At 36.8% G+C, this 65,299-nt stretch overlaps 1 protein-coding gene across 7 annotated transcripts; it reads right to left on the bottom strand.

The window, feature by feature from the left end:
* Positions 1-25,427: 25,427 nt before the first annotated feature.
* Positions 25,428-64,802, bottom strand: LOC121867737 (BRCA2-interacting transcriptional repressor EMSY-like). 7 transcript variants are annotated; one of them, XM_042367799.1, is made up of 21 exons: positions 64,720-64,802; positions 63,018-63,105; positions 62,501-62,675; positions 61,745-61,929; positions 60,951-61,104; positions 60,401-60,626; positions 59,678-59,794; positions 59,036-59,198; positions 54,949-55,065; positions 52,564-52,650; positions 51,225-51,338; positions 50,948-51,108; positions 50,727-50,787; positions 48,216-48,467; positions 45,545-45,792; positions 44,383-44,815; positions 36,814-37,137; positions 34,808-34,920; positions 34,239-34,371; positions 33,803-33,835; positions 25,428-32,085 (listed from the first exon to the last, which is right to left on the bottom strand). In XM_042367799.1, exons 1-21 carry the CDS (start codon positions 64,720-64,722, stop codon positions 32,039-32,041), a joined length of 3,234 nt encoding a protein of 1,077 aa, XP_042223733.1. In that variant the 5' UTR covers positions 64,723-64,802; the 3' UTR covers positions 25,428-32,038. The 7 variants fall into 7 exon arrangements, with proteins under 7 accessions (XP_042223733.1, XP_042223750.1, XP_042223764.1 ...); XM_042367816.1 differs by having other exon boundaries at positions 44,434-44,815; XM_042367830.1 differs by having other exon boundaries at positions 44,593-44,815.
* Between the last annotated feature and the right edge of the window lie 497 nt (positions 64,803-65,299).

Below are 65,299 nucleotides of genomic sequence, written 5' to 3'. Positions count from 1 at the left end.
TCGATGTGCTTCGTTCAGTTACGTGTTATTTTTAGATATTTTAATTACTTTTGCAATGCTAATTGCCATACTTCTGGGTTTTCGAGGTCATTTCTTGGTGCCCATGTGTTATTGGATGGCCTTAAATAGTTGGGCACATTAAATTTTAGTTCAGAGGAAAACCTTTGGCCAAAATCCTTTAAATTTCATAGAACACAATTTTCGTCATTTCGGTAAAAATGGATTTTGTTTCAAAATTTCAGTATAAGTGCTTTCCTGGATGTGCTGCTTAAGGATCTATTCATGAGGTGATATCTTGTTCAACAATGGCTTTTAGAAATATTTAAATGATTTTTAGAGATATTTTAATTACTTTTCTGATATTTAATTACTCGCCACTTATGGGTTTTCGAGGTCATTTCTTGGTGCTTGTGTATTAATACTGGATGTACTTGATAGTTAGGCACGGCATTAGAATTTTAGTTCAGAGAAAGCATTTTTTGGCCAAAATCGCTAAGGCTATAGACTTACAATTTTCGTCATTTCAGCCAAAAATGGATTTTGTTCAAGAGAATTTCAGTATAGGTACTCCTGGATATGCTTCAGGATCTGTTAACCAAGATTTGATATCTTGATTATAGCAGGTGGTAAACTTTTTGAAAATGTTCAAATGATTTTTAGAATATTTTAATTACTTTTTGCAATGCTAATTACTCGCCTTATGGGTTTTCGAGGTCATTTCTTGGTGCTTGTGTATTATTCTGGATCGCCGCCAAATGATTAGGCACCAATTTTTAGTTCAGAGGAAAACGTATTTTGGCCAAAAAATCCTTCAGACTATAGACTTACAATTTCTTCATTTCAGCCAAAAATAAGTTTTGACTTGAAAATTTCAGTATAAAATTGCTCCTGAATGTGCCTTAGGATCTGTTAACCAAAATTTGATATCTTCCAGTTATAACTTGTTCCGTGGCTTTTGAAAATGTTCAAAATGGTTGCCCAGAATATTTTAATTACTTTTACGTACCCATTACTCGCCATATGGGTTTTCGAGGTCATTTCTTGGTGCTTATTATTATTCTGGATGTACTTGGGTTAGGCTGTTAAATTTTAAGTTCAGAGAGAAAACATTTTAGCTAAAATGTACGAGCTATAGACTTCCCGTTTCGTCATTTCGGCTGGCCAAAAAAATGGATTTTGTTCAAATTTCAGTATAAGTGCTCTAGATAGCCAACATGGGATCTGTTAAACAAAATTACGTGTCTTAGTTATAACTTCCTTTCAAATGGCTTTTAAGAAAATGTTATTAGTTTTTTGATCTTTGTTACTGCAATACTAATTCTCTCGCCATATGGGTTTTCGAGGGTCATTTCTTTGTGCATTATTCTGGATGTACTTAAATAGTTAGGCGCATTAAATTTTTTAGTTCAGAGAAAAGCATGTTTTGGCCAAAAATCCTTTAAGACTATAGACTTACAATTTTCGTCATTCGGCCAAAAATGGATTTGTTAAAATTTCAGTATAAGTACTCTAGATATATATAAGGATCTATTATAAAAGTGATATCTCTTAGTTATAGCATTTTGAAAATGTTCAAATGATTTTGGAGTGTTTGATACTTTTGCAGTAATTACTCGCATATGGGTTTTCAAGGTCATTTCTTGGTGCTTGTGTATTATTCTGGATGTACTTAAATAGTTAGGCACATTGATTTTTAGTTCAGAGAAAATATTTTATTAAAATCGCTAAGGCTATAGACTTTAATTTCAATCATTTCGGCCAAAAAATGGATTTTATTTCCAAAATTTCAGTATAGGTACTCTGAATGTGCTGCTTGGAATCTGATAGCAAATTTGATATCTTGATTATAACTTTGTTCAAATGGCTTTTGAAAATGTTCAAATGATTTTAGAATACTTTAATTACTTTTGCAATACTAATTACTCGCCATATGGGTTTCAGGGTCATTTCGGTGCTTGTGTATTATTCTGGATGTCTGCTTAAATAGTTAGGCACATTAAATTTTAGTTCAGAGAAAACGTATTTTGGCCAAAAATGCTTTAAGGCTATAGACTTACAATTTTTCGTCATTTCAGCCAAAAAATGGATTTTGTTCAAAATTTCATTATATAGTGCCTCTGGTACTACTTAAGGATCTATTAGCAAAATTGATACGATTATAACTTGTTCAAATAGCTTTTTAGAAAAAGTATTCAAATGATTTTTTGTCTGATACTTTTCTGTCTGCTAATTACTCGCCACTTATGGGTTTCAAGGGTCATTTCTTGTGCTTTGTGTATTATTCTGGATGTACTTAAATAGTTAGGCATGGTTTTAGTTCAGAGAGAAAACGTATTTTTTGGCCAAAAATCCTTTAAGGCTATAGACTTACAATTTTCGTCATTTCGGTAAAAATGGATTTACATTCAAAATTTCAGTATAAGTGCACCCTGAATATGCTGTAAGGATCTGTTAATCCATTGATATCTTGATTATAACTTGTTCAAATGGCTTTTAGAAAATGTTCAAATGATTTTTTAGAATATTTTAATTACTTTTTGCGTACTAATTACTCGCCACTTATAGGGTTTTCGAGGTCATTTCTTGGTGCTTGTATTATTCTGGATGTACTTAAATAGTTAGGCACGTGGGAGAATTTTAGTTCAGAGAGAGAAAAGCGTAATTTTTGGCCAAAAAATCGCTAGGAAGCTATAGACTTACAATTTTTCGTCATTTCATTAAAATGGATTTTGTTCAAGAAATTTCAGTATACGTTACTTACAGATATTGCCTTAAGAATCTGTTAATCAAATTTGATATCTTGATTATAACGTTAAATAGCTTTTTAGAAAATGTTCCAAATGATTTTTAGAATAAACAATTACTTTTACGTACTAATTACTCATATATAGGTTTCGGGTCATTTCTTGGTGCTTGTGTGTTATTCTGGATGTACTTAGTAGTTAGGCACATTAAATTTTAGTTCAGAGAAAACGTATTTTTGGCCAAAAATCCTTTAAGGCTATAGACTTACAATTTTTCGTCATTTCAATAAAAAAATGGATTTTCAATTCAAAATTTCAGTATAATTTGCTCTGAATAACTTTCTTGGTCAATATTAAAATTTGATATCTTGATTATAACTTGTTCCGTAAACTTTTAGAAAATGTTCAATGATTTTAGAATATTTTAATTGCTTTTGCAATGCCCAATTACTCGCCCTTATGGGTTTTTCGAGGTCATTTCTTGGTGTATGCCCATTTATTCTGGATGTACTTAAATAGTTAGGCACATTAAATTTTTAATTCAGGAAAACGTATTTTGGCCAAAAATCCTTTAAGGCTATAGACTTTTACAATTTTTCAGGTATTTCGGCCAAAAAAATGGATTTTGATTTAAAGGAATTTCAGTATAGGTGCTCTGAATAATGCTATGGGATCTATTAACCCCAAATTGATATCTTGATTACTTGTTAAATGGCTTTTAGAAAATGTTCAAGTTTTGATATTTCATTACTTTTGCAAGAAAATACCATTTACTCGCCACTTATGGAGTTTTTCGAGGTCATTTCTTGGTGCTTATGTATTAATACTGGATGTACTTAAATAGTTAAGAGCACATTAAATTTTTAGTTCAGAAAACGTATTTTTTAGTAAAAAATCCTTTGAGCTATGGGCTTTGTTTTCGTCATTTCGGCCAAAAAAATGGATTTTGTTCAAAATTTCAGTATAGGTACTCTGAATGTGCTGCTTAGGATCTGTTAACAAAATTTGATATCACCCAGTTATAACTTGTTCAAATGGCTTTTAGAAAATGTTCAAATGATTTTTTAGAATATTTTTAATTGCTTTTTACTGATGCTAATTACTCGCCACTTATGGGTTTTCGAGGTCATTTCTTGGTGCTTATGTATTATTCTGGATATACTTAAATAATTGGGCGTATTTGATTTCAGAGAGAAAGCAATATTTTATTTAAAATCAACTTGAGATACCAGACTTTAATTTTCGTCATTTCGGCCAAAATGGATTTTGTTGTTCAAAATTTCAGTATAAAATTACTCCTGAATGTGCTGTAGGATCTGACTATAAAGAACATTATCTTGATTATAACTTGTTCAAATGGCTTTTAGAAAAATATTCAAATGATTTCATCTTACAATTACTTTTTATTTCATTGCTCACACTTATGGGTTTTCGAGGTCATTTTCTTGGTGCTTGTGTATTATTCTGGATGTACTTAAATAGTTGAGCACGTGGGGTACAGTTCTGAGAAAACGTATTTTGGCCAAAAATCCTTTAATAGACTTACAATTTTGTCATTTTCGGCCAAAAATGGATTTTGTTCAAAATTTCAGTATAGGTACCAGGGCTGTGGAGTCGAAGACAAACCTTGACTCCGACTCTCAAATTTTTATGCTTGACTCCGACTCCTTGGCCTATTTGTAACAACTATTTCTACCATCCTAATTGTAATTTGTATGTTGTAACCTGCATAGGTAAAAGTAAAACACCGTGGCTATACTGCTACAGCTTTATTAATGATCTGGACGATATTTAAGAACTACAAAAAGATGATAGGCTTGACTTTCAAAGTTTCAATCAAAAGAAAAATATATTTATTAAGAATTCAAGATATTAACTTGAAAAACCATTTACATGTATATCTAAAAGTTCGATCTCAGCATATGAATTTGTTGCTCATAATCTGATGTGGATCTAAATGATGATCCTACAATTTCCTAAAGTAAAGTTATATATTTATGTACATTAAAGAAATGAATACCTTATTAAGAAAATGGATAAACCTTACATGATTAAGTTATTAAATTAAATTTGCCTTAATCTCACCAAAACAGGTTGTAGCTAATTGTTTTGTAGCTGAGAGCCTCTGTGCAGTTTTCAACGAAACAAAATTTGATATAATTCAAAATTTCAAATGGTAAAGAAGAGACTATCGTCCAAAATTATAGTGCTATACTGTGCCTGCTACAATAAATTCATAATAATGCTTATAAAATGGAAATAAATTCCTTTAATAATTTGAAAATTAGTGGATCAGTGGAATCACTGCAATGAATATGCCTGAGTTCATATATTTGTTCTAGGAACAGAATAGCTTCAGTCGGAGTCGGAGTCTGGACAATTTTACCGACTCCGACTCCGACTCCACAAGCCGAAATTTACTCCGACTCCACAGCCCTGCGAATTACATACAACCCTCATTGTTTATAAGCCGAGTTACATACAACCCTCATTGTTTATAAGCCGAGTTACATACAACCCTCATTGTTTATAAGCCGAGTTACATACAACCCTCATTGTTTATAAGCCGAGTTACATACAACCCTCATTGTTTATAAGCCGAGTTACATACAACCCTCATTGTTTATAAGCCGAGTTACATACAACCCTATTGTTTATAAGCTGAGTTACATAACCTCATTGTTTATAAGCCGAGCTACATACAACCCTCATTGTTTATAAGCCGAGTTACATACAACCCTCATTGTTTATAAGCCGAGTTACATACAACCCTCATTGTTTATAAGCCGAGTTACATACAACCCTCATTGTTTATAAGCCGAGTTACATACAACCCGCTGTGTACTATTATTCAATGGCATTTCTCTCAGCCAATCCAGCTGTGCGATAACAACTACAATCCTTGCAAGTGACCTGTGACACGAAGGTATTTCTAGTGAAAATTTTAAGTTTTAAGTCAACGAGGTAGAGCATATTTAATGGCTAACCGTATCTGATAGGCAGGACATTCTCCATTAAATTTGACACGAGCTTTGTCCTCTCATAGAAGCTGTTAATGAACCACAGGATCGACTAATTGATGATTCATTAGTCCTTAACAATTAACAGGTGAAAGGGGAGAGTTCATTCATTTTATTGCTGGGAGTTCAAGGTTTAGGTTAGGCCAGGTTAGGTTAGGTTCAGTGTCTCACCAATCTGCTCTCTCGGTCAGGATTAGACAAACTCCTCCACCAATCAGAGTCTCTTACAGCACTCTCTTACCACCAGTTACACGACGCTGCTTCTAGTTCCACAAACATAACATTCACAAAAGAAATAAAAATTCTGACTTGGAGAAAAAATTAATGCCGTGAGTTTTGTGGAGCGTATGAGAGGAGATGGATAGTAAAAGAGAAGGGAGGATAGGGGTGAGGGAGAGTGGAAGTAAGGGGGTGGAGGGATAAAGGAATAGGGATTTAAGGAAAGGAAGATGTCGAAAGCTGAGGGAGGGAAGGAAGGGAGAAAGAGAGAATTTCACCCAAATTTTCCAAAAATTTCAAAGTTAAAAAAATAAAATGGCCCTGGCGTCAACTGCAGTGACGTCATTAACGGCTGTGACGTCATTAACTGCTGTGGGTTACGTCAATACAGCATCGTATCATAATTTGAATAAAAAAAGGGCAAGCTTTAAGATTTATTTGATAATAACAATGTATTTATATTACAAATGCCATCACCCGCATTCTGAGCTGGGCAGATTATTTCGAGTCCTCACCAAACACAGGGATTAAAAGAATATAATTAGTTTTTATAGTAAGAGTACGGATCCAGCTTTTCATCTACTGTATTAAAATACTCAATTACTATATAGGAATTAGTTTATATAATTTTTTTATGATATAAGGAAAGTTTATTAACCTATAATTTGGATGTATATAAATTAGTTATACTTTAATTGGTGTGTTGGTGGCTATGACCCCGTGTATGTGTGTGTGTGTTTAGCATCCCGAAATACGACTTTACATAGAGAAGGTAAAGCGATTTAAGTTTCCCTTGTTATGACTTGATACACAACCTTGGTTATGACACGACCCCCTTCCCCCTTGGTGATGACATGAGCCACCCCCTCCCCTTGGTGATGACACGAGCCCCTCCCCTCCCCCTTGGTGATGACACGAGCCCCTCCCCTCCCCCTTGGTTATGACACGAGCCCTCCTTGGTTATGACACGAGCCTCTCCTGGTTGCGACACGACTCCCTTGGTTATGACACGACTCCCTCCTTGTTATGAGACACGACCCCTTGGTGATGACACGAGCCACCCCCCCTTGGTGATGACACGAGCCACCCCTCCTTGGTGGAATGAGCCACCCTCCCCCTTGGTTATGACACGACCCCCTCCCCTCCCCCCAATGGAAGTGTTGACTGGGTATGTTAGCTGTGTACTGCCTGTGTGACATAAGAGTCCACTGAAGATTCTTGGCAAAAATTCATACTATGTCGTAGTCGATTATTTCTAGATATGTCTTTTATTTGATCAAACATTTTAAATTTGTTGGCACTCCACATCCAGGAAGGTCGGGGTGTGAGATGTCAGTGTTTTTCTTTGTGTTAGTGTGTGTGTGTGTGTGTGTGTTTGTATTTTTAACCAAGATATCAAAAAGCTCTTAGGTACAGGTTTCATCTCATTCAGAATGAAGACAGTGAGACAAAAATCTTCTGAACTTTTAGTGGATATTGCTTAAAATGTCGGTCTTAATGTAGGTAGAAAATAAATTAAAATAAAGTATGTGTACAGTAGATGACGGCACTGTATAATTGTAAATCTATCGAAGCCACAAGTCAGCGTGTGTTCACTAATATACTTAACTGAGCCAGATGTTACAAATAGTCCTCTTCACTGGTGCGTTTACAGGGACTCGTCAGGTTTTGTGCAGTATGGCAGCGCTGTGTTTGTTTACACTCGACAGAAGGAAACTCCCAATAATAAACATAATATGTACTCAAATTAAAACAATATTAGAACAAATATCTCAATGATAATGATTTGTGGAATGTTTATATGACGAGCCCCTGTAAACGCACTAGTGAAGGGAGTAGAAACCAGCAATTAGAAACAACCACAACAAACCATAGATAGACCACGTGGGCATGGAACGTGTGAAGCTGGCTGAAACGTCAGAGGTGATGTTTCATGGCGCCACTGGAAAACTGGTGCCTGATTGTTTGTAGATTCCCGCCAAAATGGGATGTGGTGACCATAATACACTGGACAGGGAAGAAGCAGGTTTGACGTGGCTGAGGAAGGTGGAAACGGTGGAAGGAGTTCAACACATAAAAGATCTAATATTGAGTATATACATTATATTGCTGAGAGTGAGAGAGAGACAAGGAAAGTGGAGGAAGAATAGGATAGAATATTTTGTGTATAGGATATAATATTGTGTACTAGGCTTGAAATCTCGTAACATTATACTGGTAAAAGAACGGTGACGTTATATAATCTTGTTTGTATTGATTGGTGTACCCCAACCCTCGTTATTGTTTACTTAGTGTCACTGTAATTATGATTAGCGTAACTTGTTTGTCTGCTGAGTTGTGAATATTCCCAAATGGGTCTTGTGGGGGCTACATTTCCAAAAATTGTTCCGTGTATATATCCCTGGACGAACCCACAACACAGTCATGCTTTACCTAAAACTACACAAGTCGACCCATAATGCATTGGTTACCCACCCACCCACACACTACCAAGATGTCTTCCTCCTGTAACATCCTATTTCCGTGTTTTTTCTCTTGTTTATTACGGTTTCTCTTGACGTATTGATGTTTGATTATTTATTTTGTTTCTCCAGTATTTCGCCCTCAAGTGTAAGGGAGGAAGGGAGTCTTATCACCTGAGGGAGGGAGGGGAGAGCACGATGGCCTTCACCTGACTCTCAGCCTCTCGCAGACACCAGGTGAACCAGACATAAATACTCTGGTCTAAATTATAAATAATATCTTATGTTAATCTACTCCTAATACCATCGACATACGCAAATGATCTTTTAAAATCTCAAGATAAACGAATCCAGTTGATACAGCGCGTGACATAGGCGTTCAGTTTCTGGTTTTCTATTAGTTGGCCTAACTGTCTCCTTTATAGTAAGTCAAGTCTCCTGAGAACCTCGGCAACTAGTGACCATGAAAAACAAAACATTTACACGGAGCATTTTGGTAGACCTTCAAATATAGCAGAAAACGTTCGAGTTTGTGGCTTTGTTGATATTGAGATTTTTGTTCTGTGTTACAAGGCTCCTCGGTGTTGACATTGGCTTGGCTCCAAATATTTCATGTACTTCGTATTTTTCTCGAAAACGCTCTGATTTTACTTACTCTGACTTTTTCCAGTTTGGATAGCCTTCTTTTTTTTATCCTCACCAACGCTAGCCGGTGGGCATAGTGTGTGCTGCGGTCTGTTTGTGTGTCTGTCAGTCCGTATGTCAGTTAGCCAGTCAAATGTCAATTAGCCAGTCAGTTGTGTTAGTCCTTGTGTCAGTCAGTAAGTTGTGTACCACTGGACAAATTTCGTTATTTTCTCTTTTAGATGGGCTCCTCAGAGCCAGACCCGCCTTGATTACACCAACAACACCTGGGTGACCAGGCGGCTGTAGGTAACGTGACTGGTGAACGTGACACTAACTCCAGTCACTCCCTTAAAACAGTCAAACCATCCCAGTTAACCTGAGGTGGAGGGCTTGGTTTTAACTCCGTTCGTCAAAAATAGTCGTATGGCCACAGGCTGTCTGACCTGTGGATTGAGCTGTTGCTTTTTTCGCTGTTGCTATTTTCTCCGCGATAGTCGAGCGACCACAAGCGGCTTGACTGCGCGAGGGGGAAGGGGAAACTTGGCTCTCGTTGTGAGTCTGCAACAATCAAGTTGCCGCGGGCGACGAAGGTTCTCTGAGGGGGGAGAACACCTCGTATGGGATTGATTTTTTTTTTTTTTACCGCAGCTACTCCTTCAATACCATATGGAGGTGGTCCCGGCCCTCGTATGTCAGGCTATTAGTTTCATACTTGCTTTAATTTCACTACCTAACGATATATTTAAGTACAGAAGGTTTACACAACTTCAGAGTAATAATCTCCCCTTGATAAAGATAGAGACAGGTAAACTTTTCCTAAATAAATTAAATTTCATATATTTTTTGTGTGTGACGTTCGTATCTGAAATATTCGACAACAAATATATTAAAACTACAGCTATATTTTTACGAGATGTGGCCAACGTACACAGCTAGATGTAGCAGCTTAATTTAACATAATGAGCTGGAGTAATGTAGAGAAAGTTGTTCTTAATCAGCCAATACCTTCAATTTCACCTGTACTGTACTCTGGCGGTGGAGATACTGTTACTCTGAATTACTGTGTCCTGGGAGGCTGTTGGTGAGAGATCGTAAATATAATGCACTTTAAACACGTCACGATTACTCTGGTACAAAATCCTTTAATTTCATATTTACGGACAGTACAAACGTTATTTATGCTCACAGGGATATATATATATATATATATATATATATATATATATATATATATATATATATATATATATATATATATATATATATATATATATATTTAGTGGGCTTGAAATTGAGTTTATTTAGCCGTAAAATGCCGATACAAATAATGAACCGTAATTTATACATGCTGCAGGTTTGGATATATGACTCCTCAGAAAAAAATCCCGTGTGTTCCAGTTCACGAGACAGAGGCCCACAAGTGTAAGTTATATACAGTGTTATCACATCTTAGGTCTCCAACTCTGATAAAGTTTCGTGTCTAGATTAAAATGGTCTCGCTTTGTATATAAAGGCGTTGGTACTACAGTTGTGTGTAGTTGACAACATTCAGCAAAGATGACTTGAAGATGATAGCTAAGTTGATGAACCTAATAATCTAAAGGATGAATTTACTCACAGTTTTCAATTATATTATTCTGTAGATAAGGAGAAAATATCAGTTACAAAATTGCACGGGTTATTAAACACGCACACAACTGTCGGCAAATCATAATTATTTAGTTGATGTTAATGGTCAGTTTATGCTGTGATATACATATTTTGTTAACTAGTAAGAAATATCCGGCATTATATCTTACTTTCTGGTCACTAAAAAGCCCAGATATATACAGTGACTGCTAGGTGTCTCCATGATCCTCCTTTCTTTCCAACACATTCTTCGCCAGTTATGTTCTATCGTAGAAGCAGATGTGTATTGCCGAGGGGAGGTATAAATAGTTTTTGTACCCTTACGGTTTCACTATATAATTATAAGTTCAATTAAACCTTGTGATTGTAATATTTCATTATAAAACAAGTGGAGAATGCTTTTCATAGCCAGGTTTAGAGCTTTATGGGGCTTCCAATATGTGTCTGAACTAATGTAAAGTTTACCCCTCCAGGTAAGAGATTGTGGAAAGAGTAGATTCGTTCTGGTGCTTGTGCTGAACGGTGTGGTGCCCCAGTCCTCTGCCCTGTGCTGCTGAATAGTCGTGGCCGAGGTGCGAGTGATGAGTATATATACACAGGGTCTGTGCTCATGCTCTGAAGTTGGTGGATTGGTCCTGTGTTGTGATTTGTGAGGGAAGACACCGCGTCTCCAGACATGGCGCTCACTGGCAGGCCGCACCACAGCCGGATCCAAGCTGAGTACCTGAAAATGACTTGCGTATGTTAGGTGTTTGGGGATATCGTTATTATATGTATATACAGTAAATTTTTCATTATGGTTCGTATACTCTGGCAGACTCGTGTAGTTGACTGTTAAGACTGCTCCGGGGCGGCTTCTGTTGACACTTCTCGCTTTTATTTCTTTGTTATTGAGCATCCGATAAAAGAATTGTTGTTCACTGCCCTAGCTAAGACTGTGGTGGCCTGGGCAAATTAGTGTCAGCTTAGGGCGGTCACTTTCAACAAGGAGTATTTTTAGAGCATTAGATTTACATGACAATTTGGAGGAACAGAGTACAGTTCTATAGTCGGTTGTGATACAGATCTTGAGTATCTATATTGAGAACCCGGTGCAGCTAACTGTTTTAGTAGGATGTATACTGTTGGCAATACGAAGCTGTTATTAATACCCTTCGAATCTTCCTGGCGTTAGATAGTCTCGTATTGTACCTTCCCATACCCTGGCGGCATAACAGTATAACGACACGCTACTCAGACGGGTTGGTAGTGGGTGATATGTGGTTGCCTGAGGTCGATGGAGTACCACTGTGTCACACTAAAGGTAATGTTGGTTTTATAGGCAGTTACCAGTGTGGCAGAATAGAGTCAAAAAGGAAATTACGTCGGACGCAGATTCTGAGCGACATCTACTTATCAGGCTGGTTGCAGAAGAGCCAATATTGAATGAGAGGGTCGACAATACAGCAACTCCGCAACAGGAACAGGGAGGGAAATTGCTGCGTTTAACACACTCGCCATTGTTTTTTGTTTATTTTCTACATTCCCTCAACAACTACACAAAATTTAAGAGTGGTTGAAAAGATTGTATGTAAAGCTCGTATTTATAACCACTTCAATGGAGAATAGGTAATTGTTATGATGAACTACTACTCAGTTTGTGTATAAGGAAGACTATGGTCACAAGATGGAGTTGACCATCAGTCAGTCTAGGGTATAACTGGCCCGTCTAGTACCATAGTATGTGGTGCCTTGTCCTGGTCGGGAGGTGGAAAATCTGGTGTGCTCCAGTCAGTTACTGAGTATAAGGCTGTGAAGTCAACATCTGGTCTCCTGTCTCCTAAACCATAAGTATCTAGTGTTAGTGTACTCTTATTGCTCCAGAGTTATTATATTTTATATGGCAATGTTTAGGATTTAGTGATTATATATTATAGTGTGGTGGTTAGGATTTAATTTTCATTTATTATTACTTGAGTTTTCTTATTTCTTTTGTTGTATATATATTTTTGTATAAAATTCCGTCATCAGCTTTAGTTACTTTTGTAAATAAATAGTAAGTTTGAACTGTTAAGGTAATTTTCCTTATTATACAGGTTGAAGAATTTATGAGAGGGGCGGGTTAAAACTCGCTTTGTATCGTTACAATAATACTTTAGGAAGTTGTTTATTGTTTAAGTGATTATGATGCAATTCGTCTGCTTGACCATATTATTCATGAATAACATAACTTAGTATTTTATAAAGGGAAAATGTAAGCTTTATACAATATTACGCTTGCTTTTATAATACAGAAGCAATATTTTTTCTTGGGAGGAAAAGGTGTTAAAATTGACAGAATAATATTGTTTTAAAATAGTAATGGTTCGGGTAAAGGAGACGAACGCCACCTTATTTCCCAATGTATTTTGTTAGGATCGTATGCTCTTTGTTCCCCTACTTCGACAACTTTTCTTTCATGCTCTTAACGCAAAAATTTAATCCACACATCCGTTTTCATTTCTAAACCTCCACTGCTCTTCATGGAGACAACTAGCAGTCACTGTATATATCTGGGCTTCATTTCAGTGACCAGAAACTAAGATATAATGCCGGATATTTCTTACCAGTTAACAAAAGATGGATATCACAGCATAAACTGGCCATTAACATCAACTAAATAATTATGAAAGTATTTGCTGACAGTTGTGTGCGTGCTTAATAGCGTCTGTTATGTTGTAACTGATATCTGATGTCAACTGCACACAACTGTAGTACCAACGCCTTTATAAACAAAGCGAGACCATTTTAATCCAGACATGAAACTTTATCAGAGTTGGAGACCTAAGATGTGATAACGCTGTATATAACTTACACTTGTGAGCCTCTGTCTCGTGAACTGGAACACACGGGATATTTTCTGATGAGTCATATATCCAAACCTGTATCTGGATGTACTTAGGTAATTAGACATTAAATTTCAATTCTGAGAAAAGGTAAGCCTAACCCCTTATACGTTTTTCTCAGAATTGAAATTTAATGTGTACTCAAGTATATTCAGAATAACACAAAAACACCAAAAAGTAACCGTGAAAAACCACAGGCGACGAGGAATTATACAGTATCTACCCTCACTATGCTAATTTGATAGGCCCATAGATATAGAAAAAATATTTAATCAAAAACTATTCTTAGCTTGTTGTTTATTTATGTTTTTTTCAACTCATTAATCCACAACTAGAAATCGCCAATAAACTCACTTTGACGGTATTAATATGAAGTGAAGCTATTGACAGGAGAGACAAAGGGAACAGAATTCGAACCCTTAAAACTGATTGACAAAGTTGTTTCTGGTCCCCCTAGACAAATAGCCGAGGGAGTGAGATCTAAAACATATTCTCCCACAAAAGTTGAGGCGGGAATAAAGGAAACTATTACACTTAGTTTTGTAATTCAAGGGAGAGCCACACCATTATTTCCCCAACTTAACGTCGGCTCCCCCCCTCCTCCTTCCCTCTCTTCCTCCTGCCAACCACCACCACTCCTTCCTACCACTCCCCTTCCCTCCAACCACCTCCACCTTTACCTCCTACCACTCCTTCCTACCACTCCCCTTCCCTCCTACCACCTCCACCTTTACCTCCTACCACTCCTTCCTACCACTCCCCTTCCCTCCAACCACCTTCACCTTTCCCTCCTACCACTCCTTCCTACCACTCCCCTTCCCTTCAACCACCTCCACCTTTCCCTCCTCCCTCCACCTTTGTGCTTGATGGTCTAATAATCCTCTCTGACTGGTTCTGAGTTAAGGGTACTTACAATATACTGTTACTCTCACAATCTTATATACTCGCACACAATCTTGCATTCATACAATCTTATACTCTAATACAGTCTTACACTCGCGCAATCTTACACTCGCGCAATCTTTCACTCGCGCAATCTTACTCACTCAACCTTATATACTCTCTCACAATCTCACACTCCTTTACACTGACAGGCAAACGTATAGAGATCTGACAGACGGATATATAGAAGCCCGATAGTCATAGAAATCCGACGGAGGGACAAAAAGAAACCCGATAGAGGCTCATAGAAAACCCGATATAAATGCACAGAAACCTAGCAGACAGACGTGTAGAATCCCATTAGTAGTTGAAACCCGACAGACACACAAAAACGCGCAAAAAAAAAAATAGACAAACGCACACACGCACAGATATACGAAGACAGAGGAACTAATATATATTCTACCTTCGCCCGGGTCTACGAAGGCGAGAGTCAACGTGATATTGCTAACTGGCTCACATATTCCTCCAGTGTCAGGTTAGAATTACTAATGGTATACGGTGCTCGGTTCTTGGAGGGGAGTCTCAAGAGAACTGTAGAAATCATCAGGCGTAGTAGCCGTAGTAGGAGCGGGAGGAATAGAAGGGCGTGAAGAGGACGACATGAAGGAGAGAGAGAGAGGAGAAGAAAGAAAACGCATAAAGAGGTGTTTCAGAAAATGTCAGTGTATTTTTTAATCTCGATCTAATATTTTTTTATTTTCTTTTACCTGAAATTGTAAGGATCTTTCATTTGCAATCAAAGTTTCCTCTTGGTGGGATTAGTGACGAATATTTTTTGTACTTAATGGATTGTTTTGTTTTTTTCATTTATTTTTTCGTTTCTGTGGAAGAGATGAGTAGAAACAATATCAAGATCGGAATGTTCAAAAACTCTGCAGGATGATTTTTTTCCGAAATTTTCCCGGTTGAAGACCACTGGTGTTCAAATCTTTTGTTCTCTTTGGGGGGCGATAAATGTATTTATTTTTTCTTTATTTGTTCATCTGTCTTCCTGTTTAATGATCCCAATGGCATCATATTTCTCTACAGCATTAAAAAATATAAAATTTATTTTAGACTTCTCTCTCTTTTCATGACCAACTTTTATTCCGTCTCAAGGTAATCCCAAATAAAATTTAGGATATATATATATATATATATATATATATATATATATATATATATATATATATATATATATATATATATATATATATATATATATATATATATAGGATATACACCTAAACTGTCTCTTACGTGAACCACTTGTATAAAAATAGTTTTACACTCCAATTCGCGAAGGACTTGTACATCCAGAAAATAAAGGCGTGGGGGTCGGCAGCAGGCGACGTTGTTGGATAATTCAGATCTTGGGCGAAGCTGGTGGTGGTGGACACGTCAGAGTTGTTGTTCCTGGTCCGGCCCACGCCACAAACATTTCTTCCTCACTCTCTGCCCCAAAAGTTGGTGCACGCCGGTAAAAAAAGGGTTTATTTTATTCATAAAGACAAGCTCTCAGTGACAGTCGGAGAATGTTTCCTGGGTAATTACTATTTTTTTTTTTTTTTTACTGTGGTTATGCCGCCGTACCTCCTGCCTGCAGTGTGATAGTAACGCCAACAGAAACTTGTGTACATTGCATTAATAACAGCCATACAAGCGTTTCTGTTTACAGTACATAAGTAGCCGTTGAAATTTGCATTTTCAGCGCATTTACAACACCAGCATTAACTTGTGGCCACAGTAGCAACGCAGCCGTAAATCTTGGTGTTCACTGTACAACAGCAGCGCACGTCAATTGTGTTGACAGGATTATAGTAACATAAAGCTTGTAACATGCGGGACGCGGCTGTCCTCGCCTGGTCAACACGATTTGTACATGATGTTTGTGGCGGCGTGATGGACGTCATGATAATGGTTCCTGAGCGCCGTTGTTATTGTCTCCCTCACTCACCTGTATATCCCGCCATGCTTCCAACACCGGGAAAATGATTAGGCGATAAGTCAAATTTATCATTAAGAAGAAAATCAACCTCGTGCACTTGTAGTGAACTGTTATGTTGAACCAAACATGAACTCATTCCATCACTCAAAAACACTGGTCGGTATTTGGGAACTACAATTTGCAGATATAGTTATGTAAATGAGAGGACTATGAATGATAATGTTTGTGATTCGTCTTCCTTTATATTTTTTATTGTACTGTGCATAGTCACTTTATATAGGTAAAAGTAAAGCTGTGAGCGTAGGGTGCGTGGAGCCGCTGTCCCAAGGAAGGTGGTGGTGGTGGTGGTCGTCACCTCGTAACTTTTTCAGTTCATGTCCGCGTGTTTCCCCGGCTGCAGCTCTCGCCATGTTTTTACAGCGCCTCACTTAATTTTACAAAAAATACTGAAGTCGAGTGCGGAGGTTAAATTTTGCCACTGACTCAATAACTACCGAACAATTTCCCGGATAAAGCTGTAAAAAATTATGTGGCAATGTCATAGATAATTTTCGCGAATAAACTACGCATTTCTCGAAAGAATTGTACATATATTTTCCGAAATTTTTCGGAAATATTTCCGAAAATTTTCCGAAATATTTCCGAAAATTTTCCGATATTTTTCGGAACGGGAAATTTATAAAAAAAAAGTAAAAATCTCAAGCATATTTGACATTGAAATCGGAGTTTTTATCATAGAAAACGGGAAATATAAAAAAAGTAAAAGGAAACTTAAATTTTTATAGGTGGAAACTGATTTTTTATGATGCATTTCACATTACTTTGTTATGATGGAAGGTTTGTGTAGCCTTAAGTAAAACATCAACTGCTCGAATGTCGAGAAAACAAAATTAAGAGAGTTAATGTAGGATTCAGAGGCCGATGGATTCAAAATTGTCGTAGTTCTGTTCCCAAGAGTGCTGTTGGTCTTGCTGCTGTTTTCACTGCTGCCATTTCCACGGTTACTGACGTTTTTAATGCTGCCGTTAGTGCTTCTTTGGATCGTACTATTTCCACTACTACTGTTGTCGCCTCAACCAGACACCTTGAAAACTCTGCCTTTTGCTGCCAAATATGGATATTGCAGTGACGTCACCATCACATCAGGTCAGTATTCAAAGTCTGGAAAGAGAAAACAGAATATTAAGAGAGGAACTGCGAGGAGGATGGCGTGTTACCGACGCAAGGAGGAAGAGTGGAGTTGGGAAAGGAGGGGAAGAAGACGGGTAGAAGAGGTCGTGGGGAGGTATCATTAGAAAGATAGTGATTAAACAATTAAAACCTATATACACACATTAAGTAATAGATAACAATGGTTCAACAACACAATTCATTGGCCTTGTTACAAGTCAGGACTGAGGTAACAGCGGTGGGGCAGGGTGACAATCCAAACGGCAACGGTTTGTCAGAGCTAACAGCCAGATTCAGTCGACCGCCACACACGTCTCCAAGACACCAGGCCAAAAAGAGCTATCGAACCAAAATTATCTTGCCTAACTTATTCTTATGATTAAAGAAAAATGTCCACTTCATATCTTTACCTAACTAATTACATTAAAACAAACAAAAATTTACAGATTAAAGTAGAACAGCTCCTGCCAAGGCAGGTCATGGCTAAGACAGAAAAAGCCTGGCAAGCCGCACCTCATCTCTGGATCCGAAACAGTGAAGCACCTCGAGATTCCTGAAGAGACTCAAAGAAAATTAATATTTTCATGTATCCCCCTTAAGCTGAAAAACATTTTACAGCATAAATACGAGTACAATAAATACTACAAATATCTGATAACTACATAATTCTGTACAAAGAATAAGTTAATCATCACAAGTCTGCTGACAATATCAACAATTATATTTTGGGAACCTTTACTGTAATATAATCTACCCAAAAGAGTAATCTTGTAGTAGAAGGCGCCATCCCATTAGTCTTTTGGTTAAATATTCCACTGAATGCAAATATGACAATGGTTTCTGATGTTTACAACATACACTTTTCCCATAAAGACAATTTCTGAATTTGCCGATGGCCCAATCAATACCTAGACATTCCTTTGGAAGCATATCTACGTTCTACTCTTAATAGTCCCCTACTAAGTACGTTTTCAGATTTTTGTAACAATACAGTACCCAATCCTACAACAGACGCATCTGTCTGACAAAATAACGAGATGGAACTTTCTCGGTTACATAAAATCGTCTCCCGGTAACTAGAATAAAATAGATGAGAAATCTTACTGAAGGAATTCACCAGTAACCACAAACTGTATGTATTGTAATACAAACATGACTTGAACAAATATAGTTGTTGGCAACAGTCCGATTAGATCTAGCTATACTCCACTATATAACACGGCACCGGGTCAGACTATATCCCCTCTATATAGCACTGCAGGGGTCAGAAAATATCCCTGTACAGTATATAACACAGCACTGAGTTCGGCTATAAACCTCTATACAACACAGCACTGGGCTAGGCTATATACCTCTATACAACACAGCACTGGGTTAGGCTATATACCTCTATATAACAAAGGACTGAGCTCGGCTATATACCTCTATATAACAAAGGACTGGGCTAGGCTATATACCTCTATATAACAAAGGACTGAGCTCGGCTATATACCTCTATATAACAAAGGACTGGGCTAGGCTATATACCTCTATATAACAAAGGACTGGGTTAGGCTATATACCTCTATATAACAAAGGACTGAGCTCGGCTATATACCTCTATATAACAAAGGACTGGGCTAGGCTATATACCTCTATATAACAAAGGACTGGGTTAGGCTATATACCTCTATATAACAAAGGACTGGGCTAGGCTATATACCTCTATATAACAAAGGACTGGGCTAGGCTACATACCTCTATATAACACAGCACTGGGCTAGGCTACATACCTCTATATAACAAAGGACTGGGCTAGGTTATATACCCCGTCTAACTTAGGTTCCGTCACACAGTATTGCCGGCCACAGTAATTAACCGCGAACAACCGAGCACTTTTTAATTTCGACAATGGAGCGCCAGAATTTGCATTTTAACAGTGAGAGATTGACTAATCCTGGTGTCAAATATCAAAAAGGTTTCATGTTTACGTATACTGACCTGGAAAAATCAAAACAAAATGACTCATTCCCAACAGAATTCGTGTGTGTTTGTGTGTGTGCGCGTGTCCTTTTACCTATCGAAATCTTCATCAACAGCGAAATTCAATATTTTACTGGTGACATTTTACCCATTAAGAGGATTCATTATTTTGTAGTTTACTAAAGAGGGTTTATGTGATAAGTTTACCTACTTCGAGGGAAACCTACTCGATTTATGTAGATTCTAGAGGATTTGTTTTTTAATAAGGCTATACTATTAAACTTATTAAAATTGTAGACTTAATTGATTTCTTTACCTATACGCCAAAAAAGTTATCTTTACACGGTGTGTTACTATACGACAATTACTATTACTGTCACCCGTGTTATAAAACAACAATCATTGTTATTATATCACTAACTTAAGAACTAATTGGCAGAAGATATTTCTTGGTGATTAGAGTAGTAGTTTGTTTGTTTGATAAATGACATGCATGACGTAGTACACTCCTCCATACAAATGTTTGCCGATGACGCCAAGTTATTTCGGGAAATTAAGAACCAAGCGGACTGTGAAGAGCTGCAGAAGGACCTCTGTGGGCTCCAAGAATGGTCGAAGAAATGGCTGCTGAGATTCAATGTCACGAAGTGTAAGAGGATGCACCGGTGCGTACCAACGGTAAGGAGGCGTATCATATGTCCCAACGAGATGAAGAAACTGCACTATTTGAGGCCCTCGCCGAGAAGTGATAAAGTTTGCAGGCAGTTCTTCTGAACTCTTTGTAATGAATACCAAGATCCTGATAAGAATTTACATTACCGACTCGGTTAGTGCACTCACTGCTCCTTATGTGGAAATAATTTCGAAATAAAAACAAACACGACTCTTTGTAATCAGCAAAAATCGACCACTCAAACAGATGAACGTGACAGAGGTTTGCGATTCTTAAACAGTGGAGTTCGCGTGTTTTGCAGTCAAGTTCAATCATACGTTTCGAACAGAATTCTTCTGTTTGTAACAAGTATAAGACCTCACCCATAGAAAGGCCTACTAAATGTTTTGTGACGAAGACATCAATCATGCGGTACCTACAAGTATTACTTAAGTTACTCGAAGCGAAAGCTCTTTAGTGATGTTATTAAAGAAAACGCGAAATGAACCAGACTCTTCTAAATTCGTATTCCACTACCCAAGAAACTTTTACTTTTATCCTCTCCACCACTGATCGGCTCGTTAGCCGCTTGGGCGATCGGTCACGTCTGTTACGCATTGTTGGCAAGTACTGGGCATGCACCGGCTCCTGGATGTACCTGAACCTGCTCCAGTGTTGGTCAAGTCTGGTCTTGAAAGAGCTCACACTCGGTGCCGTCACAACACTTTCTGGTAGATTGTTCCAAGAGTTCACAACTCTCACTCCAAAAAAAGTTTGCCCTCACAGTTTCCTGGACTTGCGGCTTCTTCAATCTTGAGCTGTGACCCCTTGTGGGGCGAGCGTCCGCCAGCTCCATGTAAGGACACTCGACTGAGTAGTGCCCCTTTAGATGCTTATACACCTCAATTAGGTCGCCTCTTATATACGTAACAAAGGTAATGGCACGAGGAGTTTGAAGCAAAAAGAGAAGTAACAAATTTTACATCTTATAATGAAACAATGAGGAATCTGGACTGAGTTTGAGGGAATATACACCGTAAACACTCAACAAATGTATTAAAGGCTTCATCCCTGGTGGCTATCAGTGTACGAGGGTAAAACAAGATTGGAGATGTCAAAAGACGAACCATATCTAGACGGCTCGTAACGATCTTCAAGAGTGAAATGCTTCCCGATCTGGAGTACTGTCACCCCGTCTGGTCCCCGAGATATGCTTGGGACTGTCAGTTAGTCGAAAATGTTCAAAGGAGGGCCACCAGACTGATGCCTGCACTTCGGCACTTCAGCTACCCTGAGAGATTGGAGCGCCTGAACTTGCCTAGCTTATACTACAGACGGGCAAGGGGAGACCTAATTGAGGTGTATAAGCATCTCAAGGGGCACTACTCAGTCGAGTGTTCTTACTTGGAACTGGCGGACGCTCGCCCCGCAAGGGGTCACAGCTCAAGATTGAAGAAGCCGCAAGTCCAGAAAACTGTGAGGGCAAACTTTTTTTGGAGTGAGAGTTGTGAACTCTTGGAACAATCTACCAGAAAGTGTTGTGACGGCACCGAGTGTGAGCTCTTTCAAGACAAAACTTGACCAACACTGGAGCAGGTTCAGGTACATTCAGGAGCCGGTGTATGCCCAGTACTTGCCAACAGTGCGTAACAGAGACATGACCGATCGCCCAAGCGGCTAAGGAGTTGATCATTTGGTGAAGAGGATAAAAGTAAAAAGATATCGAAAAATCATGGCAGAAATTTTAAATCCTAGAGGCAACGGTAAAGGGATGTGTGGAGTCGAAGAAGAGAAGAAGGATGTCCTGATAGATGGACCACAATGCAGGGAGAACCATCAAAAGACAATATCACAATCACATGACGAATAAGGTAATACTTCGCTTTATGGCCCCATCTGCGAAAAACAGAGTCCATGGACACCAAACAAACCTTTAAAAACTTTACCTAACCTATAAAATTCCTAAAACTATAACGCACACTTTATAGTTTTAGGATTTTTATAGGTTAGGTTAGGTTTTTAAAGGTTTGTTTGGTGCCCATGATCTGTTTATCGCAGCTGTGGCCATCAAATGAAGTATTGTCAAGAATAAATATCAGTGGACTAAAGATTATGCGAGCAATGTAGTATACAAGTGATCTCTAAATGTAGCCAATCACGTATTGACTCTAATGATAACAAAAAAGACAAATCGAGAAGAAACTGGTGAAAAAGACAACTTGTTCGAGCCTAGAGGCCTAATTATCTACCAAACGAAGCATTTACCCAAGAAAAGAGCCATCAAAACTAATTAGACTGAGACGTGCAACGTTTACAAAAAAAAAGTAAAAACTTCGAAAAAAATAAAAGATGTTCTACAATAAATGTTCTACAAAATATGCAAAAATTAACTCACTCACTCACTGGAGGTCCTGGGACGTGGTTATGATGATCACTGTACATCCATGTTTCTAGGATGGTTGATTGACCTACACTGTGTTTTGGGAGTTCTTTCCACTTATCTTCAAATAACTTTCCACCTTCGTGATTACGAAAGCTAATTCTGGCACTGGAGTAGCTGCAGTAAGCGTCCGTCCCAAGGAGGGTGAAAAAACAGACTGATTTTCCATTCCCGAATCGGCCAATCAAAACACTTGGAGTGACGTCACGCTGTCAACACTGACGAACTACCTAACTACCTTACACCTTGTTCAAATACCCTCAACCATACGCTAATGATGTAAATTTCTAGAGTTACACTATGTCTGGTGTGATAGTTTCTTTTTTCCTACATTTACTTTCACCATCTGGTCGCACACACTTATTGCCGATCACTGCAGGATCACACCTTGTCATCCTTAATATCTCTCTGATTCATAACATTCAAATCCACTGCGCTTGTAATCACAGAAAACGTTAGAAAACGAGAAACTTTCTAAGGAATAGCTCACCTGCTGTATGTTGCTTTATACGAATTGTACCAATGTACGGGCATATAATATTCAGATTATGTACTGAGAGTATTAAGGAGAACTCAAGGTATCTATATAATGATTGGGAAGGTCCAATTGAGACGGACTAGTGTACTATAAGCCTTATAAGTGAAACCGTGGGTCATGATATTTACGTCTGTGAACGATTAGTAAACATAGCTACCTCGGGTATCAGATGAAAAATGAAAACATATGAAAACAATCTGGAAAAATGATAAATGTACCAGACCTATGTGAAGTGTTGGAAGAGATCCAGAAACTATGCTTCAAAGATATATCTTGTATACCTCGGTGTGAGCTTAATACACCTCGTTACCCCATGTGACGAACAACCACGAACAGTGCAATGATCAGAGAATCTTTTGAATGTGTTCAACGATTGAAACGTGTGAGGGGAGGATCCCCTGGACATAGAGCACTACCGATAGAGAAACAATTCTTACTAGAAGGGTTTCAGGGGCTTATTTAATTTACTCAAACATAAAATACACATGAATTTATGGAGCCGCTGTAGTTGGAAGGCTGGTGGGGCGCTGTTCTTTGGCCCTTTTCCCCCACCTGACACGCCAGGTATGTACCTCACTCTTGATACTCCCGGTAGAGGTCAATCAGATCTTGTATTCTTCTGCTTGTGTCAGGGTTATCAAGATGGGTCGGTGACACGGAGTCCCTGGAAGGCCTTCTGGTGCAGGGGGGTGAACCTCATCTCCAGCTCTGCCAGGAGATGGTCTTGGAGTGGAATGGCCACCGTTATTTTGTAGCTGACTTGTTGTCTCGGTGCCGTTGGCGTTTGCAGAGTCTGGACATGGAAGGTGTGACACCTACAGCCGCACACACTTGTTCTGCCTGACGAAACCATTTAGTGTAGTGATCATCCCTGTTGTTTCGGGGGTCTTGTAGTGCTGCTTTCATACCATTAACTTCTCTATTGGCCTCAACTATGTCCTTGGCCTGTGCTTGATGGCTTGTGGTCACACCTTTCAGGTAGTCTATTGCATTGTTGGTGATCACCAGGGAAACAATGAAGTCTGTGCTGGTGATGGCGAGCAGAAGGGCCTGAGCATCAGTCAATGAGTCTGTACACCAGCTGCCAGGATCACCCTGCACAATGTCCTCCATGCAGGCCACCACCAAGGGATGCAACTCCACAAAGGTTTCTAGAGCATCTAGTCATTGCACCCAACGTGTATGGCACAGATTTTTCAGTTTTGTTAACTTGATTCAGGTTGGATCTTCAGAACAGCTGCCTCCAAGAATTATTGCAAGTTTGAGATGCCCTTCCATGAAAGTTGAGATGCTGTCCACGGTGCCCATCATGTTCCTGATACAGGTGATCTGGATGGACTTAACAACAGCCAGGTTGAGGGCATATGATGAGCAGTGCTGGTAGAGGGCCAAGGTATTGGTCTCTTTTATGATAGCTGCTGCCCCTTTGGAACTGCCAGCTCCGTTATAGGCCTGACCTCTAAGATTGTTGATGTCAAGTCCATACCCTGTGATGCTGGTTGTCACCTTATCTGCTATAATTCTGCCAGTTACCCCATTGTCACACTCCAAAAAGTCCACCAGGTCCTCTGTGATGTGGTCATAAGGGTCCACAAACCTTAACACTATGCTGAGTTACTCCTTGTGGGCAGTCACTGACCTCATCAGCCATGATAGAGAAAAAGCTTGTTTTTCTTCACCTTCTGAAGGATATGGTCATGTATCTGTTCCCCACAAATGTGAATCAACTGGTTCTGGATATTCCAAGATGTGTACAGAGCACTTTTGACAGCTGTACCTGGGTGCATACCCAGAAACCTGTCTCCAGCCTCCACATGGAAGTGAAGGAGGGCCTTAAAGTTGCCAGTCCCATCACTGGCAACTTCCTTGGTATTGTCTCTATGACCCAGCAGAGAAATGTTCTGACAACCAAAGAGGATAATAGTCTTGATGATGGCCCGGGGGGAATGGGGGGGGGTGGTTTTGGGCAACCAGGAAACCCCCTGGGTGTGCCCCGGACTCACCATCACCCCCCACCACTACCACTAACACTCACCACCACCAACATATACCCACTTCCCACGATCAACAATAACCACCAACACTTATCATCACCACTCACTACCACCACCACCAACATTCCCACCACTACCATCACTCCCCAGCGCCACCAACACTCCCTACCACCCCCCTAAGTTTTATCACTTGCCATGGGGTTGGCAGCTGAAGGTATAAAATGAGACAAAGAGTAAAATATAGTAATATTTATACTGTTTCCAAAAGAAATATTGATACTGTATACTGTATAGTAAATGAGCAAAATATTACAGAAATTACAGTACTGTAGCATTTTGAGAACAAAGATACTGCTGTAATGTTTCACCTCATGAAAAGTAAGACAAAACTTCAGTTCATGACATTCCTTTCATTGCAACTTGGATGGTGAAAATTATACATTCATTACAATATAAATTCTGCACAATGCTATTATTTTGCCTGATATCCAACATTTGTGCTCTTGACTTAGCCCTAGGCATGGCCCCAAGTGCAACTGTACATAGGTACAAAATCTTACATGTAACCCTGGCACACTTGAATAATATGCATGCACCTTACTAGTGCTGCAATGTTTGACCTAATTTCCAGTTCACTACAATACAGTCCACAAGCTGAATGCTTTAAAATATTTGACATATACATTATGTTAACAATGACAAACACACTTCACTTAACTGATTTTCCCTTCAAAAAGAAAAATATCTGAATTTTCAATCTCTTTGTACTCCATGTTTAAGATTACCTTGTATTGACAAGTTACATATCTTCTGAATGACACTCTGACTTTATAATATTTATCAGAAGCTACTTGTACTATACTGTACTGGAAATAAAAAAAAACATTTAGATAGCCTCCTGTATCTTAACACTTCTTGTACAGTACCTTTATTATCTGGTACAGTATGAAAGAAACTTTTCCTTTTACATTAGACTCATAACTTGCACGAGGGTTACGTTCCTGGGACTTCATGTGTATATATATATATATATATATATATATATATATATATATCCTTTAGTGACAAAGTTTTTCTCGTATAAAATGTCACTGAACTGACCTGGGAGAATATAATTTCCATTACTGGGATTCTTGTGATGTAGTGATTAATTTGAATATAAACATGCTATAGTTTGCACTAGACATAAAAATTTTGACAATTTTGAGCTTGAAATTGAAAATTGTAACCTAACCCCCGGGGTAATCTGCGTATAGTTGAAACCGCATAAGTTGTGAGTCTACAGTACAATTATTGTTATTTGTTATGAGATTCAGTGTAGGGTGACACATACAGAATCTTCCAGATGCACTTTCAAGTGTTGTAAACTTAATGACAACAACTATATCATTTGCTGAAAATAATTTCATGTAACTTTTGCTGTGACATCAGGGAAGCATTTGCCATCTGCCTGCAGTACAAAGTAAGAGGAAAGGATAAATATCACTTCATTACAAACACACACAGAAGAAACCACAAGAAGTAAAGGTGGAGTACCAAATAAAAGGTAATGTATAAACCTTTCACATTTGAAAACCAAAAAGATTAAATTGAAGGGAATGATCTTTAGCTTCAAAATCTGTTACAAAAAATCTAGTGTTGCTTTAGACAACATAAACCAAATAAGAAAAGTTCTATTTTGAGGATTTGGACTTGGATTTAGATTCAAACTGAGCGCTATTATGAAGGCTTGGGTAAATATCCTAACCTCACCCAATTTGGTTTAGAGTCTGAGTACATATCTATATTATAAAAAAAATAAAATAAATAAATAAATCCTTAAAAAGAATTATCATAGAAAAGGATGACAAATCCTGTACTTTTCTCATGGCAGTGATTCTTTGGGCAACAAATATTAAGAAGTCTATACATACATGAATGTCACCTTCCCTTTGAAAGAAATTTCAAACAGAAAAATATTCTTTTCTATTTTTATGACAGCAATTTCACTTATGAATTTGAATTTCCCTTTTCAAAAGGGTCAACACAGGGCAGAGACCAATCACCTCATTATACAGTGATCAATTAAGAATATTTGCAGAATTAAAAAGTGGATTTTTATGGGGCAATGTGAGTGACATAAATGAGGAAACATTGAGGGGAATCAGTTTTCTCAACAAATTTAATGTTCTTTTTTTTTAAATATTGTTGGAGGAAAAGGAAGGTAGAAAAACAAGATTAATAATATTGTCAAAACTCTGAAGCAAAATCTAAAATACTTTCATGAAAATGCCATCACAGTAACTATCAGTTCAAAAAAGTGATACCCAGTTCTTGCTATCCCACTACATGTGAAACATTTTGTTCATTATGTACTTTAAATTATATGCTGCATATAAAGTATATTACCTCATAAAATTTACATTCATAGTTTTACAATTCAGGTACTCATTTTTTCACCAGGTAAATTTTCTTAAATTTTAAGGAAATTAATTGCACAGTTTAATAAAAAATGAAACCAGAGAGGACGCATATCAAAGATGATCTACCTACAACTACCACCACAACTTGGATATTTTCTACTAAAAATAAAGTTAGAATATTGTTTGCTTAACCTTCTCAACCCAAAGAGTTTTCACGGTGCCTTTGTTGGCAACAGATATTCAAAGCTTTGTTTTACAATTCATTTTCCACTGTACTTCATCGTCCACTGAGGTGTTGAATATGGAAAATATTTGCTTCCATAATTATGTCCTTGACCAATAATCTCATATCATATTTTTTTCTTCAATATATACTATGCCCAGTACTACAATTTTAACAATATTGTATATGAGCTGTACTTGCAAGTGAATCCGTTATTTGTAAGATACCCCTTTCTGATTGAAAGTTTCTGAACATGGTGACATCATTTTGGGGGGAAGACTGTGTACAGTACAGTACAATAGAAACAAAGATAGAGCAATTAAAGCAAATAAACAAAACATAAATTAATACTCACCATCAATGAAGAAGTATGTAGCCAGTCTCAGACCTTATGACAAGGATTATCAGTCATCTTTGTCAGCTCTCGCAATTTTAGTTGCAATATGGCATGTCAGTTATATATTATGTCATGTCAATATTTGGAAAAAAGATATGTTGAAAAGTTTACAACAATGTAAAAGGTGATAAAATGGTTAATACTGAAGCAGCAAAATATCACAAACTAATTAGTTAAATGTCTGGAAAACTGCTTTAAACAAATGCCTATAATATGAAATGAGGCTTCAGATAGTATTAACAGACACTTGTGACAACCCTCATAACTTTGGTTATGATACATCATGTCAATTTCTTTCCTCAAAAAATATATGCCACATACATTATAGCAGGTAGTCTTTGATTACTCCCAAGGAGTTGTGATCCTGCCTTGCCAGCTGTTCCCACACTGTGGGTTGGTATTAGGAAGGGCTCCAGCCGTAAAACTTTGCTTCAACATGCCTAATGGCAACTGGGTCATCAGACCTGTGCTCATCCTCGGGTCTCTACTGCATGCCTAGTGAGATAAGGTTAATAATACTGTAGTCTTAACTGCAGTGGCAAGCAGTGATACCAACTATGATGGATTTGAAAGGTGGATGTTGAGTTTAAGGAGTAACTGGAGTTAGACAGTGGATGATAATATTAGATGCTGATAGCAAGGAGTTATAGGTTCAGTGAAGTCCTGCATAGATGCTGGCTGAGATGGTTTGGGCTTGTGGAGAGAATGGATGAGACCAATTGGGTCAAGAGGTGCATGAGCCTAAATGTGGAGGGGTGGAGAGTCAAGGAAAGGCCAAGAATGCCATGGGAAGAGGTTGTAAGAGATGACATTAGAGTTAGGGACCCGACAAGAGAGACTGCAAGAGATCGTATAACATAGAGAACTGCCATCAGGTAACTGCAGCTAACCCACACAAGCATGTAAAATGGCCATAAAACAATGATGGAGATGTCAGAGAGACAAGATATACCCTGTAATTATTAAGAAAGTTAAAGAGTAACCAGATTTAAAAGATTAGTAGAGAGGATGAGCAAAGGTGTAACTGTGAAAAGTTGGTATGGGAATAAGTGAAGAGTTTAGGTTACATCAAATGAGGCACAGTAAAGTAAAATGAAGTCAAGTCAAGTCTCCAAGATGAAAACTTTGGAAAAGTTTGAGCCATCTTACTGATTGATGTAAAAGTTATGAACAGATTTGGTAAAAATACTACAGACTGCACTTCATTCATTTACTTAGCTGGATATATTTTCAGTTGCTTTTGTAATTCCAAATTATTACTCAATGGTCTAAATACATGCTGCTTTTCACAAAAATATATGTCATTTTTTGTACTAAGTCAAAATTGCATGGTTCTATACACATTAATATCATTTCGCATGTATCATCACGTAAAAGATCTGTATATTGTACCTTCTTAATCTCCTTACAGTCATCCCCCAATTTTCAAAAAATTTTTTTTTTTTTTTTACAGAAATTCACTATACTGTACAGTAATCCGTATGGTTAATTTATGACTTATATTCGATAAACGGAGAGCAAAAATTGATACAAGTGATATCTCCATTAGCCAGAACAATTGGTGCAGAGCACTTCCAGGAATGAGAGGTTTCCGGGTAACAAGACAACTCTCTCAAAGCCAGAAAAAAAAATCCCTCATCTCCCAGAATTTTCAGGGTAACGGAAAAATTTTCTTGGAAGTTCCAGAATTGCACATTACATCATTTTTTGAACCTGGAAAAATATCCACCATCCCAGGAGGTCCCCGACTTACGAACAACCGCCAATGCAAACGAGGTTAAACTTGAAATTTACAGCATTTTATTAACCTGATGACTTATTCTTTACTTTCATTTACTGTATTTTGTCATTCTATTTCTTATTTTGTCTTAAATTAAGTGATTTTCGATGTATATAAGGACATAGGCTATGATATAGAGGAATTTTAACCATTGTTTTCTAAGTACGGTATGCATATAGCATGTGTTGCAACTTCAGTATAAATCTGAATTGCGAACGTCCTCAGGAATGGAACCCATTCATAACCTGGAGACCCCCTGTACAGGGAAGTTTTTCTCAAATTTCCGGAAAATTTACCTGATTTTCATCTCTCAAACCAGCAAAAAAAATTCCCCCATCCACGGAATTTTCCGAGTACTGGACTGGGAAGGTTTTCTCAGAATTTGCCAGAAATTATGTCTCCCAGAAAATTCCGAGTTTGGGAATGATTTTCAAAGAAAATTTCAATTCCAGCTATCAGAGAGTTCCGGGTTTGAGAGATTCCAGCTAATGAAGATATTACTGTACAGTATAACGGAAATTTGGGTATAAATTTGGTATATATTTTAGAAGCAAATAAAAAATACCAAGGTAAGATTTTCCTCCTCCCTCCAAAAATGAGCATAGCACATCATGAAATACAATAGCACACATTTTATGTCCAAAAAATAGCTCTTTCTGCCAAAAATAAACCAAACAGTTCTGCCAGCCACCCAGTCAACTCAGAGATGTGTGTGGTTGCTGCCACAAGGTGCTGTGTGTATGCTGTGACATCACATCAGAGGAGGGAGCACGACTGGGCTGGAACCACAGTTACAGCCGACTGCCTCCACACATGCGTTCATTTCCCACACATACACACCCACGCTCCTCATTTTTCTTACTTTATAGTTTTACATAATATTTTCTTTATTTCTAAGTCACAGTACAGTACAATATTGATTTTTTTTCCTAAGTTTTACAGTTTCATTACATTTAAGTGTAACAATGGCAACATGTGTAGCTATCTCACAGCTGACTGGCAACATGTATAATGGAGATTTCTACAGTACTGTATTATTATTCACCCACACACACCTCTCTTCCATTGTTGTAGGAACTATCTCCCCTTACATTATGGGAGTACTATATGGGAAAATGGGTTCAATATACAGTATGGAATTTCGATCTATAGCATAAGTTTATGGAATTTAACCCATCCGTACATTGAGGGATGACTGTACAGTACTTGTTTTGCTACTAATGGTCATATTACCACCACAATTGTATAAAATTAAGCATTCATATATGTGTGTATAACATAGTGGGTAAATAACCTAAGAGTCTGTTCTTGTGCTAAAATTTGTCTAGTTCCTAACATCCGAGACATGACTATATGGAATAAATTCCTTGGGCTGAGAAGGTAGTTTCACATTATCTAAGCAATTTATGATTTTACAATTCCAAGCTATGGTCATTTTTTATTCATGCAAAATGAATACAAAATTTAATTTATACAGTTAAAATAACAAATGGAGGAAATGTCATATGATAATAATAAAAAAAAATGGAAGATAACATCTCTTACATATATAATATGTTTTATTTTCCTTATTTTAAGGAAATTCTTACCACATCTCTACTGTCTTAAACATTAACATATACACTGTCGCCACCACTTATTGTCAAAGTGAAAATTTACAAATTAATATCTAGAAACTTTGAGAATATTGCAATGTATATACTGTACTGCACTGTATATACAAGAGCATCATTTTGACAGGCTCAAATTTTCAAATACTGTAGTAAGAAAAAAATTACAAACTTCAGGACTCCATAAACAATATAGTTCCTACCTATCAATGTGCAGAGATGAGATCAAGTAGTAAATGAGAAAAGGTAATCTGAACATTCATTATGTACAATAACAATATAAAAAAAATCACTAAAATAGAATTTGTTGCTAAGCAAACAAAATTCTCTACAAAGGAAGGCTGTATTAAAAATAATCTATAAATTACTGAGTCAAACTCTGTCATAATAATAAAGAACTGAGTCAAACTTCCTCAGGTTGGCACAGCATCTGTCACTCAGGAGATTCTCTTTCCTCTGGAGCCTCCATCTCCTCTGAAGCTGAAAAATAAAGTCTTATATCAATTTATCAGAATCAAATATATTACAATTGGAAAGGTTGTATTAAAAACAGGTTGCTTTTATTTCAACATGAACACAATATTTTTAATGATTTAGTATCTTTAGAAAAGTCATAAAATTACTGACTGCTCAACAGAGACCTTCTATAAAACACTCCTTCCAAATATCAACAAAACTTAATTAGCACACATGACTTGTGCTGAAAAGACACATCTCCAAATATCCAGACAACATTTGGAGCACAGAAGTTATACAGTTTCATTTGAGGCAAAATGAATGGGCTAACCTTGAGAAACCCACTGTACGACTGTGCCGGGAATAAGACATACCCAGGGAATACGTTCAAAAAGGATCAATCACTATTAGGAAGTAAAAGGAATATAGAAGACAACTTAACCTGTTTGTAAAAGACATAAAGCACAATCTAGTGATATGAAAAGCACAAACATAAACTAATAAAAAACAACTCAAGTACAGTACAGTACAGTACTCATACAAGTGTCCCTTGTTTAGTGTTAATTCACTAAATAATAATTCAGTTTGGCGATATAAAACTTTTAACACCCTTTCTTGTTTAACATTAGGTCAAAATTCAGTTTAGTGATGTTTGACTCGTTATCAAGGGGTAATAACTGGGGATGAGGTGGCCAGTTGTGGTACTCAAATGTGGCTTAACAATGAGGTTGCTGGGTGGCAGGCAGACAAAAATGAGTACTGTATCATGATCTCCCAGTGAGACTCTCGCCCGTATTATTAAACATCTTCCCTTGAAGAGGGTCGTTGTATTTCAACCCGAGTTTTAAACTAAATGAGTCCTAAGGGACACCACAGTACAGTACTTAACGGGGTGGTGTGGCGGTAAAATTAACTAATTCCAATAAAATTAATTTATAATATTAGAATTAGTTAATTTTACCGCCACACCACCCCGTTAAGTACTGTACTGCAGTGTCCCTCAGGACTCATTTAGTTTAAAACTCGGGTTGAAATACAACGACCCTCTTCAAGGGAAGATGTTGTTTAATAATATGGGCATCTGTAATTACCCAAACAGAAACTAACATGGGAATTCCCAAGTCCTTAGAAAGAATTTTAACGTCACAGAATTTTTTTTTTTTTTTTTTATAATGATCACTTTCCCTGTCCCCTATTCACCAGCCTCAAAAGAGGGAAATTGTGATGACGCTTCACCTTCCCTTCTACCATAATGGGGGAAGAAGGGTTGAAGGTCTTGTTACAGCTCTGACTGCCCAATTAGCACACCAAATCACAGTGACTGTCCAACCCCTATGAATCCAGGTCAGATGACCATTTTTGGTACTGTTCCACCTGAACAGACATGAACCCATCTGGCTTCAGGCTCTGCCAGAGAAAGGGATTAAAACAATCCCCTATTTCTGACTATTGCCTTTGAACCAACCCTTGCTGCATTAGCTTAGGCCTTAGGGCAAGACAATAAGTTTTGGTGGGTATGGAACAAATCAATCTTGAACTAAGTAAAATACAAATATAAGCCTGAATAAAAGAAACATTAAACCTGAATAAAGCAGCCATTTAAATAAATAAATTAATAATAATAAAATAACAAACAATAAACATTATAATCCAGAACAGAATACACATATAAATAAAGCAAAAATATAAACCTAAATAAAACATTAAATATTAAATATAAACCCTAAACTTGTGGCCTCACCTGAGTTACTGTTTGTATCAGAAGAACTCTCAGCTGGAAGAAAAATGAAGAACATGAGTCAAGCACACAATCCAACATGCTCAGGTTCATGACAATGACAAGAAATTATGCCTATACTGTACTCAAGAGATGTTGCTACCTCACTGCACATCTGACACACATTCATCTTTGTTCTCATTCAAATACAAAACAGCATCTACTTAACTCATAACTTAGGTCTTTCTAAATTTCCCCCAACACTGAACTATATCAGGTGAAGTATTATACTGTATCTAGTTTCATTCCAATATTCCAATCATCACATATGTGATATACCTGTACTTCCTATTTTTACTCTCATCAACTTCATTACCATTAAATTAATCATTTTGGTTTAAACTTTTTCATAAAAACAGATCTATCACATGACAATCACAATTATTGTGCAAGAACTCACTGCTAGACGGGTTGTAGAACAAACCAGTGGCAGGATCCAATTCCCCAACAGGAGCAAGAGATCCATCATCAAGATGTGCAACGGGGAGTTGACTGGCCAACCCCGCCATCAGACTTGCCATCGAAGTTGCCTCCTGTAAATAACAGAATCACAATTCAATACAGTGTCTTCCAGCATTCTTTAATATATATATATATATATATATATATATATATATATATATATATATATATATATATATATATATATATATATATATATATATATATATATATATATATATATATATATATATATATATACAGTAATGACTTTGGGTCACATAGGATAGGCAACACCACTAGATGGGATCGCACTGGAAAATGCTTGGGAACCCCTGTACTAGACCATAAAATTAATAAAAATTTAATGTTTCACAGACTTCAAAGAATGAGCCAATTTGGTTGAGGTAAGGGAGTTTTGGTCAAAATATGCTTACACTCCATATGGAAGCCACATTTGGTTTACACAATGAGGAAAAAAAAAAGTTTTATACAGAAACAACTGGTGCTGCATTAATGTGTCCTTACCCCTCCCTGCTCCCCGATGTCACCTGGAGAATCTAATAATTCAATTCCAGCCTGGCGGAGAAGGTTTCTAGCCGACTCCTTGTCTCCACGACCTAAGATCTCCACCGCCTCCTCTGAAAAAATTGACCAGTTTTAGGCATTGTTCATATAGTATATACTGTACAGTACCAATTATATGAATTTCTGGTAGAATAAAAGTTGCAGGAAAGTGGGTATTAAGGTACAATTGGATTGCATACGAGATGAAAAATTAATTGGAGATACTACAGGTATTCAATGATGATAATTGTTAACAAAATAAATGGCAGAGTTCTGTACAGTACTTAACAGCTAGACACAAATATCACTGTACTGGGTGAGATTACGTGTGTGTGTGTGTGTGTGTGTGTGTGTGTGTGTGTGTGATGTTGTTTGTGTGTGTGATGTTGTTGTGTGTGTGTGTGTGTGTGTGTGTGTGTGTGTGTGTGTGTTGGTGTGTGTGTGTGTATGTGTGTGTGTGTGTGATGTTGTGTGTGTGTGTGTGTGTGTGTGTGTGTGTGTGTGTGTGTGTGTGTGTGTGTGATGTTGTTGTGTGTGTGTGTGTGTGTGTGTGTGTGTCATAATGAGGCCTATTCATAAATGTGCAAAGGATGAAAAGTAAAACCATAGATTGATGTATGAAATTCCATTCTATAACCAATAGAAAGTTGTGATTTGTGAGATTTCCACACTAGGGCACACCAGGCAGATCCTGCCAGGTCCACTGGCTTGGCTTTCTAATGACAGGTTGTGCTATCCTGTTGGATCAGTGTCGGGGACTCACCTCAGCATCCCAAAAGAAGGAGAGAGGGATACAGAGTTGCTTGATCCTGACTCAGTTTTAAAATGAGATTACAAGATTAATCCTCCACCCATAACCTGAGTCAGTATCTTAAAACTATGTACAGCATACCACAGACAACTAGAGAGAGGGAGGAGGAGGTAACCAAAGGCTCAAAGTTCTATACTCATATGCAGCCCCAAAGGGAGCAACCCTATTAAAGCTATTTAATATCAGATTGAGAATAAGGAATAAAGGAACAAACTCTGAGCTCTCCTTGGCCATGCAATCTTTAGGAGAAGAACTAATAACTATCAACCTGAACCCTCCACTGACATGCCAACCCTAGGGTCTTGCATCCCTTTATGGCAAACTGGTAAGAGTCAATTACAATCTGCACACTATAAGCTCAGCAGCTCTGGGTCCTAGCTCCTGATACTAACCCAACATTAAACTGAGATACATGTATGTATTCTCAAAATATCAAAACATGTGAAACAGAGAAAGTGAATCTTATTGGCATGACTGTCCATTGGGGAACACATGTAACTTGTAGATTAAAGGTAAAAACAGCAGTCCTAATTCTCCCTTATTTCTTTATGATAATGAGTAGAAAGTAGAAAAGGATTTGGATAAAAATAAACTAGGTAGAGAAACCAAGCCCTACTGAACCAGTAAACTGTCTCAAGTCAGAAAGCACTTGAAGAAAAATCATAATTTTGTGTAAATTTTGTAGATAACTGAAGGTGCCAGGTTTTAGAGCTCCCAATTCTCAAATTTCAACTGTACTAATACTACTATAATTGCTTTTACTTCTACTACTACTACAATTACTTATGCTATTACTACTAAAGCTGCTATTACTTCTCCTACTACCGTTATGTCTACTACTAAAAAAAACTGCTCCCTACAGACTCGGTCAAATAGAACTAATAATAAAAAATATATAGTGCTATTTTAATATCCTATCACAATTTTATGATAAGAATAGAGAAATATTATGAGAATATTAATTAATCTTGATATTTAAAAAGCATGAATGAATGAAGATGACAATGTTTAGATAAGAGCCTGAAACAGCAAGATTAAGTTTGATCCTAATTAGTACATCAATGAAGTACAAATTAATGTAACGACCTACTCTATTAATACAGAGACTTAATGCATTAAGTAAGGAAGCATTAAAATATGTGTTATCCAACCTTACCTAACATTTGCATTTGTCCCTCAGGCAAACTATGTCCAGGTGAGTCTTCCCCTTCTAGTCCCAAATTGAGCCATTCTCCATCACCATCACCAGCACAACCACTCCCACTCCCTCCAGTACCTCCAGTACCCTCACTACTACTACCACTACTACTACTACTGCTTGCTGTAGGAGTGGTGATGGCAGAAGAAGAAGTAGTTGTGTTGGTTACTGTATTAGCCAGGGTGGTGGTTGAGGTATTGGTAGCAGTGGTGGTTGTACTGGCTGTTGTAGATACATTACTTGTGGTGCTGCCACTGTTAGTTATTGATGATGAGGATTCACCTGAAATAAATTGAGTCTACAGAATACTTAGCAGTAAATACAATAATAAAACATTGATCATTTCTCTATGCAATCAAACAGCATCTCAGAGGACATAACTGCTCCAGAAACTAATTTTAAAATATAAGATTATTTTTGAAGAAGAAATTACTGACTTTAAATTCAATGGTGCAAAGAATGAAGTGAATGTTACAGAACCATTTTAAGATTGGGGGGAGAGAAAGATAAAAACCTAACCCGCCAATTCAATAAATGACACTTTTCGAAATATCAAATTAGCCGGACTGTGGTAATGAGGCTCGGTGAACCACAGGCTCAGACTGAGTGTTGAGATCACTGGTACACAGTTATGCCTTTAAGAAGAACCTCATGCTTTTACCTCCCACAGCCATAGTCAAGTGGTCAGGAGTCCAATGGGCCACATCCATTCCCTATGCTGAATAGGGGATTTATGGGATGAGGACAGTTCAAATTTATGTCATCATTCCTCCCGCCCCACAAATTGGGAATTTATAAGCTTCAAGCCCTTATAGATGCTACTTCATTTCAGATACCGTCCATAATACCCTGAAAGCTCTTATGCCATGAACCGTGGCTTCATAAAATGTCTAACATCTATACATACAAGGGTGCTTATTATTAAAGAGATTGACATGAAGGATGAACGAGTCCTCTTCGTGATTTTAAAATCTCCATATCTGATGACGGTTTGTGGAAAAGCTTTCTTCATAAGTCATGTGCACATGGAAACATGCGACTTTTTAAAAAGAGAGGCCCTGTTTTGTGGCAAAGGACTATAAATTTTTCAATCATTACAATCAAGTTGACTCCAAATTAAGAACTTAACTCAGGACAAGACGTTTATAAATACTGTACATACCTTCCAAGTGTTAATGAGAAAATTGGCGGACATGAAGATACTTCATTATTATCAAGAACAATACTTGGCTCAGGTTTGGTCAACCATACTATTTTTTAAATATAATTACAGTATACTGTAATACAAACAGTGGTCCCTGCAAATCTTCTTGGGTCTATAAATTCATCCCCTGTGGCTTGCTGGCTTAATAGAGTTAACTGATCCAAACATAGTTACAAAAAATGGCAGATGATAAAGTAGAACTAGTAGTTGTGAATAACATAATTAGCACTTTGCTATATTGTACTGTACAAACTCACGATTCTATGGATGTGAGAATGAAGCTAAATTAATCACATGCATTCACTACCATAATGCAGAACAGTGATCACAGAGTCACATTTAGAAGTGTGGAATGAAATACCACAGAGCAGAAACTATTCTCCTTACTTGACATTCTTATAAGAACCAAGTGTGGGCTGCATTAGGAATGATGCATCAGCATATCTACAGATGGGGCAGCAGCAATGACTGGTAGGGAAAGTGGCCTATTCCCTTGGCAGGTTGCTAGTCCACCGAAGGGTTGTTCCATCATCAGCAAATGCACCGAAGAGTGTACAGTACTCATTTTATTGCTGTGTGTTCAATGAGGATACTTGAGCCTCCACTCTGGCCAGAATTCAAACCCAGGATCATTCATTTGTGGGAGCAATGTTCTAGCACAGAGTTATTTCCTGTTATTTAAATATATATATAAAAAAAAGCCCTCTAGAGTCTTTCCTCCACATCCCATGATTTTAATACAAATACAATACCTCCATTTTTTCCTTCACATACTTCTAATCTTTGTCTACTCCTACTCAACCCTCTCAACAATTATATAATAATTATTTAATTATTCACTGTATCTATTGTTGGTGTACCCATACCAATATTGCTAATTCTCTGTCTTCATTGAATAGATTTATTTGATGATTACCTAACTTCCTTAACCTTAAAGCAGATGAGGTTAGAAACTATCAACAAAATATTCATCTGTTTCTTCCACTGTATTTGTATCCCTCATTTTCCTGTCTAATATTCAATACCATTACTTAAACAAAGGCTCTATCACTCCGTTAATAACAATCTTGTCTGCATCTGCAAATTGACAATGTTAAATTACTCGACGGCTTTTCTAATGCACCACAGACTGACTTTTATCCAGACTAAGAGACACTGCATCCTCCATGTGTCCATTCAAAAATGATTCATGATCTTATTTCCCATCCTTGTTTACTTCTGTCACATCTCCCAAACTCATACCAATAATTGTATCTCAAGAGTTAACTAATCCCGAATGAACCGTAACATCTGTACACATTATAACTGGCAGTTCACAATTCTGGTGATTCATACCTCACTGTATTTCTCTATAAAAATATCAAATATCAGCAATTATCCAAATTAACTCAGTATTTCAAGAGCCTTTATACTGACTTCAAATTCAAACTGACAAAAGCAATCTCTCTTCATCACTACTGTAGTAAATTCAAATAAAAGGCATAAATGATGTAAAAGTTGATCATATATAAGCAAGAGATTAAACCAAACCTAAATACAGTACAATGATTACATCCTACACTGTAGTAAAGCATCATAAATTTATTACTACATAAATCCTCAAACACATTTTAAACAGGTAAGTAAATATAAAATAAATGAAGACTTCTAAAATACTTACCATGTACTGTACTAAGATAGTACAGTAATACAAAAAAAATAATAATATCGAAGTTAGTGAGATTAGTACAGTACTGTATCTAAACCCTGAATGAGTCTACTACGAAGTGATTGTTCAACTTTACTGAAATGCCTAGAAATGCAACAATGACAGTAATACTATTTCAAACTTTGTAAAAATAAATAAATAAATGAATTTTTGAGGGCCACAGATGTCATAAAAAAAAATCTTCACATACATATCCTTCCAACTGTAGGAAATGAATTTTTTTTACATCTAATTTCTCATACCTTCAGTTTCTACGTCTGAAGAAACAGTTTATTTAGGTTAGTGTTAAGGCCAGAATGTTTAACCTGGAAGCTGATCTGTGTTCAACTACATTTTATAAACCATTACACCTTTACACCCTCAAAGCTGAATGCTAGTGAAGAAACTGTATTCCCCTATATAATTGTATAATTCACAGCTGCATGGGTTAACACCAGAAAATTTAAGTCAATTCAGGCCAAGCATCAGGAATATCATCTTAAAGGTCCACTGTGTGGCAAAATCAAACTATCCAGCTCCTCCTTTGCCAGTTAGCTAAGAGTTCCTTACCTGGGATGGAGTGAATAAGGGGCTCAATATTCAAATTTATATGAATACAAATGGGTTAGGTTCCTTGAAAATCATTTTTAAGTGAATATTCGTACATTATAGTGAATAACATAATGTACAGGAAAAATAGGGTTTGATTCCCAACAACAACAAGAAAAACCTAATATTATATCTTAAAAAAAAAGGTTCACAATCAATCAAAAAACTACCTAACTACAGGATACTATAATTTTGTACCTAACTATAGTACTGTACTGTACTATAATTTAGTATCTACCAAGTCAAATACAGATTTGGTACATTACCTAAAGGGAGGATAGTCAGGACTCGCCACATGGGGTGTGGAGGGGTAATCATTCGTATAAGTGAGGTGGGAAGATACGATTTTGGAGATTTTTCTTTTTCTGGTTTTATAGAATATACAGTAGTCCCAGTCACACAGCTCAATCAACCCATAAATCTGTTGATGCATTACCAATGTGTCTAAACCAGCGTACTGTATAAGTTATAAAGGGACGGAGACAACACCGGTGAATTAGGTTTTGGTTTAGGGGCTTGACCCTAAATTAATACTCCTTATGATCCATTCCAGATAAAAGGAGGAGGAGTAATGATAAATGACAGAGAGAAAATTTAAGTACATGCAGTGGAAGATCTGGTAAACACAGAGAAAAAATAAATAAATAAAATATGGACTAAAATATCTGAATTTCTTATTTGTTAAAAATGAGTGAGAAAAAATTAAAGGTATAAAAAACGAAGCACAAAACATATGAGATTTAGCTGAATCTAATAATAAAGGGGGTCCCCGGGGTCCGTTCCTAAGGACGTTCTTAATTCGGAAATGTATGTAAGTCGGAATACATGCTATGTGCATACTGAACTTAGAGAACAATGTTTAAAATCTGACTATATTGTAGCCTAAGTCTTTATATGCATCTAAAATCACTTAATTTAAGACAAAAGAATAAAATAACAAAATACAGTAAATGAAAGTAAAAAATAGTCATCAGGTAAATAAATTACAGTGGTCCCTCAGTTAACGAACACAATTAGTTCCACAGAGTCATTCGTTAACCAAAAATTTTGTTAACCGAATCTATTATTTCAATGGGATATTGGGTAATTGGTTCCAACTAACAGAAAAAGTCTATACAAAGTACTGTATACCGGTAATAGAATTAACAAAACATTAAATATAAACTAAATACAGTACTGTACTGTACAGTATACTGTACAATAATAAATAAAAAACAATAGAATACTGTATTTTAACTTAATTTGAGGTGTGTATGTCGTATTACCGGCAGCTTTGTTTACATATCAAAACAGCTGATTGTAGAGGCAGTCGATGATGAAATGCCATATTCTTTACAGAGTGCATTGGTTCTAATGCCTTCTTCTTGTTTCATAATAATTTCTGCACTATATATTATCAATATGTTAGCTAAATTTCAGAATGACCAATAACTTTAATATAAAAAGTGCAGAAATATTCAAGAAACCAACTTTCTTGATATTTACTTCTCTGGAAACGAATGTAAACATAGAACCAATTACTGTATTGGCGGACTAGCCGATCAGCTGATGCTCACAACAAAACGTGTTTGTCGTAAGGATTTCGTTAATCAAAGTTGTTAATCGAACTGAAAATCCTTATGGGAGTTAATTTGTTAACCGAAATTTTGTTAATCGAACCGTTCGTTAACCGAGGGACCACTGTACTCTAAATTTAAAGGTTAACCTCGCTCGTATCGGCAGGCGTTCGTATTTATGACAGCATCTTTACCAAACTATCTACGTTACCGTACACCCAGGTATCCAAATGATTCATATTCATAAGCTTACTAATAAAGGAAGGTGTAAATGAAAAAGCTCAACATTATTAGGTTTTACCAGAAGAAAAAGTTTATGAAAGGAAAGGAAATGTAAGATGTCTATCTTTCACATTATGTACCCCCCAAAGACCCTTGTGATCAACACAAACCTTCCCTAAAAGTATCAAACACTGATTCTCTTTGCATCATAATGTGTTAACTCCTGCACTATGGGGATGCCACTTTTGATATTGTATTTTATTTGGTTAGCTCAGAGGGGAGCCCATACACAAGGAAGTGGTTAAGTGTGGATAAATTCATACGCTAGTTTGGCTGTCACAAACATATACCATACAACACTCAGTCCATTTCCAAAAATTGAGAAGGGAAGTTTTGTAGGATTAGCATATTTTGAGGATTACAGCAGTACAGATCAATAACAATCACTCTACCACCCATATGATCTACACGATGAGTCTAATAGGACCAGAAAAGATCCTAACAGATAAGGTAGTAGCACCACTATTGCGGCATAAAAAGCAAAGTAAAATGATTCAGTAAAATTAAGGAAAGAAACAAATGCTCACATTGGAAAGGCCAGTGGGAGATGGTCTAGGCTGTCTGGGTCTTAGCAAAGCAAATTGTGTCATCAGAGACTTGCCTAATTCATTAGACAATGATCTAAATAATAGCAGCTTAACTTTCCTCATTTTTGATGAAAAGCTCATTTATACATGACTTTGCAAAATGTAAATACTGACTACAACCTCCAGAAAAAAATTTAATCTTCTTATTATAAAAACTAAATTTATGGATGAGAAATCTGAGATACCCCGGTACATTGTTGAATTTCCAAGACCTCTTCACATCCTCACTTCCCCCTAAAAAGTTCAACAGATTTGAGTCTTCACATCATCTCTGGCTTCACCTATTATATGTCTTTTCAAAAATAATTTACATGTTGTCTTGACATTGGTCTTTATCAAAAAATAAATAAAATAAAATAAAATCATTTGTGGGCCAGAATATTATGCAGCTATGTATTTTACTCCACCACTCTTAGTCTTTTTTATGAAGAAAACTCACATGGGTTTATCTTTAAAAGCAAAGAAGCTATTGCTACACTGGTAAGGATTAATCAATGCATTATACAAATCTGACCTACCCAGAGAAGTAAATTAAGAAACTTCAATGTTAAACTGTAGAATCATTAATAATACTGATAAAATTTTATCATATGTACAGGTATCCCTCAACATATGAATCGGTTAGGTTCCAAAAAACATTACGTAAGTGAATTTACGTATCACGAATAAATAAACATATGGGAAAATAGGGTTCGGTTTCCCAATGGCAAAAATACCCCAATATCAAAACCCCAAAAACACGAAATCGGGGCTACAAACAAGAACAAAACCTACCAAGCTAACACTTACTGCACACTTACTCCCTCACACACAAAAAAAATTAAGAAAATACTGTATAGCTTTGGTACATTACCTTAAGGGAGGGCAGTCTTAGCTCACCACCGCAAGGACATTAGCAGGAGTGGGCTGTGTAAGGGCTTTAATCTGCTCATTTCTCCCCAAGACATTTCTTGAACATTTGTATTACGAGGGATACCTATATGTGATTGCTCAAGAGATAGCACACTGCAAAATGCTAAAAAATTTTCACTGCTTTTTGGTACATCAGTAGTTAGAACCTATTTGTCTGCAGCTTAAATACATTACCATTCAAATAATAATGTACACCAACTACTTTTCCAACATGTCTAAATGTATTTCCAGAATCTAACTCCATGTAATGTTGTACCTCATACACTGTTATGCGTCTAGGCATTTCCATGTAAGAAAAAGATACTGAAAAACAGTTTAGTTGTGTAGTGATGGAAGGATTGGCTGTTGCCATACTTGTGGAAAATAAAGAAGATTCATTTCAAATTATAACACCAAGATGCCAACAATGAAGCTTGGACTTGATACCAGGCATTTAACTACTCAACTGCTGATAAACTGAGTGAATTTTGGAATATTGCAAAAGCACCTAACAAAACGACTGACATTTTTTAGTAGTACATCAGAAGTGGGAACCTCTTTTTTTTTTCAGATTAAATTCATATGCAAATAATAATGTGCATTAAATATGTCCGATTGTAATTCTCATTTTCGTTTTTCTTGAGAATGTAATGTTGTGATTCATACACTGTTATGCTTCTAGGCATTTCCATGTAAGAAAAAGATACTGACTGATAGGCCGGCTGTGTGTAGTAATAGAAGATTGCGTGGCAGTTTCCATACTTGTGGAAGTAGTTTCTGTCCGAGACAGAGATGAAACCGAGCTAGAAGAAGGAGGGATTCTTGGGGTTTCCCCCTCATTGCTGCCTACTTCACCACCACCACCACCAGCAGGGATGTTTCCACTATCAACACTACTTGGTCCGATGGCACCCAGAATACCTGTGGCCTGCAGAATGTCAGCAAGAGCATTGTTGTTGCTCACACTGCTGCCCTCAGGACTCAAATCCACCACAATGACATTGCCCTGAGATGTAGGTGTACTGACAGGAACTACACTAGGAGCTGCTATGGTCCCTCGAGGCAAAGGTAGAGGCTTCTGCAGTACAGTTGAGCTGGAACTTCCACTAAGAGTTTTCCCAATTGTGATTTTTGTGGGTACATCCTGTAGAATAACAAGATATAGTTTTTATATAATCTACAAACTGTTTTTCTTCCACTTTACAATCATTCACTTCGCATTCCAACTTTTCTCTCATCTTCTTCAAACCATCTTAATAAATACTTTCTCTTTTGTCCTCAAATATTCACCAAAAGCCTTTCACTATTTTGTTGTGCTTAACTGATTCTGCAATTATCACATTTCAATATTCTCCTCTCCTAGAAGGTGCAGTGATGGCAGTGTCACTACCATTGTCATCATGTCCAACATTCTGACAAAAAATTCATTGTCAACTCTAGTATCTGTTCTGGTCTTTATATAGAAGCTCTATTGCCTCAATTAGCTTTCCTCTCATAATATATACTAACAAAGTCATGATTTCTCGCTCTTTTCTTGAAGTCTTCTTCCAATTATTTATCAAGTGACAATATCATGTGAAAATAATATATGCACATTATTAATTTCCCATATAAGTTCTTTGTCTATCTCCTAATGCACCATTCATGACTTTCCTCAACCCCTCTATCACCAATGCACCATAAACCTCACTGGTACTTCCTATACCTATCAACCTTATGTTCTAAAGCTATACATTTGTTCCTTTGTCTTTTTCAATATCATGCAACACAATCATTCCACCCACCTTCTAGTTCAATACTATCTTACAATATCTATAATTATGACAATATTTTCTTAATTGTGTTCTAAAGAATACAAAACACAAGCTCTCACCCTGATTCCCTGAATATTCATTGGTCTCGTCCCAGGAGAGGGCGCTCCTTTATGTACAACGATCACATTAGATTTTGTACCACCCAAAACTGGTCGGAGCCCAGCAGGACCCTGAGGTGTTACTCTCACTGTCTGTATTGTCTTTGAGCCAACAGAGACAACTGTTGCTGGTGCTGGTGTTCGTACTCCACTGATTGAGGCTTTTGGGGCATTTATTGTATTCACAGTCACTACACGTGGACCACTTCCTGTAAAAAATTAAATAAATAAATAAAGCTAGGAAAGAAAGAGAAGTCATGGAACAATGCTTGACACAATACTAAACTCATTATGGGTGAGAACATGAAAAGCACAAGTTAAAAGACACTTGCATTTTTTGCACTGATATTTCTGTTTTAACACTAGAGTATCAAATGTCTCTACACAAAACAAATCTCTCTTCTCTACAGCATGCCAACTATTCAATTACTGAAGGTGATGTTTGCCACTATCAAAACCTCCACAAAATTTAAATTATTGAAGTCTGTCTGTGGCAAGAGGAAGTATATCCAGCTGTAAAACTTGCTTTAAATTTACATAATAGCAACAAAGACACTATAACATCTGATAACCACAGAGCCTGAATTTTCAGTTGAATAAAATGATACGTTGGTGACAGAACAGCTACACTTCTGGCCATAACCAAATCTTACAATATTCATGTGAGACAGCCATCACCACTTCAGCTACAAGAGTCATGAAGTGTGCTCATCTACATTCACATCTCACATCCATACAGAAGATAAACGCTACTCTTACACCTTTGTACCACACAGGAGAATGGTTGGAAATTTCCCGCTTCTGCCAGGGAATTAATTGGCGCTCATTTTAAGTAATTTCTTCCAGGATATAGCCATTTTTTGGAGCATTTCAGACATTATAACAGTATGCCAGATAAACAGCCCCATACCTGTATATCATTAAAAAAAAAAGTACTTATATTTATCATTTGAATTAGAGATATATAATCATTTTTCTGGTGACTACATTTATATCACTTCCAATTCCTTTGAGAAGGGAAAAAAAATTCTGGTGACTGATGTAAGTTTGAAAGACACAGGCATGAAACTGAGTTAATCAAGACAAAACTAAATAAAACACTTAATTTAAACTTCCGCTACGATCTAATTTAAGTACAGGTTAACTTAAAAAAAAAGGGGGGGGGGGTGGAGAGGTGGTGTGAGATGGCAATGAAGGGAATACTGTACTGTACAATATACTCGCTGTCCAGCCACTCAGGAGTAACTTTGAGACAGCAGTGGACTCTTGCACCACCACTAAGCAGTTATCACAATTTGAGCAAGACTAAACTAAAACATTTTCGACCAAATAACTTAATATAAATACATGGTAAATAACTAAAGTGGATATCATATAATAAGCATTTTAGGCACATGATAGACACTTAACTCATGATACCCACAGCAAAAGATTTCAATATGAATTTATGAGAATTTTCATATTCTTGGAATTTTTATAAAGCTGCCATTTCTCCCAACAGACATGAGTGCAATAATAATCAAATAAAAGTAATTACCAAATTTCATATAAAATTGCCCCTTATAGGTAGTTTTATTTATTTTTATTAGGTTACTGGTAATTGAGCACATTCTGGATGAAGGCTTGTATAGTATACTGTACCTGTATATTTATGCCTTCATTTCTTTCTCTTTAATGGCCCAGCTCCTTAGATGGCAACCCAATACCAGGCACCAACCTTTAGCCCCCACGAAGGGTCCTTCCACATCTACTGATCAGATGCAGGAAGTATACAAAAACTCCAAGCAAAAAATTTTATGTGCAAGCCTAAAAATCACAGTGTGCATAAGCGTAACAGTGCCCGAAAAATCAAGTATATCAGAGTAACACTTATTCTGCAATGCTACCCCAGACCTTGCCACATCTTAGGACCTTCCAGCTGGGCCCTAGCCCACCAAGAAACTCCCATAACAAGTATCAGACTGGGCTACAGCCAGGTCAGTCAAGTTACCCATGACAGCAAGCCAGACAGCTCCCTGGGACTGCCACACCAGGACATGCTTAAATGCTTACAAAATGATGTAGAGGGAAAAAACATCCACTCTTCTATTATACTGTACAACACCACTAACTGTATAGCCCAATCTAAACTCAGCACCAATGTACTTATTCTAAACAGATGACAAGTTGAATAGACACATTCTCCCTCGAGATGTTTGCGACTAGGATAACAGGATTGTTATTGCAAACCTGGTTTATGACACTGTCAAATGAGATGCAATCTGTGCACTAGAGAGAATGATCTAGGCAACATTAACATTAGATCTTAGGGAAAACCACCACTCTTAATCTTTTATTATACATGACAGTTGTCACAAAGGAGCAATCATCTTTAGATGATCACCAGTTCCCATGGTTTAGGGGTTTATAGAGAAAACCCCCAAAAAACCTGGGTGTGTATGTTCACAGACTGCTCTGAGCTGGCATCATGTTATAAAATTTTGTACATGTGTGCAATAGTATTAGTAAGCTCATGCATAAATAATCTTCATCATAAAAATGGAAGACTACAAGTATGTTATAATACTGTACTACTGTAGTAATAATTCATTATAAATTTAATCAAAGTGAAAAATCTGTGTTAGTGCCATACCCTGACCAGCAGCAACAGTGCGAGTTACAACAGTGATGGTGCCGGAGTTGGTTGTGACCACATAAAGTGGTCCACCAGTCCCTTGTGGTGAGTTGGGAGGTAAGAGAGGAGTCCGTCCCATCAGCCGTCCTGGAGCATTATGACCTATACCCACATTACTGCTGCTGCCCACACTGCTTGGGTTGCTAGTGGAACCCCCTATCCCGCCTCCACTGCCACCCACTGAGTGAGTGATGATCTTGGCTCCTGCTGCTGGTGAAGAATTATTCAGGTTTACTTATAACTTCATACGTGATCCATCTTTTTCATATCATATCTCATTTTTTTTTTCAAAACTAGTATGTAAAACTAGCCTGCTATTGACATAAGGTGTAACACAGATCTGTAATATAACTCAGTAAGTAGTTCTACTGAACACCACTAAGCTATATGACAACACAATTAGGTATGGAATGCCGAAAAACTATTCCAATTTGGGAGCAGAGACACTGCAACCAGCTGAATACAGGGGATTGACCCTGAGACCCCTTTTTGTTGCAGAACTCAGGACCAGGCAGCTCTCATAATACACAAGTAAATAATCAGGGCCTTATTGTCCACTGACAACTGACAATCAGTCAGTACTCATCATTGACTCCTTCCCCACCACCCCAAAATAGGGATATCAGGTACAACAGCTATATTTTAGGGGAAGGAGACATCACAATAACAAAATCCAATTCATGGTTAGGACGAATTTGACCTTTTTTTATCAGTTCGTTCTTATCTGACTACGGTAAGCCAAGCAACCAGGGTCTCCAAGTAGCCTGGTTATGGACTCTGCCACCAAAAGGGACTTCAAGACTATCAGGATCAAATCCTCCATTACTAGCTTACACCCTCCACCAGACAGTTCTCGTACTGTAATCTGACACCAGCTAAACAAGAGGGAGGAGGTGCTATCCCACTTTCCCTTGGCATACAGTCCTGATGTTATCGGTGAAACACCAATCAAAAATCCTTCATTAACAAAGGCCAATAACAACCACCTATAAAGATCCTTCGAGGCAAATTGGGTGAAAGCAACTCCAATGAGGAACCATGTACTGTGCAGGTCAGTAAGACAGGAATGAACTCACAAAGAACTTATATGGGAATTGAAGAGTTCCCTCACCCTCTATAATAATCAATCATCTTTATCCCAAGAAATAATTTTCAGTTACAAATCTGTAGCTGATAATATGTTGATTCACAACACATCAATTCTTATAAGCTCTATGTCTCGAGAAATTAATATAGAAAACAAAGTACCTGTACAGTATCTTATAAACACAAGCAAACACCTGTCAAGCAACAGCAAAATAAAGTGCCTACATTTGTTAAAAACCCAATATTTAAATCAAATGATATATTTTATTAGACTTATTCAAAAGCCTTGTTTGTATCCATGCTAATAAGATTTTTTTTTTTCAAAACAGGTATACAAAATGAAAAACAAACAAACAAACTTTAACTTGTCATTAACTATCACAGTTATGGAACACACTTTGACATAGAGACCAACTTGAGTCACAAATTATACAGTACAACTCCTTATCTTAGTCTTTAAAATGAGAACGTCTCAAAGACCCCAATATGGGACCAATATTCATCTTCATCTACAGTACCTGGCAGAACTCCCTAATAAATATGGAAGACTGCCAAGTTCTACAAGAAGTAAGAATACTCTCATTTATATTAACCCCGTGCAGACATATCCCAAAACAGTTGTGGTACGGAGGGTAGTACTGTTATCAGATATAACCCACAACTGTAGCGTTATACGTACTATTTTTCATGGTCCCAACTTATATTTCTCATGCCTTGTTTTCGCTGAATACCTTCTGGCACCTACCCCAAGGTGGTGTAGGCCTCTCACCTATGAGTACATGTATTGGCTGGTCCATGGCCGAGTCAAGATAAACTCTTCCATACATGTGTGGCGCCCATCGCATGTGAAAATTGGCACCATTATATTAGATTCAGGAGAAAAGAATGACTATCACATGCAGGATGAAAGGAGAAGCTGTTGCAATTCATAGCTGATCAGCCAAATGAAAATAAGCATACAACACTGAAATATCCCAGACACCAATAAGTAGCAGATGGAAGCCATTCATATCTGCTGAAATACTGATGGGTAACACCACATTCTCTCTTCCTCTATATAGATAACTTTTCAGTCTCTCTCTCTCTCTCTCTCTTTATGGGTAACACTACAATCTTTCTTTATGGATAAAATAACATCTCTTTCTTTCCCTTTGATGGAGAAGCAGAATACTCTTCACACAAAACACATCTGTAGTAGTGTGTTTAAGAGAGCAGGGATTATCCCAATCTTTGCCCCCTGCAGAAATTCCTGTTAGTGTTTCAGCATGTATCAGAATTGTCCTGTCCCATACTGGCCATGCATGTTGCAAGGTTGTTTAATGCTAAGCCTTTTTTTTTTAAGTACAGACACCAAAGAAATATCAAATCCAAAATTTTTCTTACTTCCTTCCTGACGAATCTGTATGGCAGCTTTTCCTGGAGTAGCAGGAGTACCTGGTCTGACCTGAAAATAATTCACAGAGGAATATATAAGAGTCTGTAAGTAGCACAGTTATAATGAAGATTACAATGAAAACTTATAAAATACTACATCAAGAAATTTAAATAAGTAGAGTAAAGAATATTCATACCTTGCAATACAATATTAATACAAACCTACTCACCTGTATAGTTTGATGAGTCATCATATGTCCTGGTGGCATGCCATGAGAACCTGTAGATGGTGCCACTATGTTGGAGGAATTCCCAGAAAAAGAAGGCATGGTACTCATATGACTTCCAGAAATCATACTGTTGCCTCCAGCACCAGCACCAGACTCCACACCTGACAAATCACATCAACAGTCAATATACCCCAAAGCTTCTGAAAGGCATTTGTGGATTATTTGAAAATGAATGGCAATGAAGTTGATCAACATCTTTTCAGTAACTTGTATTTACCTCTTTGTGGTATTCCTGCTTCAGCCTGAAGAACAAGGGAATTAGATCGCTGACGAGGTCTAGGGGGAAGTGCACCTGTGGGTACTCTTGGTCTCATTCTGTTCACATAAGTTCCTGTTGGCACAAATGATTTTTAATGATTAAATAATAAAACTTCTTTACTACAAGCCAACAAGAGCTGATTATATATCATAAAGAAATGTCTAAAAAAAAAATTATGAAAAAAGAAAATATCTACTTAATTTGTAAACCCTACAAAATTTCTCATTGTACAGTCTCGTTCAAGATTCTTCAAACACTGCTGGAGACAGCAGGCAACTCAAAGCCGTTTGTTTACTATTTTATGTAGTAAAAATTATGAATGAATGTAAAAGGTTATTGGTGATTGTTTAATTAGTTCCCTGTTGCTTAATTAATGGTTGGGCTTTGTTGTTTCGTATTATATTATACTACGTACTATTGTAAACAAACGACCTTAAAATAAGTCAACACAAAAATTCATGAGTCAGAGACCAGACTCTCTTTTACCGTAATATCCTCTGAGGAACAAAAACCCCAACCCTAGACTATTGCGCATTTTTTCCCAACTGAGATTTCTGATAAATGGCTTATGAGCTCTTGTTTGAAATAATGAATGTATGTATCTTTATAGAATTTAGCTAAATATCTTTTTCGTCAGATGCAGTTGCCCCAACGATTATGAATAAACTCATTTAGATATAAATCATTACTTCAAGATGAAATCGGACATATTTGCAACAACCAATCAGCTGTAACCCTTGAGGACGGGGAAGGGCATCTCTTCTCAGCTGGGAAAAAATGCACTATAGAACCAATTACCCAATGTAGCAAGTTACACAAAGGAGACCTCCACACAACTGCAGAACAAAAATGTTTCTTAAATGTCCCCCATAAAATGTCTCTAAACCTTGTCTCTAGACAGATTCAACCTAACAACCTGTAACCTTTGAAAAAGTTGCCCTAAACAGAGATGTGAAGCTCAACTTCCCAATCAAATTCTCACACTACAGGGTATCTAAATGATAGTTTCCTCAGGAACCATCCAACCCATTTTCAGTATCCCACTGGAGAACTAGCCACCGAAAGATCTGACTTGGAGAAACACCAGACTCTTTTCAATTCACTAAGAAGCCTCTGCTCTAACCTCCATAGCAGTTAGCCTTAGGTCAAAGTTATTCAGTACGTACATGAATTTCTACAAATTAACTTGTTCAAAATGTATAGCAACACAATAGAACACATTAAACTAATTTGCATAGGCAATTATAATGTAAAATTATTTCTTATGTTTTCTTTCAACAAAGAAACCTTCACTAACCTGATGGAGGCATCCCCCCAGACACCAGTGATCCACTACCAGAGTATGTAGAAGGAACAATCATACTTCCTGACCCCACACTGCCACCTGAGGAGATAAACAATAAGGAAAAATTATGTACAGTGATGCCAATGATTCTCAGACTGATAAAGAGCGAGAAAATATTGCATCTGTTACTAAAACTAAACCATTATCCCTCAATCCAGTTATTCTTGTGGAGGAAAGGTGTTTATTAAAGATAACACATAAAGTATACTATAAAACACAAAGTGCGTGATATTTCTAAACTTATTTTTACCTCAATAAATAAATTACCCTACAGAATTTTGTCTTATTCATCAGACTACAAAATTATTACACTATATCAACATCCTAACTACACTATTTTTTCTCCATGCACTGCTCCACCTTTCCCCCCCAAAATTTTAATACAGTATTTTTACCTATCAAGGCTAAGTTGCTCACATCTACGTATTTTTATTTCATGTTTAACAGAATACAAATGTAACAAGGTATTGTAAATCCTCAAGAAAATAGCGAAAAATGCATACTTGACAGACAGAAAATATCTATGTAAAATAGCTGAATAGGTTAACACTTCACCCCTGGAGACACTCCTGAGAAAACACAAAAAAAATCACAAAATCCACATCCCACTACTGTATCCCTATTACTCTAATGTAATGGAGGTTCACTGTATCATCGTATAACATTATTATATGGATGTGCAACACAGATTCTGGATGCAAGAGGGTGAAGTGATGTAAAAAAAAAATAATAATTCTTGAGAGCAATATGTGAAGTGAAGAGGATGCATAAAATAAGGTAAGAGTACACATAAATAAGGAGTTATGTGGGTGTAAAAGGAGTATCAATGTTAGATAAGGTGTTACTCGGTTGATATGGGCATCTAGAGAGAAGGGGATGTGAGTTACTGGTAGAGAGAGAGTTTAATGCAAAGTGGAACGCTTGGAGGAACAGAGAAAGACAATTATAGAGATGGGTGAATGACATACAGAAAGAGCAAGCATGCATAATTGACCAATGAGTGAAATATTTTTATTTTAAATCATTGTATCTCAGAAACTGCTGGGTGAAAATTCTGCAAATCTAGTAAGAAAACTTTTTGTAGGACCCTTCATCAGCTTATAATAAAAAAAAAAACACAAGAGAACATTGAAAAGACATCAAAAGTATGGGGGTTTCTTTCTCCATGGCAATAGTGTGGCTGAGGTGAAGTAAGCCATCTCTGATTGCCTTGTTGAAAATTATGCTTCCTAGTTTGGTTAAGGTTGAGTCTTATGATATATCTGTACGTTTGTATCATATTTTGGACTTAGCACAAGTCAACCAGTCAGAAACATCCTTATGTCTTCAGGTACGAGGAATATTCATTGAACGATCCTTAGAGAATTTGTTTCCCAACTGACACAAGCCACACATCATACAACTCAGTGAAAGTGGACTGGTGAAAACAAGTTACAAAACAAACATCATTACAGTACCAATTCTGATGACAGTGTACACATGCAATCAGGATACATTACTGTAATACAACAAGAGCATACTGTACCTTCCTGCTATTAGGTATAACACTCAATGGAACAGTGGTGTACGTATCTTGCAGGTCACTTGTTTAATACACACAACCACAGAATGGGATTTCATGCCTCAATCCTCCATTTTTATTACAAAGTATTTCTCTGTTATTTGATACTTTTATATTTTACCTTTTTAATTACCTTTTAAAAATTTATGTACTATACAGTATTTCAAATGTATTTTCATAACTTATATTTCCTTTTATGTGAATATTTACCCCCTCCCTTTTTTATGACTTAATATTCTAATTATTGTATGCTACTTTTGTACACGACAACTTTCAGTACAGTACAGTATATAGTTCAGTGCCCACTCTACACTTTTACACACATATGCCAGTTTATCAGCCAAAATGCATTCTTATTGAAGACAATTTTCAATCCTGTTTGATACTAATTTTCCTGATGATCTTACTTTATACAAATGTCATGTACAGTACCGTATATATTCATTTCCAAAAATAAATTATTCTTGTAAGTAAAAACATAATAGAGAAGTAAATCCTTAATATGTTTTTATAAATTAATCAAAAATTACATTACATTACACTATACAGCAGAACATCAGAAATAAGGTGTGTTGTGTAATGTGTCGAGTTCACATGTACAGTATTTTGCCTCTATTGATTTTCAATTGTCATTCTGAATATAAAATTGCAGAAGACAAACAAGCATATGGTAGAGCAGGCCTTAACTACTGTGTACAATAAATCTTGCATTATGACTTAATTTTAACCCAAAAAATTTAATTTGTAAATACAGTGTACTGTATATTCTTTATTACCATTTTTGTGTCGCCTGCGTAGCACAGCTGAAACATAGGGATCACTTTGTCCATCGTCTTGCATCGGCGGCGGCGTTGTTGTTGTTGTTGTCAGCATCAGCGCCGGCGTCTTCAGACCTTAACCAAAAGGTTAACATTTTGATCTAACTGCTTTAGTGTTTTGTACAACTTTTAGAATCTTTACCTTTGCAGTCCCTCACTGTATAAAACTACCCACAGCATTGTTTAGCCTTGGCTCCATCCCTAAGAGTGAGGATGGGAGGTTTACAACAAGCTAGTCAAGAAGGTTAACATTCTTCTCTTATCCATTACTGTTTCACACATTACCAGTAGTTTTCCCAAATTGATTTCCTCCACTGCTCACATCTGCTCATTTTAATTCTTACCCCTAGGTTCATCCCTGGGGATTGGTGGTGTGGGGTTAACCAACAAGATAATATTTAGTAATCAATGCACGACTGCTTTACACATTCAAAAGAGTACAGACTTATTCCATCACCAGCACTGTGCACACATGATACAGAGGAATCATTTTGTCCATCAAATTGAACTGAGGTTTTCATATTAAAAATTTCTGCATCAGTGGGTTTTTGAGAACCTAAACCCCACAAATATCAAGGGTTTACTGTAATTTTAATTTTAATATTTTCGTGTTCCTGTACTTAACATCCATTTTATTATTATTCTATGACTTCATCCTCTAAACAGTTAGTCAATTCATACCCCCATATATTCCTTCCTAGAAAAATCTTCGACTACAGTATCTGACTGTGTTCTAACAACCTTTCAGTTTTTCAAGTTCTTTTCTCTCTAAATTTATCCAAATACAGTATATTCTTTTGGCCACTCATTGCACATCCAGATACTCTACAGTGCTCCATATTCATATGTCTCTTTCTGCTCCTCTACTGTAAACACAACACAAGTCTTACATTCTCCAAACACGAACCATCTGAAGATAACATATCCTCTCAGTTCTATCAGTGGTCAAGCAGGCATACGAATGGTCAGACCCAAGTAAGTGGAGATGATTATATGTACTGAACAAACTTATGGACTGATGTAAACCTCTCACTGGAGCGGAACCATCTTTACATATACACCTCACTCATCCACATACACCTTTTGGTATCCCTCACTAAATGAATGGGTTAGATTCCTGAAAAACCATTCGTTAAATGAATTTTCGCATAACGAATAAAAGAACATATGGAAAAAATAGGGTTCGGTTCTCCAATAATAATGAAAACCTCAATATAATACCCCAAAAACATGAAATCAGTTCCCCCCAAAAAAAAACTACCTAACTAATGATAAATAGTACACAACTACTGTAATTTACTACCTAACTCATAAAAAACAATAATTAAATACAGCCACCGTTTACATAGCTGTCACGTGTGCCGCCCTCAAGCCTCGCCATAGCAACTCGCCCAGGCTGGGGACGTTCCCCCTCCCGACCCTTAGCAACGATCCCCCTCCCACTCACACATACAAAGAAATGTCTGTTCCCTTTATATTTTTTTTACAATATGATAGTTATTTCTTTTACTTTTTTGCAATTATATATGTAGGACTGTACATGCATGTAACAGTGAAAAAAAAAGTGAAGAAATTCAAGTTTATCTTCCCGAAATTACGAGTTGAAAAATAACAATAACATAACTCTCCCAGCTCATCCTGCTAACTTATGGTGTAGTACTTCTAAATAAGGAATACTGTATTGTATATAATCTGCAATAAGGAAAATTTCTCTTATTCCCATGTAAGTGTCTGTCACATACTACAATATAGTACAGTACTTCAAGTATGCAAGGTCATACTGTAGTGTGAAGGAAAGGGTGTTAAAGTGTGACCACTGTGGCAAAACATTTTATATACAGTACTGTACAGTATCTCCATTTAGGAACTGTAGTTGATTAAATTCATTATGCCAAAAATAGCAAGGTACATACTGTACACTAAAACTTCCCCTTGCATGGTTTAAACTGGCAGCTTCTGGTTGGCTCTAATACAAGCCATGCAGATGTCAAGATGAAGTTCATTCTCTATAATCCATTCGCAATCACTTTCTTCTTTTCAGATCAATAAAAATGGAGGACTGACATGAAATCCCATTTCACAGACAAGGGAAGAGATAAGTGACCCAAAAGAGTCCAACTAAGCACTCCTGACAGAGCCTGCCACTGCTTGGAAGCTTGTCTGTCTAGTAGCAACTTACACTGCCCTTATCGATCATTGTAATTGCTACACAGCAGCTCCTTGCATGTTAGTTTAAAACAGTGGTTCCCAAACTGGGGGGCATTAGGTGGGTACAGGGGAGGCGTGAAGCTATCTGCCAAAATTTGCTATTTTTTGCTCAAAAATAATATACAGTGGTCCCTCGGTTAACGAGCACAATCCGTTCTAGAAGGTTGCTCGTTAACCGAAAAACTCGTTAACCGAAACAATTGTTTCAATAGGTTTTTGGGTAATTGGTTCCAGCTCACCAAAAATTGCCTAAATTCAACAAAAAAAGTAGAAAAGCACACTTACTTTGAGGTGTGTATGTAGAAGGCTCCTGGATGGTTATGATGATGATGGGAATTAGAATGGAGGTGGAGGAGAAGTGAGAAGAGAAGGCATTGGGGTGGAAGAGAAATCACCCCATGGTGCCATTTCACCCATAAAATTTTTGTTTTCTTGGTGTAATGCAAAATTATTTTCTTTAAATCAACACTGCACTGCATTATATATTGTCAATATGTAAAATAAATTTCAAAATGACCAATAATTTGCTTGCAAATGCAGAAAAAAAGCATTTAGTTAGAGAGTCTCAAGCAAGATGTTACCTCCACTTACGACCGCCGCAGTTGTGACCATTTTTTTTTTCAAATTTTTTTTTTCAAATGACACACGCATTTTCTATACCGAAACATTTCCAGTTAATGTAGTCTCCATGTATAATTAGAAAATTATGGGGGCCTCATGTGCATTCAGCTGACTACATTAAAGGTAAGTGCTCAGTCACACTGTATCCATTCCTCATTATTTATTACTTTCACTGTACTGTATCCATTCCTCATTATTTATTACTTTTACTATACTGTACTGTATTTCATTGTAGATTTTTTATTAAAAATAAATAATTAAATTGATTTTCTTTTATGTCGGACTTACGACCTGGATTTGGATCCCTAACCCCGTCGTAAGTCGGGGTCTAGCTGTATATATAAACATACAGTACAATGAAACCTCTACAATTCAAACTACTGTGAGTCCCATAGGTATGAATGTTCAAGAGTGGTTAACTTACCTGATAAATCAATTTATAGGAGTAAAATGCACGGGGTAAGGTAGAAAAGGGTGGTAGATAGGACAAGAGGTGGGTAGTGAGTGGTGGTAGGTTGGGTAGCAAGGCAGCAGGCTGGGCAGTGAGGAGTTGTAGGCAGGGCTGAACAGGGCAGGCTGTGAGGGATGATGGGCATGGCCTTTAGGAGTACCTTCAGCTCAAAGAGATGTGTATCAACCTGTTTCAAATCAAGCTGTCACCACGTTCTTCAATATAAGACCAAGCTTTCAAGTACACGACTGCACTATTCAGATGTTAGACTGAAACTGCACATGCAGTTACCACAAGATAGATTTTGAACATTTCTACCTAATTCAAACAAAGACCAAATTATCAGAGGAAGTTTGGACTTCTTCAATTTGTTTGAGTTTCCATAAATTCTGATTAGTGAAGTTTGAACTGGTCAGGCCTCACTGCACAGCATTCAGGACCTAAGAACTTATCTCCTATCAATATTTTTACTATCTTAATTCTTAATTATCAATATTTCATTGGAAATTCCTAAGTGAACATTATTTATATATTTTCCATCCTCTGTCCATTCAATACCATATAATTATTGTGAGAGGAGAAATTAAATTACAGCTATATGTACTGCATACAATCATGTATGTCAGCTGCATTTCAGTACTAAGAGTAGTAGTTTTCTGAAAACAAATTTACTTACCAAGAAAAGGCTGTTTATGATTATACAGTACATAAAAAATAATGAAAGATGCATCATAAAATTACAGGACAAAACAAAATTAAATTTACCAGGTTGCATTTGACTTCCAGGCATTGTACCACCAGCAGACGGGACACCACGCATCACAGTGGGTGCTGCTCCAGCGCTACCCTTCATTACTGGAACACTGAGCGATCGCTGATACATGCCACTGCCCACCCCACTTGCTCCAGACGTTGATACAAGAATTACCTGGCAAACAGAGGGTTACTGTTAAATTATATTACAGTATACAAATTCTATCTCCACTTTTGAGTAAGGTGGATCAAGGAGTCTAGAAACCTTAAAGGTATAGGAAATAGTAAGGAAAATGGTGCAACACAGGTAAAAGTGAGAGAAAAGGGTTAGAGCAACAAGAAGACCAAATCAAACTTCCTTGTATCCTCAACATATGTACTCAGTACAGTATATAAAGAGTCTTTAATAACTGCATTTATTTACCGGGTAATTCAACAAATTGAAACTCAAGAAACTTACATGTCATTTTTTTTTGGTGCAATTCACTCATTCACACTAAATGAAACCTTATTGTAATAGGTGACAGGAATTGATGGCAGCTTGGACACTTGCAATCTGTAATCACTCATAAGTCTGCCTGTCTGTCAGTCTCTATACTATAAGATAAAATCAGAGCTCATCTGGAGCTAACAACATTTTTTCTTCAAAATTACCTTTTGCGTGTGGCCTCCAAGAGTAGATACCGGTGTGCCAGGTGTTCCACGAGCCACATTCCCTGTCACAGTAATCTTCATGGGTGGACCTGGCATTGGGCGACTGATGCCACTTATCTGCTAAGTGCAAGGAAAAATATCATACATAAATACTGTATATGTTCATCTCATGGCAAAGTAAATACATAAGAGCAGTTTTAGCAAACTTGGTGTCACAGAAAATTACTCAGACAAAGTACAAGGCTACAAACTGGATGAAAAGATGATAAACTGTTACAACCTTGATGCAAAATGTATGTCTTAAGCAAACACCTGAGATACAGTAAATGAATTCAGTACTGCAAGATGACACAGTAGAATGACTGTGTCTCTGAGTTTGTAAACATATAATTTATGACCAAAGAGGCCTAAAGCATTAACTAGAAATCATGAATTCTTTTCTCAATACCCAATTATTTACTAAAAGATGTAGTTGGCTCCAAAAATGAGCAATGTTCATTCTTTAAATCGTCTATAGTCCACAAAGGCAATACTTCCCCAGATGGCTAATGCCTACAACCTATCTACCTGCCAATGCAAACAGATAGGGTAACATAAGACTGGCCAAGATCGTAAAACCAAAACTTAAATGATAATGAATAATGCATAAAAGATTAAAGTTGATCATTTTAACTATAACTGATGCATATATTTTAATCTTTCTACAAATCTGCACGTGCTGACCTGCTTGGAGGGGGTTCCAGGTGCTGGGGGAAGTTCCCGAGGAGCTGGGGGAGGAGGAGGCGGAGGAGGCAAAGGAGGGTGTTCGGTCGATGAAGATCTTTTTCTCTTTCTTTTGTCGCTGCTTCCACAAACACCACCAGAACCGGTCCCAAATCCAAGACTCATAGGACCAATACTCCCTCCCGATGTAGTGGTTGGAGTTTCTCGATTTTCTCGATTCTCTTTCCTGAAGCAGATGGAAAACTGTTACAGTACTCAAGAAAATATGCACAAAATTTTTCATACTTGTCACCTTACAAGTCATTATAGTAAGTCCTCTATTTATGCCTTGGATGCCTTCCTAGAAAACAGAACATTAGGAGATGCAGTACTAAGTTAATTGGTACTAAGTAATTTCCCCATACTCTTTAATCAAAGTTTTCTAGTGGGACTACATCCAATAGACTTTTTAATATGGCTTAACATAACAATCATAGAGCAAGGTCTGTCTACTCTTCCTCAACCTTCATCTCAATTATAACAAACTCTTAGCTGTATCACAAGTACTTACGGAGGCAGCTTAGATAAACGGGTCTGTGACAGTGGCAGTGTAGTATATGACCCTTGATCATTGTTGTATTGCTGAGGCACCATGGCACCCTGGATAAATCTAAGCCCTTCAGTCTCCTCTTCTGAATCTGTGTCATCAGACTCAGCACCAAGGTCTGTAGGATACACAACACTTATTTGTATTCGATGATAATAATAATAATAATAATAATAATAATAATAATAATACAGTAATAATAATTCTTTTAAACAATAACCACTTTTGTAAACTGATCTTTCTTCAAATTAGCCAAAAAGAATGCGAAGAGACAGGGCTTCTCATAATCAATGCTAACAAGCACTAAAAATTAGAAAATGCTTTTACAATTTATTACTTATTCATTTTTTTACTCCAGAGGCTACTTTCGGATAACTTATGTCGTACAACTTCCTACATCTGAAATTCTAAATTTCTCAATATTTGCTCTCACAACTGTAACTGTGAATTGCTTTACGAGATGCAGTGAATAGTGATCAGCTATCTGACCTAAATAATGGACGAGGTGCACACATGCCAATGTGATGGCACAACTCGCTGCTTTTTACCTTAAATAGCGATTTTTTATTCTTAAGATCCCTCTTAGAGATTTGGGTGTGAGTAACAATTGTTATCAACTTAAAAATAATCCTTACCAATAATGTCTAATGATATACCTCAGTTTCCATCCCAGGGACTTCATGATATAATATTCAAGTGATTTACTGGAAGTCATCTGCCCATAAGTACTTATAAAAACAGTACAGAATTTCACTTACCATCCATTTTACCAAACATTGCTGTTGAGTCTGGGGAAGGCATTTTTGCATTAATGCCATAGTACAAGAGGGCCATCCGTGTAGCTATGGCAGTATATGAGGTTTGTGGAGGAATACGGGGCATAAGTGGTACCAGGCGTCTACCTTCTACTGCCCACTCAACTCCTGTGTTGGGCCCAGCCAGTCTAAAAAGATATTTTAACTCAAAATTTCTGAAAAAATATTAAAACTCTCTAATTCAAATGTGACCCAGTCCCAAGAAAGGTACCCAAGTTCTGTCCTAGATTAATCTATAATTTCTCCCATACCACATCTTTACGTTCATTTGCTTCTCATGGGATTTTAATTGCATGTTGACTAAAAAATTTGGCATTTCTCATATACAGTACTGTACTTTGCTAACAGCTTTATACTCTTGAAATAATCATTGGGTTTCAGTGCTTGGGTTGGGTCGTAAAATATTTTCAGACTACAGTATTAACCCCTTCACCATGAGAACACTACTTTTAATATTTGATTTGGCTAACACCAATATTTTCTTCAGCACAAAGAGACTCCTGTACACAATGAGCTAAACAAATGTAAAAAATTATAAATCTATGTTCAATCCTGAAGAATGTGATAAACAGTATGTATATGTAAACGGTACACTGTACAGTATACCAACACACATGCTTATAATATATGAGTTGCCTGGGACAGGTTATTAATCATAAATTACATTACCACTACAGTATAGACAATAAGTTTACTTACATGTCTGCAATAGTGTTGAGTTTTTCATCATTAACTGCTCTACGAATCTCGGCTCGATGTCTTTCAAGGGTGATTGAGAATATAGTTTGAAGGTCATTTAAAAGCTTTCTCTTCTCCTTGGTAAGTTCTCCTTGAGCCCGCAAGACTGATACTACCTGGCTGTATGTAGTCAGTTCTACACAACATAAATAAAAGAGTGTAAGTACAGTATAATGTTTCCATAATGAACAAGATGTTATTCTTAGAATAGAAAACCAAGTGATAGAAATCATCCCTGTCCATCAAACACACTCCAGTGACAATTAAAATGTTAAAACATTTTAATTTCCAAGGCAAAAATACAAAATCAGGGATTACTGTACTGGTATAGTATATTAATCCTTCTGCCAAGATTTAAATCCTTAAAATTTTCTTTCTCATGGAGTGAATGAGGATGAAGATCAAAGGAAAATTTAAAGTTTCTTTTATAACACATAGTGTATAACAATATAAACATACACAGGAAAAATTATCTTACCTAGTGCACGGAGAGCTTTCCGACACTCATCCTTTGTCATATCCAGCAGTTTTGGCCATTTATTTGGCACCTTATTTCCTATGTCCATCTGAAAAAATAAGAATCATTTTGTTAATCAGGTACAGCACCAGGTAGTAAAAATTACTAACCAGTTTCTATATAGAGTATAATTTATCACACTACCAACACTCTATACACAATGATTTTTTTTAAATCCTGCTACATAAAATACTGTAGCTGTATCACTAGCTAAAATCTTTTATAATTCGTACATATTTGGTCTTTTCAACATTTTACAGAAACATTGACCAGCAAGCAAATTATCAACAGACTGTTAGAAAAAAAACTACTATAAACATGTGCTGGCTGAATAACAAATCACATCACAGTTTGAGAAAAGGAAATTGGAGTTGGAAACTATACAGTAGAGTACTGTAGTAATCTCCCCAATTAGCTGGAATATCCAGTCTCTGGAACTCTCCATTAGCTGAAATGAATTTTGAGCTTTCGAGGAAATTCGGGGAAAACTCTCCATTTCCAGCATGGGAAAGAGTTTCCAAGGATGAAATCATGCTCATTTTCCAGAAAAATTCTGGTTAACACCAGAAGGAGTTGATTGATTTTGTTCATATTTTCCACACATGTTCTTATCATTATAATAAGTATTTAAAAAAAGCGACTAACTTTTTATTTCAATTATAAGTATTTTTTTAGTTTTTCATGACTTAAGATCATAAATTACCTGTAGTGGGCAGGGCATGAAAGTTGAGGAAAATTGTGGGGTAAAACATGGTGAAAAACTGATTATATGACACTAAAATGACATCTCTATGTGCTTTGTACATGAAGAAATTAATTATTTACCGTAAATACTCCTCAAAAAAAATCTGCCGAGTCAGCACGTGGTATTGTCTGCTCAGTTTATTTACAACAGACCAACTTGGTTCAAGTGTACTCTAATGTCCACAAAAAATTTTAAATTGCACCATGATGCTTCAACAAAGTTGCTTTCATTGGTACCAGATATCAGAATACCTATGTACTTCTATTTAATATGACGGGGGGTTTGGGGGGGGGCAGAGCTCGCCGGCTAGGAAGCTAGGTAGGTTTCTTTGGTTGGTTAGGTCAGGCTCTATTATGTTCTAGTAAATGTCGCCTCTTTTAAAATACTTACTATAATGATAAGACAATCTGTGGAAAAAATTGACAAAATTAAACAACTCCTTCTGGTGTTAGCCATCTCCTCCATTATTACACAACACTGAACATGATAAACTCTATCCTCCCACCAGACTTGATTTATTAAGAAATAAGTTACCTTTATAGATATTTTTGAAAGGAATAGCTGGTTTACCGAGGTTAATTTCCTTAAATATTACATTGTTTTCTATTATAGAGATTTCCATTTGGTTGTTGGATAACCCATATCCTTGTAATTAAATATTACTGCAAGAACATTAAGGAACAGCATTATAAGAACATTTTTCTATACTATCCACAAAATCACCAACAATAGTAGTTTATAAGCAATCATCTTGTTAATAGTGAGGCTACCAAGTGAAGAGCCCATCAAATACATCAACTAACACAGAGTCACCTACGTTATCTAATACCTTATTCACACAACTACACTCTCTAACTGTCTTATACACAAACAATATATACACATGAAAGATATGATAATGAGAGATGTGATCCTTACCATGATTAGGGTGTTATTAGTGGACAATCCTTCACATCTTAAGGGTAGTTACTGTGTCAACAAACGGCTCTGGTCCAGGGGGTAAAGGCCTACTATTATTTGTCTTAACTAACTTGATTTTTTCTTTTAGACATTCAGCCTTTATAATAATAATAATGATAATAATAATAGTAATACAAACCAACTTTTTATATCAGTAATTATATATTTGATTCAGATTAATTTATTTGTGTTTTCATTTATTTCACATTAAAGTTTTAAGTTTATAAGAATATTCTATTATTTATTTGTTTTATTAGTGCGTGGTTGAATTAGAATTTATTATATATCTTTGAATATTTAGTTTCTAAAGTTACCCATACTTTATAAACTTTGTTGAGGATATTTCATATATTTAAGTTCGTTGTCTTTACAGAACAAGGGGAGGGCGAGCGGTGGTGAGGCTCACAGGAGGTGGCACTTAGTCAAACAATAATTAAGACTAGTACTAATAGTTTATTGGTAGAAGTAGCGGCTAATAAATAAGACTAACCACGCCAACGCGTTATTTGTTCAATTCAATTTCAATTTCAATTGTTTA

Source organism: Homarus americanus, unplaced genomic scaffold (genome assembly GCF_018991925.1).
Source record: "Homarus americanus isolate GMGI-L3 unplaced genomic scaffold, GMGI_Hamer_2.0 scaffold32583, whole genome shotgun sequence".
Lineage (NCBI taxonomy): Eukaryota > Metazoa > Arthropoda > Malacostraca > Decapoda > Nephropidae > Homarus > Homarus americanus.
Note: the sequence above shows the minus strand (reverse complement) of the source record. Positions and strands in the feature narration are given on the sequence as shown.

Bases quoted from the DNA above. Each gene is read 5' to 3' on its own strand.
- LOC121867737 (XM_042367799.1), bottom strand. The intron at 61,105-61,744 runs GTAAGTGAAATT...TGTATCCTACAG, and splicing joins AATGTTTGGTAAAATGGATG to ACCTTGGTGCTGAGTCTGAT. The intron at 60,627-60,950 runs GTAAGTACTTGT...CATCTGCTTCAG, and splicing joins CGTTTATCTAAGCTGCCTCC to GAAAGAGAATCGAGAAAATC.